Source organism: Nicotiana sylvestris, chromosome 6 (assembly GCF_000393655.2).
Source record: "Nicotiana sylvestris chromosome 6, ASM39365v2, whole genome shotgun sequence".
NCBI lineage: Eukaryota > Viridiplantae > Streptophyta > Magnoliopsida > Solanales > Solanaceae > Nicotiana > Nicotiana sylvestris.
This window is the reverse complement of record NC_091062.1, coordinates 42,467,650-42,539,738: the sequence shown is the minus strand read 5'-3', so window position 1 is coordinate 42,539,738 and position 72,089 is coordinate 42,467,650. Positions and strand designations below refer to the sequence as shown.

The 72,089-nt window shown below is 38.6% G+C and overlaps 1 protein-coding gene across 1 annotated transcript; it reads left to right on the top strand.

Annotated features, from left to right (window-relative positions):
• Positions 1-55,335: 55,335 nt before the first annotated feature.
• On the top strand, positions 55,336-61,523 carry LOC104221644 (B-box zinc finger protein 22-like). The gene is made up of 3 exons (XM_009772746.2): positions 55,336-56,045; positions 59,112-59,540; positions 60,639-61,523. Exons 1-3 carry the CDS (start codon positions 55,863-55,865, stop codon positions 60,915-60,917), a joined length of 891 nt encoding a protein of 296 aa, XP_009771048.1. The 5' UTR covers positions 55,336-55,862; the 3' UTR covers positions 60,918-61,523.
• Positions 61,524-72,089: the final 10,566 nt, after the last annotated feature.

The window sequence follows — 72,089 nt, the reverse complement described above, 5'->3', positions numbered from 1 at the left end:
GTAAGCAAATCGGCCAAGGGCAAGAAGCGATCCAATTGTCCCCCAAAGTCAATTACACATGTTCTGAGCATATCCTCCAAGATCTAAACTGTTTGCTTCAACTGCCTGCCGGTCTATGGATGAAATGATGTACTGAGCTTTATACGGGTCCCCAACTAACTATGTATTACTCTCCAAAAGTACGAGGTAAAGTGAGGGCCTCTATCTGATATGATGGAAACAAGCACCCCATGCAACAGAACTATCTTCTGACTATAAATATGGGCCAACCTCTCTGGAGTATATGTAGTTACAACTGGGATGAAGTGTGCCGACTTGGTCAATATGTCAACAATAACCCCAATTGCATCAAACTTCCACAAGGTCCGCGGTAACCCAACTACGAAGTCCATAGTAATGCGCTCCCACTTCCACTCAAGTGTAGTCATCTACTGGAGTAAGCCACATGACCTCTGGTGCTCATATTTAACCTGCGGCAATTTAGGCATCTAACTATGTACTCAACTATGACTTTCTTCATCCTCTGCAACCAATAATGCTGCCTCAAGTTGCGATACATTTTTGTAGCACCTGGATGAATGGAATAACGAGAGTTGTGTGCCTCCTCTAGAATCCTCTCCCTCAAGCCATCAATATTAGGAACCCATAAATGACCCTAGAGTCGCAGAACACCATCTTCACTGATAGAAACCTCCTTGGAACCACCCTGTAGTACCGTCTTTCTGAGAACCATCAAGTGCGGATCATCAAACTGTCGATCCTTGATCTGCTCCAATAGTGAAGACTGGGCAACGATGCATGCAAGAACTCGGCTGGGATCTGAAATATCCAACCTCACAAGTATGCTAGCCAAGGACTGAACGTCTAAAGCTAGTGATATCTCCTCCGTTGTAATGAATGCCAAGATGCCCATACTCTCTGCCTTTCTGCTAAAGGCATCCGTGACCACATTCGCCTTGCTCGGATGATAAAGAATGGTGATATCATAATGCTTCATTAACTCAAGTCATCTGCGCTGCCTTAAATTGAGATCCCTTTGCTTGAACAAATGCTGCAAGCTACAATGATCAGTGTAAACCTCAAAGGACAACCCATAAAGATAATGCCTCAAGATCTTAAAAGCATGAACAATCCTCAAAGGAAAACCCATAAAGATAATGCCTCAAGATCTTAAAAGCATGAACAATTGCGGCCAACTCCAAATCATGCACAGAATAATTTTCTCGTGGGACTTCAACTGACGTGAAGCATATGCAATAACTCGCCCTTCTTGCATCAATACACAACCCAAACCAACATGTGAAGCATCATAATACATAGTATTAACCCCGAATGGAAAGGCAACACTAGAACTGGTGTTGTTGTCAAAGTTGTCTTGAGTTTCTGGAAGCTCACCTCACAATCATCATACCAATGGAACGGAGCACCCTTTTGGGTCAATCTGGTCCAAGGTGCTACAATAGATGAGAATCCCTCCACAAACCGGTGATAATAACCTGCTAACCCCAAGAAGCTCCTGATCTCGGTCATCGTAGTTGGACGAGGCCAACTCTAGACTACGTCAATCTTCTTGGGATCTATCTTAATACCCTCTCTTGATACAACATGCCCCAAGAATGCTACAGAATCTAGCCAAAACTCATACTTGGAGAACTTAGCATATAGCTTCTGTTCCCGCAATGTCTGAAGCACCACTCTCAAATGGTGCTCGAGTTCCTCCATGTTGCGCGAGTAGGTCAAAATGTTTTCAATGAAGATAATGACAAATAAATCAATGTATGGCCTGAACACCCTATTCATCAAGTCCATAAACATTGCTTGGCGTTATTCAAGTTGAAGCATCACTAGAAACTCATAATGGCCATATCTAGTACAAAAAAAGGGTCTTTGGAACATTCGAGTCCCGAATCTTCAACTTATGGTAGCCCGATCTCAAGTTGATCTTAAAGAACACCCTAACACCTTGAAACTGGTCAAACAAATCATCAATACGTGGCAATGGCTACTTGTTCTTAATGGTAACTTTGTTCAACTGGAGGTAATCAATGCACATCCGCATAGTCCCATCTTTCATCTTCACAAGCAAGACTGGTGCACTCCAAGGTGATACAATTGGTTTGATGAACCCCTTTGCTAGCATCTCCTCAAGCTGCTCCTTCAACTCCTTCAACTCTTTCGGAGCCATACGATACGGTGGGATAGATTTAGGCTGGGTACCTGGAGCCAAATCAATGCAAAAATCAATATCACGATCTGGTAGCATGCCTGGAAGATTAGAAGAAAATACATCGGGGAACTCTTGTACTATTGGTACTGAATCAATTATCAGAATCTCTGCGGTGGTATCCCGAACATAAGCTAGATAAGCCAAACAACCTTTCTTGACCATATGTCGAGCCTTCAGAAAAAGATAACCTGACTAGATGTACTGACAGAAGAACCCTTCCACTCTAACCTAGGCATCTCTAACATTGCTAAGGTAACATTCTTGGCATGGCAATCAAGGATTGAGTGATATGGGGATAGCCAATCCATGCCCAGGATGACCTAAAAGTTGGTCATATCAAGCAACAGAAGATCTACTCTAGTCTCATAAACATAGAGTGTAACCACACTAAACCAATAGATCCAATCCACAACAACTGAGTCACCCACTAGAGTGATCACATAAAGAGGAGTACCCAAGAACTCACAAGGAATATCCAAGAAATGCGCAAACAGAAATAATAACTGTGCTCATGGCATCTGAGGAAACTGCAACTGATCTGGCTGGGAAAGCATAGAATCTAGTTGGAGCGCCACCTGGCTAGCCTCCACCTCTAGGACGGCCCCTACTCACCTGCCCTCCAACTCTGGGCGGACGAACAGCTGGTGTTGCTACTGGTGCCATAATCATGGGCTATTGACCCTGTTGTACTGCCTTGCCCTGAAGTCTGGAACAAAATATCTTCATGTGTCCAGGATCCCTACACTCGTAACAACCCCTCGGAGCAGTGGACTACTGCCCTAAAGTCTGACCCTGATGGCCTGAATACCCACTGGAAGAACCCTAAATAACTAGTGGGCGGTATGAACTCGCTGGCATGGCACTTAAATAGGCGCTGGAATAAACCTGAGGGGCTGAGTACCCACTGGAAGAACCCTAGATAGCTAGTGGGTTGTAAGAACTCTCTAGCATAGCACTGAAATAGTGTTGCGCTAGAGCAACCCGAGAAGGTGGTGGTGCTGGATATGTGGGCCTGCTAGGCTGACCCCTCCCAAACTGACCTCTGCCCCCAGCTGGGGCACCTCTAAACCCTCCAAAAAAATGGAACCGTTTGTCTCGTTGTATCTGCTCTCTACCTCGCTGAAGGTAACCCTCAATCATCCGGGTTATATTCACAACCAGCTGATAAGAAGTACCCACCTCGACCTCTCGGGCCATAGTGGCCTGAATACTGGAGTGAAGTCTTGCAAAAAACCTCCATACTCTCTCAGCATCAGTAGGAAGTATTATAAGTGCATGGTGAGACAACTCAGAGAATCTCGCCTCAAAGCCGGTCGCTCACATCTGACCTTGCTGGAGCTACTCAAACTGAACTGCAACTCTTCCCTCTGGGAGGGCAGAATATACCTATCCAAGAAAAGTCGTGTAAACTGATCCCAGGTCATGGGAAGAGAACCATCTGGTTTGCCGAGAAGATGTGACTGCCACCACCTACAGGCCCTGCCCTCCAGCCGAAAAGTAGTGAAATTCATCCCATGAACTCCACTATACTTATGTTGTGTAGTCTTTACCTGCACCTATCAATGAAGTCCTGGGGATCCTCATGTCGCTCACCCCCGAAGACAAGAGGGTGAAGCCTGGTCCATCTATCCAATAGCTTCTACGGCTTGACGACCGCAGTTGGTCTAGGCTCAGGTATAGCTGTCGCAACTAGCTGGGCTCCGCCCACGGGTAGTGCACCCGGGGTCTAAAATATGGTAGTTGCATGCTCCGAAGCCTGGGCAGTAGGGGTCTGTGCCTCCCCTCCCGCCTGAGATATGGCTGGGTCCGCTGGAAATAAACCCTCATGAGTCATAGTATCCATGAACCGCAACATGCAGCCCATGACCTCCTGAAAGCTTGGTGCTGACATGAAATCTACCGGGGCTGGCTTTGCTATGGGCACCTTGCCGTACTCCTCAACAATGGGATCATCTACTGTATCCGCTGGTGGTACAACTAGGGAAACTCTAGGATGTCCTCATCTTGTTACTCGGGCAGGTGCCCTCTCCCGACCTCTGCCTCGCCTCTAGCAACAGGGGGAGCAGCCCCTCTCGGGTCTAGAACGTCTGTTGTGCACGTTCTCACCATATGTGAGACAATAAAAGGAAGAAAATTAGTACACCATCAATTGCACGATAGGAGATAAATAAAGAGTAGTTTCCTAATACCTTATAGCCTCTCGAAGATAAGTACGAACATCTCCGCACCGATCCACAAGGCTCTCATAGGCCTACCCATAACGCGTGAGACCTACGTGAACCTAGTGCTCTGATACCATGTTGTCACGACCCAAATATATTATAGGCCATGATGGCACCCCGTTCTGCCGCTAGGCAAGCCAACAGTGAACTAACATGTGATTTCCATTTTTAATAAATTTTCAAGTAATTAAACTTTCCTTAATTTTTGTAGAGTTAATAAATGAGAGATTTCAAATAAATAAAACAAAGCAATTGAGTGCAGTTATAACCATAGAAATGAACCCAAAACCACAAGTCTACTAGTGTGTGCCAAGACCTGGTGTCACAAGTATACGAGCATCCAGTAGAATATACAAAAAAAATACTAGTCTACTATCTGAAGTGTAATAGATAGAAAACACAAGAAAAAGAAAGACTCTGGCTGCTGCAGAACGGGCTCAAAAGGGCAGCACACCGCGAAGTCTCGAAAAATCAGGGATGCGCACCAGACTGATATCCAGATGCACTTACCTCAGATCCTGCACATTTAGTACAGAAGTGTAGCGTGAGTACATAAACAACATATACCCAGTAAGTATCTAGTCTAACCTCGAAGAAGTAGTGACGAGGTGTCGACTTCGACACTTACTGTGGGTCAATAATATGAAATTCTAATTAAACGTGGTATATATATGAATGATAATGGAACTCGAAGCAAGAAATAAATAAACAATCATTTCACCGTTAGTAAGAACCAAATCATTTTCCTCATATAACCATTAACCTCTTAGGCCAAAGAAACAATATCAAATATAGTAGGGTTTCGAGTATTATCACGCACGAATTATGTCGAGGACGTACGGCCCGATCCAAATATAAATAAACATAAATTGTGTGCACTGTCGAAGGTCAAACATCACGAACCATAGATGCATCTATTAACCTGCCGAGGCGAACGACCCGTTCCCATGAGAGTAGTGAAAATTTACCCCGCTCGTGGAATATACTTGCGACGTGTTTGAACATAGATTTCTCAAGTTATTATAATATCCCTCCGTTCTTTACAAAATAAGAAATTCAACTAGAAACTCTTAAATTCTCAAAATCCTCAACCTCAGCTCTATTCAAGACAATTAATAACCATAATCAAATAACGGTGTCATTAAAGCATGGTGTAAACCTAAAACTACCTGGACTTAAGCATGAATAGTAGATACATACGGACTCTCATCACCTCATGCGTACATAGGACCCCACAAATAGAAGCACATATTAATTTAGTTCACCTATGAGTTTAATCCCTCTTACAAGATTAGAAAAGAGACTTACCTCGTCTCAAAGCCTACTTTCCGGTCCAAGATTGTGCTAAATCCCCAAATTCGGTGCCAACAACTCGAAACTAGTCAAATATTATATAAAATAATCAATACATTCTCAAAAGTTCATATCCTTGCTATCAAAGTGATTTCCCAAGCCTATTTGAAGAATCCCTAAAATTCACCCCCCCCCCTCCCCGGGGGCCCGCTTGCCCCGATTTTGAATTTTTTTGAATAAAGTCGTTACCCATAACCTCATGAACTCAAATATATGATTTTTACTAAATTTGATAACACATTTCGTGGTTAAATCTCATTTTTATAAAAAAAAACCTAGGTTTTTACGTATACCTTATGATTTTCACTAATTTACATGTTATAATCTTCCAATAAGCTATGTATTTAACTCATATTTAATAGGAATTACTTACCTCAATTAGTTGATGAAAATCCCTCTCTAACCAGCTCCAAAATTGCCCCTAAAAAGTGTAAGAAATGAGCAAAAATGCCTAAGTTCCGTATTTGAAACACCCTCACTACCCAGCAGTTCCCGCGCTTGCGAGGCCACTGCCGCACCTGTGGTTTCGCTTCTGCAGGGAAAACCTCGCAGGTGCAATTTTCCCCCAACTAGCCAACACTCGCACCTGCGGAGCTGGGGCCGCTCCTGCGCAACAGCTTCTGCGACCGCTCAGCGCCTGCGGACACTGCCTCTTCTGTGGTCATAGCCATCGCACATGCGCTGAATCTCTCACTCCTGCGGATCTTGGGCATCCTTCTCTTGTCTACTTTTCTGGCTCGTGGCTCACACATGTGGCTAGCCAAGTGCAGGTGCGATTACACCGCAGTTGGGAGCTTCAGTTGTTGCTCCCAAGTTGTAACTTGGTCTGAGCCTCGTCCGATTAATACCTGAGGCCCTCGAGGCCCCACCCGAACATATCAACAAGATTGGAATCATAAAACGGACTCTCTCGAACTCTCGGAACGCCCCAAACAACATCAAAACTAAGAATCACACCCCCAAACCAATTGAATCAAAAATATGAACTTTAAGTTCTTCAATTTACTCCCAATGCGCCGAAATGTACTTAAACTACTCAGAATGCCACCAACTTTTGCATGCAAGTCTTAAATGACATTGCGGAATTATTCCTAGTCTTGGAATTCCATTTGAACCTCGATATCACCAAAACCTACTTCAAACCAAATTTAAAGAACTTCAAAAACCGTCAAAGAACTAACTTTTACTATTAGGCACTGAAATGCTCCCGGGTCATCCAAAACCCAATCCGAATATATGCCCAAGTCTGAAATCATCATACAAACTTATTGGAACCGTAAAATCTCGATTTCGAGGTCGTTTACTCAAAATATTGACCGAAGTTAAACTTAGCCTTTTTAGCCAACCTTAAGAAACCAATTGTTTTGATTTCAACCCGAACCCTTCCAATTCCCGAACTAACCATCCCCGCAAGTCATAAAACAGTAAAAGCACATACGAGAATTTTTTTAGGGGAACGAGGTTCTAGAAAGTAAAATGATCGATCGGGTCGTTACTCTAGTCCCCCAAGAAAAAGAAAGTGCCTCAAAGAATTGGCAAAGTGTGAGTCGAGAAATGCAAAATGGAGTGTTTAGGGAAAGGTGTAACCACTCACCCATATTGTATCTAACCGTAATCCAAAAGCCTTCTTTACATCCCGAAAGAATTCCTACTTGATTTCAACCCGAGTGATCTTACATTAGTAATGATCTACATGAGGGGCAAGCCTATGGTACTTGAAGTCGTGCTTGCGACATTCTCTTGAGGCAGATGAGTGAACCTTTCATAATTCTTTAGATTGAGTGCTAAATTTCTTAAGTGATCCAGGCAAATGAAAAGTAGAGGAGGAAGAGTTTGGAGTCCACCATGACTTACATGATTGAGCAAGAGTCCTTGATGAGTAAAGTCAACTCTTGAAGCTCAAATGTCACATTAGAACTATATGTGCATGAATGTTTAACTTGTCGCCTTGTTGATAATACATGAGTAGTGTGGGTAATTGTTGGTCCCAACTGATGTGTGGATGGCTATCCTTTGAGTCGCTATAATGATCCTTAACTTTTGGAGGTGGAAATAAATTTATTTGTTTGAGGACAAGCAAAGACTTAAGTTTGGGGGAGTTGATAAGTGGGGATTTTGATTGCTTATTAGCGTCTTTTAGGTTTTGTTTTAGTCGAAAAGTATTGAATTGTGTTCCCAAAACTAATGAAATTGTGCAAAATTGCAGGAATGCTAGAAGTTTGTCTCCTAACATGAAATCTGACTCAAATATGAGTAGTCCGAAGCACAAGGCAATAAAGGGTGTCGGAGCACAAATGTGCGGTCCGCAGAAGGAATTCTGCGACCACGAAAGAAATTGCGGACCGCAAAATTCCATTTGCGGCCGCAAACCAAAAGAAGAATTCAGCAGAAATTTGTGCAAAGTGCGGACTGCAAAGAATTGTGCGTCCACAAAGCTGGGTTAAAAGTCGAAGATCAGAGAGTATGAAAAAAGACCAAGTTCAGGAGCCTCTATGAATTGCGGATAGCATAAGAATAGTACGGTTGCAGTCCTAATTGTGCAGATCACGGAAGAGTGCCTTGTGGTCATAGTCCTAACTGTGCGGACAATAGAAGAGTTTTCTTGCGGCTGCAATCCAAAAATGTGTGGCTGCAGAAAATTGCATCGCGGTCATAGTTCAGAAATATGCGGCCGTAGAACTCCAGTTCCTACAAGATAAAGACATTTGCGGACCGCACATGGAATTGCGCGGTCGTAGAACCTCCCGAGGGGCATTTTTCTGAGATTTTTAGCCTTGTATAAATAAAAGAGTTTCACAAAATTAGGTCAAGTTTGAACCTTTGAAGTTGTTGTAGCCATTTTCCTTTACTACTTTAAGAAGTTTTACATTGCTTTGGTGTATTTACAATAGATTTAATCATTTTAAGTTTCCATTATGAGTTTAATTAGTTTTTTTCCATATTTTCTTAAAACCCCATTATGAATAGCTAGACTTTTACTAGGGTTGTGACCCAATCCTAGTTCGTAAACCCTATGGGTATCTAATTTAGTGCTTGTGTTAATTATTTAGCTTAGATCATGCTTTAATTGTAGAATTAATGGTTTCAAATATTAATTCATGCCTATTTGACCTAGTCTCTACTTGAGAAAGAGGAGCTAGCTTAGGATAACTTAGCTAACAAGGAATTGGGTCAATTGAGAGATTGATTAGCCCAATTAAAGGGTTCAACCTAGAGATAGTAATAATCCGACTTGAGCTCTTATTAACTATTTTGAGTGATACCCATTTGGTCTTGAGAAAGCCAAATTGGACAAAACTACTCTCTGATCACCAAGAGGTATTGAGTAGGTAATTTAGAGCTGAGAGCTATAATACACCCCAATTGACAAACAAGCATTAAAGTCTTTATCCCATTAGGTAAACACCTAGGTCATGGTCATAGCCCTAGTCTTTTTATCTATTTGGAAAAAATTTAAAAATAATAGTCTCTAGTCTTCTTTCTTTACTTTGCAATTATTAAATTAACATTAGAAATAGAAAATAAAATCCTTGTTATGGAAGTGCAATTTAGATAATCCAATTGCTCATTTAAAATATATACCTCTAACTCCCATCCTAGCTCCCTATGGATTCGACCCCAACTCTTAGTTGGGTTTCCATTATTGCATACGACCGTTTTATATCTCTTTTGAGGTGTGCTTTGGACGTGATCATGAAGTAGGCCCCTGGTCTTGGGATTTTCTTCTTTGCTTCTAGTTCCAATCGACTCCAGGCATTTTGTGATGCTGATTAGGCCTCTTGTCCAATCAGCCAAAGATCTATTATTTGATACATTGTCAAGTATGTAGACTCCTTTATCTCTGGAAGTCCAAAAAATAATCAACCATTTCAGAAGCTCTACTGAAAAAGAGTGCAGAAGTTTGGCCACAACTATTGCTGAGATAGTTTGGGTTTGTTGTCTTATTCAAGGAACTTATTGACCCATTCCAACTGCCAGCGCCAATGTAATGTGATAGCAAATCAGCTATCCCGATTGTTGCTAACTATGTGTTCCACGAGCGCACTAAACATATCGATATTGACTGCCACTTCATTCGTGAGAAAGTTCTCCAGGGCCTTATAGAGACAGTTGACTTAGCTTCTGCTGAACAACAAGCTGATATACTTATTAAGAGGCTTAGCAGGCATCAACACCACTATTTGCTATCCAACCTAGGGATGAAGAACATCTTTATTTTCCCTAACTTGAGAGGGAGTGTAGAAGTATTAGACAATTGTATCAAGGTGCCTTAGGTGGTGTACCTTCACATTACTTAACTAGAGTTGTTATAGTTGTAGTTAGTTAATCATGGGTGGAGAGTTAGTTGTATATAACAACTTTCACTGTATGTTTGTTAGTTGTAGCTCTTTTTCGTGAATAACAGTTAGCTTGAGCTCCCAATTTCCCTTCTCTACATTTCTTTGTCTATGGTGAATTCATCATTCTCGCTAAAGTTAGCATTTGTCCTAATGAATAGAGTCAATCCTCACAATTATAGACACCAATAATCTTAGCCTTTTTTGGAATCCCCAAGATTTCAATTGATCTCCACTTATTTCCTTCTAATCATATAAGAAAATCTTGTCTAGCTTGACCCATGAATTCATCATTGTGAACTCCTTGTCAGAAGTAGTACAACAAAATCGAGACATTATATATGGTTCTGGTACTAGTTAGCGTTGCTGGGTGATGTTTAGCTTAAAGTATATATATTTATATGTATATTGCCTCATATTTTACTTTTGTTTCATGGATTTAGGATGTGAAATATGTTGATTTTTGTTAATTTGATGTGTTTTTATGTGTAGGAATGATCCGGGAGCAATCGGGGGCGATATGTGCGAAATTAGAGCCAAAACGAACGAAACCGGGAAACTTGCGAATTTGCGCGCCCAGCCCTACCTGTGGCGCCAAAAACAGTAGCTAAAAATATTGGAGCGTCGTGGAGGGCGCCTGGCACTAGCCAGGGCGCCAGTGACGTAAATTTTCTCCAATTTCGCCTGGGACAAGGTTATTTCGGCTCAAAACCCCTCTAACTCGTATAAAAGGAGTTCTAAACCTATTTTGGGAGATGTCTAACATTTTTTGGAGGGGAGAACGTTTTTTAGAGGAACCTTTTACCTAGGGAGAGCAAAGAGCCGTCGTGGAGGCTGGGTTTCATCTTTTCTTCAACCAAACTTAGTCTTTTATGTTTCTTTGTATGATTTGTTGTTTTGCTACCATGTCTATGTGGAGCTAAACTCCACGTTCTAGGGTTGTGGTTCTTTCATGACTATTGTTATTCGAATATTGATTTTGATTTATTGATTTATCGTATTGGTTTATTTATTCAATCCTGAACTTAAATACTTGATTGCTTGATCACCAATTAAATATTATCTACGAATTTAGAATGGAACTCGAAAGTGGAAATTCTAGATTGCATATAGGATTGAGTAGAGCAAGTTCTTGAACCTGGGCATCGGGGAATGGATTCGCGGTTAGGATAGACATATACCTAGTTGCCTTACTTGGTTGATTTACAGGAATTATAAATGTGTTCTTGTTAGTTCTAATTTCATAGATATATAGGCATTAGGTTAGCTTGAATAGGTGAGTAAGAATTCGACAGATTCTTATGAGCAATATTAACCCTGTCAACCAATAAACCCGATAAATTAACTAGTCAATTCAATTGAAGAATACAATAGGAATGTTAGATAGCCCATAAGCCTAGATCGTTTTTATCACATTGATAACATAAAAATCTGCTCTTCTTCTGTTCAAAGTTCATTATTTATATTTCTTTATTTAATTAGTTTAGAATCAAATACTTTTAGGTTTAATTCTTTTTTAGATAATTAAGATAATCTAATTTAGTTAATAGTTAATCACAAGTCCTCGTGGGTTCGACATCCGACTTTTAGTCACTTTATTACTTGACGACCACGTATACTTGTGTGTGCATTTGGGAGCAACAAGTTTTTGGCGCCGTTGTCGGGGACTTAGAAAATAACTAGCCTACTAAATTAGATTTTTACTCTTTGTCTATTCAAGTTTTAAAATTTTTATCTTAGTTTAATATTTACTATCTTTGTTGATATGGCATCTTGGAATGATAATTGGTCGAATATTGGTTATTCTTATTTTGGTGATCCATGTCCATATTGTGGAGGACCACACTTCTGGCAAAATTGTAAATCTCAATCTTATGGGTGGAATATTTGTAATATATGTGGTGGTCAAGGTATTGGGATGGTTGTCCTAATTCTTCTCATCCTTTTTTGAGTACTTTTTATGATCTTTCTAACAGTGTTTGTGAGTTTGATATGGGCAATGAAGTGCAGGATATCGAACGCGATGCATATATTAGGGATATTCTGAGGCAAATAGCCGAGCAACAAGATGAAAATCGAAAGGCTATACAAAAAATTAGTGCAACAATCATGAGAATAAAGGTTGAGGCGAAGGAAGTGGCTGAAGAGAGCGAGTTCCCACCAGAAGATAATTTAGAAGAAGCAGATATAGTGAGCCAATGTTGGCTAGAGGAACAAGCTCAACTGATAAAATCTCATGAGTTTCTCCATGATGGTCTTTCAAATATGATAGAACAACTGATAGAAAGAAGAACTGAGCTCAGGCAAGAGATAGACCAATTTGGCTTAGATATCCATGACCTGCATGATCAATTGAATAAAAAGGTTGAGGCGTCTGATGCCCCACAACCAATTTTTGTGGATACTGGCCAGCTTGTGGAGCGGAAAGAGGAATTCCAACAATTCAACCAAAATATTATTAATGATGCCACGGTTGACGAAGAGTGCAAAATTGAGGATGTCAAAAATAATGTATTTTTGGAGTTGGAGCGTACTGGACCTCATTCTAAACACTTTTCAACATTTGTTTGGTTGGTGACATGAGAATTGATTCAATCGAGCATATAGAGGAGTCAATGGATGAGGAACAAAGTGTTTATATTCTGAAATTTGCCATACCAAGAAGGCAAAATGACAGTCCTCACTTAAGGGCCAAGAAGCGCAAGATGCGATATCTATTGCTTGGTTCCTTTATTTTTACACCACCGCCTCAGGAACGTGATAGAAAAATTGATGCAAAATTGGGGGGCGCAATTCAGATCCTCAAAGTGGAAGGAAAAGTGGTGAAAGTGATGGAGTCATGCCACGACTATAAATAAGGTGCTTGCTGGGAGACAACCCAGCCTGTATTTTAATTTTTTATTTTTTTATATAGTGTCAAGTTTTGTGTTGTTTTTGTTTTGCAGAGTAGGGAAAGTCTGAGTACCCGAAGTTGAAGTTGAGGAGCATGTTTGAGCTTATGTGTGGGGTCACCCAGACCCTTAATATTGAGGATCATGTCCGAGCTAGGCCTGAGAGGGACTTAGGGAGTATTTTTCACCCTTGTTTTAATATTTTTCTCTATGATCATTCATCGAGGACTATGCATAATATAAGTGTGGGGTGAGAAAACTACTTTCTGAAGTGTAATTATATAAAACTAATTTTTTATTTAATTGTTCTTTTAGAACTCGTAGTAGACATAGTCTAGGTAAAAAAATGAAAATTGAAAAACAAATAGAAAAAGTTCGGACTTTTCCCAACGATGGATCTTTTGGACAATTTTCTTGAGGGATAAAGTTTGATTAAAAACACCAAAAAAAAATTAGGATAGTTAAGTAGTATCCCTTGGTTTTTCTTTGGGCGCCGGTTCTTTTCCAAGGGTGTAGCTCGAACCGGGTACTTTATTTATTTATTTTAAGAGTAGTTTAGGAAGAAACTGAGTCGCTCTGAGATACTCATTGACATGGTTGATGCTGGCACATTAGGCTATGACATACATTCTATTTTTCTGTGTAATTGATTTGAATTGTGAAGCCTAAGTAAAGTAAATAGCCTATTTTGTGATACATTTTCTCATTTGTTTGACTCATATGCCACATGGTGCAATATTGCTTAAATTTCTCAATTATGTATGCTTGCTTGACTTGAGAGTTGAACAGAACTGTTTTGATTGAGTCATGTGCAACGTGTGTGTGAGGATTTGTGATTTTCTGTGCTATCTTGTGTAGTCTAGAACTTGCCCCGTGTGTTAATTGAAGCAAAATTGTAAGTTGTGCTAATCTAGGAGATGACGTAGGCATTTTCTTGCTTGATCATGGATGTGCTTGTCACATATAAATAAAAAATTTCGTTGCTAGCCCCTTTGAGCTTATAGACCTTTCTTTTGGCACTCACATTACAAGTCAAACCCCTATTTTGTTCTTAATTTGATATTGATTGAACCTTTACCTCCTAAGGCACTTAGTCGCTAAAAGAAGTAAGGTGAGATATTGGGGAGTAGTTTTCGAGTGGAACCATGGAAGGGCCCGTTGGTGCACTAAGGTTGAAATTAAAAGTCACTAGCCGATGAACTTTAATGTATGGAGTGTGTGAAGAAAAGAAAAATAAAGAGAAAGGAAAAGAAAAATTGCAAGAAAAGAGAAAAAAATATAATAGTTCAAATAATGGAGAAAATACACACCTCCAATTCTTATTGATTTGTGCTAGTGGAAATATAGAAGTGCTTAATTGAAAAGAGGGCTATGTTGTATATGGCAAATGAATTGGTTGAGAAGAATATGTGCTTGAATCATGAATGTAGTGCATTAAAGTGCTTAGGAGGGTTAGCCATTATTTCTAAATGTATCATACCCGTTCCTTAGCCTATATTACAACCTTAAAGTCCTAATTGATCCTAGATTTGGCTAGCTTAAATTAGTAGAGATATACACTACGTGCAAGCTTATGGTACGACCACCCTATGCATATGAATTCTTTGTGAGAGTGAGCGAATTTTGTTCAATTGTGTGATGTCCTTAATCTATATTCAAAAGTATATTTGAATGTGTGGACTAATCTATCTTCACTCTTCGTTTGTTGGTAAGGGCACATGATCTCATGAATGATTGGTAATGTTGTAAACTTTCTTGTTTGGTGAGTACATGAATTGAGGGTGCTTAGTGGTTACAAGTCAGCTTTTGAGGTTGGGTGGTGACAAATAGGTTGTTGGAATTGGTTGAATTGAAATGTTATACTTGGGCATGCTTAAACGGGAAGAATGTGAAATTTTGTGTGTTCATGCTTGTGTGCCGGTATTGATAATAGTCAAGGGTATAGTGTGCGGTTAAAAATTAAGGTGTTCCTCTATAATTGAGACTTGTACGTAGTTGGGGGTTTATTTGATAGTCCCATTGCTCGAGGACGAGTAAGAGTTTAAGTGTAGGGGTGTTGATGTTTAGCTTAAAGTATATATATTTGTATGTAAATCGCCTCAAATTTTACTTTTGTTTCATGGATTTAGGATGTGAAATGTGTTGATTTATGTTAATTTAATGTGTTTTTATGTGTAGGAATGATCCGGGAGCAATCAGAGGCGATATGTGCGAATTTAGAGCCAAAACGAACGAAACCGGGAAACTTGCGAATTTGGGCGCCCACCCCTACCTGTGGCACCAAAAACAGTAGCTAAAAATATTGGAGCATCGTGGAAGGCGCTAGCTAGGGCGCCAGTGACGTGAATTTTCTCCAATTTCGCCCGAGACAAGGTTATTTCGGCCCAAGACCCCTCTAACTCGTATAAAAGGAGTTCTAAACCAATTTTGGGAGATGTCTAACATTTTTTGGAGGGAAGAACGTTTTTTAGAGGAACTTTTTACCTAGGGAGAGCACAGAGCCGTCGTGGAGGCTGGGTTTCATCTTTTCTTCCACCAAACTTAGTCTTTTATGTTTCTTTGTATGATTTGTTGTTTTGCTACCATGTCTATATGGAGCTAAACTCCACATTCTAGGTTTGTGGTTCTTTCATGACTATTGTTATTCGAATATTGATTTTGATTTATTGATTTATTGTATTGATTTATTTATTCAATCCTGAACTTAATTACTTGATTGCTTTATCACCAATTAAATATTATCTACGAATTTAGAATTGAACTCAAAAGTGGGAATTCTAGATTGCATATAGGATTGAGTAGAGCAAGTTCTTGAATCTGGGCATCGGGGAACACATTCACAGTTAGGATAGACATATACCTAGTTGCCTTACTTGGTTGATTTACAGAAATTATAAATGCGTTCTTGTTAGTTCTAATTTCATAGACATATATGCGTTAGATTAGCTTGAATAGGAGAGTAAGAATTCAACAGATTCTTATGAGCAATATTAATCCTGTCAACTAATAAACCCGATAAATTAACTAGTCAATTCAATTGAAGAATACAATAGGAATGTTAGATAGCCCATAACCCTAGATCGTTTTCAGCACATTGATAGCATAAAAATCTGCTCTTCTCCTGTTCAAAGTTCATCATTTATATTTCTTTATTTAATTAGTTTAGAATCAAATACTTTAGGTTTAATTCTTGTTTAGATAATTAGGATAATCTAATTTAGTTAATAGTTAATCACAAGTCCTCGTGGGTTCGACATCCGACTTTTAGTCACTTTATTACTTGTCAACCACGTATATTTGCGTATGCGTTTGGGAGCAACAATGGGGAATGGCAAATTTAAGCGGCCGGCTAATTTATTCGCCTCCCTCTTTCATGACATTGTAAAATCCAAATTGTCATAAAATCATATATAGGAGTGGCTGCTAATTTACACTCAAGTTCTAACAATTTAAAATAGCGTCCAATTTACATCAACCACAACGAGATAATTCTGAAATCTTCAATTCTGACATTAAAGGTCATTACGTTAATTTCCAAGTGTTGTAGTCACGTATATATGTAGAAATAGACAACTCCATTGATGTAAAATCCTTCTAGCCTTAATGGGTTAAACTTGGTTATAGTGTCATTGTTGATCTCTCTCCAAGTTGTTTTATCTAGAGTAAAAACCCAGCGACGTCTTGCTGATATCACCTGGTCTGGATCATGAAGTTGCATCAAAACATAGTGATAATGGCGATTTAGAAAATCTTCAGCACTAATAATGATATGATGAGGAAGAATTCAGGGATTGCAAATAACCACAAGCCTCAAAGTTTTCAATCCATAAGCAAAATAAACCTTTAGCATACTCAAATTTGGAATAGCTCCCACCGTCCAATTTCTCGGCACGACGAATGGAGGCTTAAATTCAGTTTGGCTCAACCTCTGCTCTATGGTTCAACAGTAACACCTTAGGCGCGCAACAAGAATTTGGTTGTATGATTAGAAGAAAGAGATATATAATGGCTATGATGAACATCACAGAATAGGGATCCAACACAATATTGTTATAAAATATGGATGTGCACTTGAATCGCAATAAAGACTTGACAGGAAGTCTAAAGAATATACCAAACATAATATCTTCAGATATTCGGCAATACTCTTCATCTTCGTCCTTCCCACAAGGAATAGGAAAGCTCATATTGCTTGTTGCTAATGTTATGTAGCTTCCGTACGTACATCCAAGCATGCAGGGGCGGAGCTAGGGCAGAAGGGTTAAAATTACATAAGATCAATTTTTTATAAATATATATTAGATATTGACTCCGCTAGCTTATTTGCTTTTTGAATCCCACGACCTAATGATACTGACAAATCACCACGACGTAATTGGCCATCCTTTTCCTTCTAGGACTTCTATTTTCTGCATTTCTGATATCTTTATAGAATATATAACAAATCTAGGTTATAATATATATACTGTATATATGCCTTATCGGGCAGTGTTATGTATGTATTAACTGGCCTAAGTAAGTGCTATCCACGTATATTTTGTGCCAAATATTATGACATTCGCATAAATAAACTTTTAACTGCAGAAATACTTTAAAAATAATTGTTTGAATTTAAAATAAAACTTAAAATTTTAGTTTATTTTTCACGGTATGATAAACAAATGTTTGAAGGTATTTTTAAAATTTTGTTAAGGTTGAAGAAAAATTCGACCAGATAATAAAACCGATGATAAATATGACCAATATTTGAAAGTATATGGATAAATTTGACCCTTTTGCCAATAATAAAAGGAGAAGAAGCAATGTAGATCCGACGAAGCAAGGCCGCCGATGATAGTGAGCAGACGGATAAAGTAGCAAAAATTTAAAGAATATTCCAAATAGGAAGGCTCTTAGTGAGGAAAAAAATCTTTGAAGATTATATTAAAATGAAATCGTTGTATATAACATCAGATGAATATTATAATTTCGATCAATAAAGGTTGTGGTGGAGTGGTGAATACTCTTTATCCTTAATCAGAGATCTCGGGTTCAGAGTTCCTAGGTAAGGAGTCTCCTTTGTTAGGGAGCATTTTATTCCCCCAATATAAATAGCAGACACCGGATGGAAAACCAAAAAAAAAAAAAAAACTGTAGCTTCTTTTAGGATTATTCCTATGGAAAATTCATCACAATAGTCAAAAGTTTATTTGGTCTTGCCAAAAGAGTGTAGGCAGCTTCAACTCCTCGGAGCAATGGGACTAGTTTGCTCATATAAGTCCTTGTTGTCAGTTTTCCACAATCATAAATGTTGCCGGATAATGGGATATCGCTAGAGGTTTGGTTCAAACATTGTACATGTCTAATTAGGACCTTGAGCACCAATTAAGTTATTCTTTTATTTAAGTGGTTAGGGGTATTTGTATTCTTATATTTTGAAAAAATACGTAAGTTCTCCCGTTACTTGTCCGAAAAATGAGTTTTCCGTTCAATCTTTACGGGTAGTTGTCCAAACTAAATTTATTTCCTCCTTAATAGGTGACATGACAGAGGAGTTATTTTCACATCACAAAGGGCGCGTGACAGATAGAAAAATGGTCTAAAGGTGATTAAATAATACAGATGTCTTGTTTTCATTGGAAATTACACTAATTATATTAATAATTGTATTAAAGGAAATACCAACATTTTTTCTTTTCTTATTCTTTTATCTTTTTTCTTCTCTTTCTCTTTCTTCTTTTCTCCTTCAGCTATCTTTCTTCCATTTTTGCCTGATCTGCACCAGCCGGGTACAAAAAAGTACTCATTTATGAACAAAAATTATACTCTATTTACTTATAGACTAACAAAGTAAAAATTTAGTTTGAGATTGAAAAATAAAAAATAAAACTTGGAAGTCTTAATTATCACCTCATTTTTTCAATTCATCTTCTTAAAATCACAAGTAATACCATATACAAATTCATCATTCACATCAAGATTACAGTACGCCGCCAAAATGCCCTTCATTCTCTCAATTTTGCTAGAGTAATGTTTCTTTATCTAATTAAATCAAAAGAAATCTTTCTTTAGTGTATTAATTGACGAGACCCAAATAAAATTACATATGAAATAATTCAACAAAGAATCAAAGAGTAAGTGAGTTCTTTGAGCTGCTGGTATTCAACCGCTCAGCAGTGCTCTTTTAGGGAATATTATTTTGGATTTCTTTGTGTGTGGGTGGGGGGGGGGGATTACGGTGAAATAAAATGAAATAGAATAAACGGGTTAGGGTAAATATTTGGGTATATTAGGTAAAATATTATTATCTTTATTAATAAAATTATTAGAGTTAATTTTTTAAGAATAAAATTTATTATGTGGCATCATCAGAGGGGGAGTGTATGCCACACACTATCTTGGGAGAGGGCTTAGGGAGGGGGAATTAAATTCAGTTTGGAGTTTGGACAAGACGACACGGTAAAGGTTGAGCGGGAAACTCACTTTTTGGAACAAGTATAGAGAGCAACCTATGTATTTTCCCTATATTTTTACAAAAGTTTTATTAAGAGATGAGATTGAACTTGTTTTACTAAAGAAAATCATATGGGCCAACAGAGATGAACAGTTATGGTATAGGAGATCTCATTAAAACATCATTCACATGGCTTCGCCACTAGGACTATCGATGGTTCTCATCTTCTCTACTCTTTTCAACATGGAATATCGCTGAATTGACCAAGAAAGCTCCCATTTTGACAATTCTATCGCCTTCCCAGTTGATATCAAGAAATTATATAAATACAGAAATAAGTTATTGTAAGTTAGCTTGCATATTAGCGGGATAATTACATAATTATCTCAATGAGGTTGTACCTAATTGCCAGTTACGTCCTTGTATTTTGCGGGGTCCTATAAACCCCTTGTTCCACCTTTTAAGCTGATGTGGTATAGAGAGTGATGTACACTCTCTTGGAGGAGAGTGAGAAACAAAAATCACAGGTTAAAAATTTAATTCTCCACTTTTTTTAAATGTATTTTCCTACATTCTTATTAAGTTTTTCTCCGAGTTTTCCTTTTCCTTTTCCTTTTACTTCTTCTCTCTTCTTCGCTTACTCCTCATCTGAAATAATGGAGATTAAATATGATAGAGCTCACTTCAATATTATAAATAATTTTTTTTAAAAGATTAAACAATAACAAGAAGCTCTATCAGATTTGAAACCAAAGTAAGTTCCCCAATATAGAGCCCGAACAGTACACTGAGTGAGGAGAGAAAGGAATCTGGTCGGAAACATATCTGGCGACTGAAAGAAATGTCCGGCGACTAAATAATATAACTTCATTCCTGTCATCCTCCTTAAATGTGACCAAACTTTTTAGATTTTACAAACTCTTCCTTAAGATCCATAAAGCTTGTATAAATTTTTACAATTTTTTTTTGCCTCATAGACTGTTGACTTGAGGAGAAGGGGTGGGGGGAGGGGGAGGGGGGAGTGAGGTTGGGCGGATTGCTCTCTCTTGGGTTTGTTTGGGGAAGAAGAGAAGGCGTGAGGGAAGTGGGTTTGGGTGGATTGCTCTCTGTTAGGTTTGTTTGGGGAAGAAGAGTAGATGTGGGGAAGTGGGCCATGGGGTGGGTGTAATATGGAAAATTTTATTTTTTATTCTTTTTAGCATGTAGACACGTGACAACGCGTGTCTATCACCTACTTCATTGTAGTGGTTATTATCTTGAAAGTAGGCACTCCCACTGTTTCAATTTAGAACAATTTAGATGAGGTAGTTTGACTCGGTACGGAGTTTAAAAAAAAGAAACTTTTGAAACTTATAATCTTAAAAGCTTAAAGGGTAAAAGTTTTGTGGGACCATGATATTTGTATGGTTATAAAAGCTTCTCATTAAGGATAAAATGGGTAAAATGGAGAGTTTAAAGTTGAATTATTTTCAAATTTAGAAATGTGTCATTTTTTTTTAGAAACAGACTAAAAAGAAAAGTGAGTAAATAATAAATCCAACACAAGGACAGAGGGTAATTATGTATTATCCCGTATTGGTTGGAAATAAGTCTTCTTACAGGTGTTCCTGGAATTGCTGACACGCAGAAAACTATTTGTTTATATGGGGAACTGTTTGTTTTGACCATTTCTGTACTAGGAAGGGCGTGTCGTTTTATCCAATTCTAAAACACTACTGGTAATTTACATAAGGAAAATGATATTTCCATTTGTAAGCACGTGATTTTTGACCCTCCCCGTGAATTTTTACGCTCTTAGCTTAAAATATCTAATTTAGGACTAATATAACTATTTTAACTATTTATTTATTTTTACTTTATTTCGTTGCAAAAAGAAAATTTCAAAAAAAATATATATATATAAATTTTAGTTTATGTATTTCTCATAAACTTGAAAAATACAAAAATTGCACTTTATACCTTATATAATTTCGAAAAAATACAAAAATAATAATTCTATTAAAGTTTTATAGGCATTTTTAACTTTGAAAAAATACAAAAATATTACCTCATATTTTATCTTAATATTTAAAAAACGAAAATTACAAAAAATAGTTTTATTAATATTTTGTAGCTATTTTAAACCTTGAAAAATATTTAAAAAGATATAGTTTTGTTTAAATACTAGTCTTATTTTTGGTAGTTATTTTGCTTACATAGGACTAGTTAAGCAACGTGTTCCTATTTCTCGGGTCCGGGCAAAAGAATAATATTCGGGTTTAAACTACCCGGTTTTAGGCCTAATTTTCGGACCGAGCCCATAATAAACCGTGTCCAGGACACGTGGGGAACCTCACCACGCGTGGGGGACATATGCCTCGAACCCCACCACGCGTGGGGCTCATTTTCATGGGCAAAGCATTACAAAAACACGGACAGGAATGGGAAAAAGGGACGGACTTTTGAGGACTTTTTAAAAAAAAAAAAAAGAAGAAGGACTGTTGGTCTTTCTTCTTCAAAAAGAAGAAAGAAAGGAACGAAGAGGACTGGGGAATTTTTTTGAAAACATGTACTGTTCACGTCTCTTCTTCCTCAAGAAGAAGAAGAAGAAGCCATAGCTAACCCCCTCCGTCAACAACCAAACAGACCTCCGTTCAGCTCCCCGTCACCACCAAACACCACCCTAAACCATCGTTAACCCTACCCAAAACCACCATCGTCTTCCTCCTTCGAAAAACCAAGAAACCCTACCGTAAAACCACACAAAAACCCTCCATTCCAGCCCTTCCACCGTCTGAACCCCCCAACTCCTCAACACCACCACAAACGATCCTTTCCCTCCGTCGACCCCTTGTCGTGACCAAACAGGCCCGTCGCGTCCCCGTCGCCAAAAGCCAAACCACCTGAAGAGGAAGACACCATCGTCTTCTTCTTCAACTCACCAAACGACCCATCCAACCCCGGCCATCGACTACTGTCCGAACACCACCACCACTGTTGTGTCACCTTCCTGACCAGTCTCGTCGACCACCTGCCCCGACGCCATAACAACCATCCACGACCACGACCCCTCCTCCTCCTAAGCTTCCCACCGAAAAAACTAGACCCGTCGAACCCTCTCGTAACTGACCCTCCAGTCGTGACACTCCCCTCACGTCCAAAAACCAGCTCAACACCACCACCAAACGTCACTGCCCTAAGCCCGTCAGCAACCCCCCCTGGCGTCGACCTTACTACTGTCGGCATTGTCGAGCAGCTGTTGGTTGCCTCGATTCGACTTTGGTCCGAGCTTTCTGTTTTTCTGGTGAGTTTGCTATTGCTCGTCGAGGTGTTTTGTCCGAGGTTTCATCATTGTTCCTTGTTCAGTGAAGTCCGGTTCGAGTTCCGTGGGAAGCACTGTTTGTCGTTCTAGGATTGTCGAGGTTCGAAGGTTGGTGTTCTTCGTCCCTTGTTTCATTTTGTTCGTTTCGCATGTTATGATTCAAGGCAATAAATGAAAATATTCTATATTTATGAATGTCAACGATGCAATTTTTGTTGTTGTGTTAAAAATGGTATTTTATGTTTGGTTACTGCATGCTTAAAGTAAATATGAGCATATGAACGAGGTTATTCTATTTTTCATTTTTACCATGGATATTATTACCTGTTAGAATCGTTTTTTGTTTGATCTCGGATGGCTTCACTAGTAGGAAATCGTAGTTGTTTTAAGTTTGCCCTTAAATAGTAAAAATGAGACGAGCCTCGCAAAAAAAAACAATAAAAAAAAAAAAAAAAAAGAAAAGAAAAAATGCACAAGCCGCGGGGCCCTCTAAATGTATGTATTAAACACTTAGATTCCGGGACGGGCCGTTTAGAAAATTTCACGGCCCCACCTAAAATAATAATGCGCTAGTTGCTTTAGGCGCGCCTTTAATAATGTTATCTCCCTAAACTCGGGTGCACATTTATGTGACCCAAATCCAAATCTCAACGGAGTCGAAATATGTCTCTAGTCACGGGCGCATTGATTGTGGCGTGGCCCGAGATGCATTTCCATGACGTTGCAAATTCTTTAAAAAAATAAGAATGAGATGAGCCTCGCCGAATAAAAATACAAATTGCGGGGCCCTCAGTAAATACTTGTTTAAAATTACTTAGAATTCAGGAGGGTCGTTTAGCGAATTTCACGGCCTCCGCAAAATAATAACGCGATAGTCTCTTTAGGCGCGCGTTTAATAATTTATTTTTCTTAAACTCGGGTGTGCATTTCATGCGACCCAAATCCAAATCTCAAAACATCAAATAAAATGCGTTCTGGATTGTGGGTGCATTTCATGTGACGCAGTCCAAAGACGTGTTTTAAGCGATGTTCACATTCTTGTAAAAAATAATAATAATAAAGCGGTTAAAAGTTAAAATTTGCACATAAGTTCATACTTGTATAAAATCAGATAATCAAGCCGAATATAACAATTAAGCGACCGTGCTAGAACCACGGAACTCGGGAATGCCTAACACCTTCTCCCGGGTTAACAGAATTCCTTATCCGGATTTCTGGTACGCAGACTATAATATAGAGTCATTATTTTCCTCGATTCGGGATTAAAATTGGTGACTTGGGACACCCTAAATCTCCCAAGTGGCGACTCTGAAATAAATAAACCAATCCCGTTTCGATTGTCCTTTAATTGGAAAAAACTCCCTATTCTGTTAGTGTCATACCCTGAATAAAAGAGGCTCGGAAAGTTTCTAAGCCGGCTGGCCTTTTGGTTCCCGGAAAGGAGCTCCTTCCTCAGCTCGAGTTGTCCGCTCGGGTACACTGTCTAGAACACCGACCCAGGTTTTTGAACCTAGTATAACAAAGCCACATGCCGGATCCCTAGTAGGAACGTTTATTTGCATCATGTGCATTTGACTTAGGGGACTCAACATAGGGGTTGGGTCCGTCTAGGACAAGCAACCTGAAAATAATAGACAATCTTTCGGCATCCTATGTGCTACATGTTGTATTTAGTCAAGGGCGTATGGGTCATTTGGTCATTTCCAGCATGATGTTATTTTAATCAAAGCATGGGGAACATTTGTGGAATCCAAGAAGCCTTGGAATTCCCTATGTCCCCCACGCTTGCTTTTTGGGAAAACACATGGGGAACATTTGTGGAATCCAAGAAGTCTTGGAATTCCCATATGTCCCCCACGCTTCATATGTTGGGAAAAGCACATGGGGAGCATTTGCGGAATCCAAGAAGTCTTGGAAATCGTTATGTCTCCCATGCCACATTTTTGAAAGAAATAATAAAAATAAATAAAAGTATTGGAAAAATCAAAAAGATTTTGTATGTTGTCATCATTTTCCACAAATTAGAAAATCGTGAAAAGATGAGAAAATGGCAGTGTGGAGATATAACTACTTATTTTTAGAGGTAAAAAACCAATGTCCAAGTAGTATCGAAACTCTGCCGAAATTTTGAGAAAATGAAAAGAAATGTCTTATTGGTTTGTTATATTAAAAGCAAAGGAAAAATAAAAATCATCATTGTTCTGTCTGTTTTTTTTATAAAAAAAAATATTAAAGAAAATAGTTTGTTTTGCCATTAAATGAAAATGAAAAAGAGTTTGTTCTTTTTTTAAAAAAAATGTTTTATTTTATTTTATTTTGTTTGCCTATGAAAATGCCAGAAATAAAAATAAAAAGAGTCCGGCGTTGAATGTGATTTTATTATTTATTCCAAAAATAAGTATATATATAATCCAAAAAAAATTTCAAAAGAAAGTTCAAAATTCAAAAAGATAAAATAGATAAATAAAAATCCGAAAATATTTTGATTCTTCTTTAGAAAATTCAAAATTCAAAAAATATTTTCTTCTTTTCTTTAGAATAATAAAAAAAAAGAGCAAATGAAAATTCAAAAAATATATCTTGGAAGTATTTCTTTCAAACAAAAAAATCAATCAAAAATCCAAAAAAAAAAATATACTTCATTTCTTCTTTTAATAATAGTTTATTTGCCCGAACTACGCGGGTTTGATTCTCACCGGATGTGAGATACGTAGGCAACCCTCATCGGGTCCAACCCCACCTTTTGCTAAAAAAGCCAAAAACAAATAATAATAATAAAACAAAAATTTATATATGTCAAATTTTAATTTTGTCATAAAGAAGTCGGGTGACGCTGTTTTATCAAGACCTAGCCGAATGTTCCCGAAAAGGACGCCGGAAGGCTGACTTTGCATAAACAGCCACCTTTGGGTCATTTTTTAAGACTTGGTCCAGTTGACCCCCACAGCCTAAAAATCTTCGTCCCCGAGACGTTGAAAGGCCGTGTTTGCAATATTGACTTTTCTAATTCAAAAACGATAAAAAGAGTCATAAATAAGTCAGGTGATGTTGTTTTGTCATAAATAGCCGAATGTTCTCGAAAGGGACGCCGGAAGGCTGACTTTGCATAAATAGCCACCTTTGGGTCATTTTGAGTTGACCCACACAGCCTTAAAAAAGCTTCGTCCCCGAGACGCTGAAGGGCCGTGTTTTGCAACACCAAGTTTTATTATAATTTCAAAAAAAAAAAAAGAAGTCGATGGTCAGGGGAATGCCGTCTTTTGTCATAATAAGCCGAGCCAGCTTCGGCCGCGTCTTAAACCGTTCTTGCCGAGATAGCCTTAGAGTATCTTTCAGTTGTCGAAAGGTTATTTTCGTAAAAGAATGGACAAATTTGTAAAGTGTCATAAAATAATCCTCCCCGGCCTCAAAATTTATATGAAATTTGGAAGGGGCCACATTTGCAAAAAATAACCGTCTGGTTGCATTAGCAAATGGAAGAAGGAAGTTGGCCATTTGTTTTGAAGTTTGTAAACCTTTTGATTAAAATAGGTGGGTTGTTTGATTTTCAAGTTTGTAGGTCATCTTTAAACCTTTGAAACCCAGTTTGTTTTAATATGAAAGTGAAAAGAAAAAATGTTCATTATTGTTTATTTTATTGGCACGAACTACGCAAGGTCTGATTCATGCGGGGTCATGATACGTAGGCAATCTCCATAAGATTCGACCACTACAAAAAAAAAGAAATGAAAAAAAGAAATGAAGAAAAAAATGAAAAAAAGAAATGAAAAAAAAGGAAAAAAAAGAAATGAAAAAAGAATGAAAAAAGAATGAAAAAGAAAAGCAAAAAAAAAGAAAAAGAAAAAAAAAAAAGAAAAACATCAAAAAAGAAAAGAAAAAAGATGTTGTCAATAATGAGGACCGACTTTACTGAGTCCATTCTAACCTGTTTGTTTTGCGAATAAGTTAAGGTGGTTGGTTTGTGGTAAGCCGGACAATGACACCCGGAATCCTTTACTTGCACCTCATGATGCACACTCTGCGGGGATCAGGCCTGATGATAGAAGCATTCCAGTCCTATTGGGAACTTGTTGACTAAGGGTAATGATATTGAAGTTGGCAATGGTCTTGACAATACTAATGCAAAGCTCAGTGGCTAAGATGCCAATTTGATAAAGTGGGAGGACGCTCCGTTCCTTGGTCAGCAAGAGAGAAGCTTGTGGTGGCTTATTTTGTTGTCATTTCTGTTGTCCGGATTATTAAGGTTGCAATATGGATTTTGTCCTGTGTCAAACCTTCTTATCTTTTCCTTTTGTCATATCAGTTTGTTTAAGTTTTGTCCAGGTTGTTTAGGATTTTATTCCGGTTGTTTTGTTTGTTTTTTTTATTTCAAACCATTTCGCCGGTAGTCTAATGCAAAATCCGGTCTTTGATTATTCCCAGTTATCTTTTTGTTTAGTCATTGTATCATTTTTGTTCAGCGCCGATTCTAGTGACATGACATGCGCACACAGTTTGGGCCTAATCTTAAAAGTTAATCATAAAACCCCGGAAAGGTGATCAGACCATTTAAAGGAAATAAGGACGGTTGAGATTATTCAGAGCTTGAGTCATGTGGAACTGGGGCAAGTTAAACAAAAAAGAAAACCGTTTAAAAGCAAGATTCGCCTAAATTGGCATGAGGGTCGTTCATAATAATGAGAATGAGAGTGTCGCCCAACGGTGCTTTAGAAGTGACAAAAGGAAAAACAAATGTTTAACATAATTGTCAAGCCCAGCACCGTCAGAAGAGGCTACAAATTTTAATCGTGTTGTTTGCACTTGACATGTTTTGAAGACTGGAATGACGAAGGCATTTTGTTCTGCTACCTAAACACTTTATCCTTCGTTAGCCCTTTGAGCCTTATTTATTTTCTTTCATGCCCCTCGTTCGGAACCAGTAGCAACGACTAGAAGATACGAACATGAAAAAAAGAAGAGAATAGCAAAATGACAAAAGAAAAATGAAAAAAAAGAGAAAAGAAAAGAGAAATGATAACAGAAAATGAAAAAAAAAACAAAAGAAAGTCAAATGGAAAAGAGGAATTGGGAACTACGTTTGACCTGATTCCTCAAAGAGGATACGTAGGCGCTTCACGGCTCGGTCATAGTTTTGAAAAAAAAATCAATTAAAATATCCCCAAGAGAGAAACTGGGGCAAAGGTTGCGTTTGTTGTAAATAAGTCTAATTCCGAAAGTTGTAATTAATAACCCAAAATTAATGCATTTTTGAGCCTCTAATACCCTTTTCTTTCTAGCCCTATCCAAAACCCACATTACGGTCCAAAGAAAGACCTTCTGATCAGTCTCCAAAAGATGCCAAGTCAGACAAATGAGAGTCTTACCGGCGAACATAACATTCTGTTCCACAACAGAAATGACTCTAACCTCCAGCAGAAAGAGTCATACCGGCAACACTCCAAACCCCCAGCTTGAAAGATACAAATGAGAGAGTCTTATCGGTGAAAACCTTCACAGGCACCATAAGGCGATGAAAGCTGAGAGAAAAGCCAAAAATGAGAGAGACTTGATAGTGAAAACCCTTCGGGCACTACAAGTCGAATAAGATTGAGAATCAGAGGGGGAATCGCCAATGGAAGATCTTAAAAGATGATTGACGGCAGAGGATAGGCCACATACGCATGTCATGGCCATTAGAGTCGGTATCTGCGTTTGATAGATTTTTATTTATAGTTTCTTTTGTAAAAGAGTCATTCGTTTCCTTTGTCTTTCATTTTGTATCTTTTATCTTTCTCCTTTCATAATTTTTTTTTTCTTCCCCAATAGAGTCTGTCCGGTCAGAGCAAGTATGAAATGATTTCAAAATATGTCATCAGCTTCCCATGATGAGATCTGACTAGTATATCCAAATGGTATAGTCAGCGAGGAACAAGCGCGAGGCCAGTGTCAAAAAAGATATCCCCAGCAAAGGGAATTGACAGAAGGATTGACAAGCGTCAAGAGGGATACCATTGCCTTAATCAAAAGTCATAAACCTCAAGGCCAAGGCCCATGGACAAAGCAAGGAAAGCAGTGAGCATGATTTGGCGAAATCCATACTAGACTAAAAGGTCGGGGAAATGCCAGTTTCCGAGCTATGCCACAAAAGAAGAGGGATATCCCCATCAGAAAGGGATTGTACCCAGCAAATAAAATCGTCCCCAACAAGTTGTGCAACGCAAAGCAAGGAAGGAAAAGAGGAAAAGCCATCCCGTTGGGAGTATCACAACCAACCACCATGTTTTAAACTAACAATTTTGTTTGATTTGAAACAGGTAAAGGAAATGGCATTGATGCCAGAACTGCATGCCACAAGGGATATTATCAAACTGGGGCAGAAAATTTTCCTTCCATTTAGAAAATTTTCTGGAAGTCAGGTACCCCCAGCTGATAACATTTTACCCAACAGTGTTATCCCTAGCAGGTAAGTAAATAATTCCTCAACAGTGTTATCCCTAGCGGTTGCGAGGGGTCCAACACAAGGTTGGAAAGTCGGTATCCTCAGCGGTTAGACTTCAAAGGAGGAAGCTAATAATAATAATAATAATAATAATAAATAAATTAAAAAAAAAAGAATAAATAATAAAAAATGGGGAAGGTAGAAAATGAAAATTCATCCTAATCCCCAGCAAGTATTCGAGGTAAGACATCTTCAAGTCTTAAGGATATTTTGGGTTAATCCGCCCTCAAATAGGATCTGTCGGGTTCATCCGCCCTCAAATAGGATATGTTGGGTTCATCCGCCCTCAAATAGGATATGTTTGGGTTAATCCGCCCTCAAATAGGATCTGTCGGGTTCATCCGCCCTCAAATAGGATATGTTGGGTTCATCCGCCCTCAAATAGGATCTGTTGGGTTAATCCGCCCTCAAATAGGATCTGTCGGGTTCATCCGCCCTCAAATAGGATATGTCGGGTTCATCCGCCCTCAAATAGGATCTGTTGGGTCCATCCGCCCTCAAATAGGATCTGTCGGGTTCATCCGCCCTCAAATAGGATATGTTGGGTTCATCCGCCCTCAAATAGGATCTGTCGGGTTCATCCGCCCTCAAATAGGATATGTCGGGTTCATCCGCCCTCAAATAGGATCTGTTGGGTTCATCCGCCCTCAAATAGGATATGTTGGTTTCAGTCTTTTTATTTCAAGTTTTAAAACCAGGCGCCCACCTGTATAACGAGAGGAATACTTTTATGTCTTAGTTTAGACAGGCGCCCACCTGAATAACGAGAGGAATACATTTTTGTCTTTTCATTTCTGTTCTAGGTCACCCAATAGGATATGTTGGTTTCAGTCTTTTTATTTCAAGTTTTAAAACCAGGCGCCCACCTGTATAACGAGAGGAATACTTTTATGTCTTAGTTTAAACAGGCGCCCACCTGAATAACGGGAGGAATACTTTTGTCTGTGCATTTCATATTCTAGGCACCCACCTGTATAACAAGGGAATACATTTTGTGTCTTTACCATTAGGCGCCCACCTGTATAATAAGGGAATACATTCCCCGTCTTTACCCATAGGAGATGCATTTCCTCCTAGGTTTGTTTAGTTTTACCCATAGGAGATGCATTTCCTCCTAGGTTTGTTTAGTTTTACCCATATGAGATGCATTTCCTCCTAGGTTTGTTTAGTTTCACCCATAGGAGACGCATTTCCTCCTAGGTTTGTTTAGTTTTACCCATGGGAGATGCATTTCTTCCTAGGTTTGTTTAGTTTTACCCATAGGAGATGCATTTCCTCCTAGGTTTGTTTCAGTTTCACCCATAGGAGACGCATTTCCTCCTACGTTTGTTTCAGTTTCACCCATAGGAGATGCATTTCCTCCTAAATTCAGTTCTACCAATAGGAGACGCACTTCCTAAGTTTATTGCACCCAATAGGAGACGCACTTCCTAAGCATAGTTCACCAATAGGAGACGCACTTCCTCAAAGTTAAGTTTTACCCATAGGAGATGCATTTCCTCCTGAGTTGTTTAAAAAAAAAAAAAAATATATATGACCTAGTCTGATGAACCTTCTCCTAGGATCAAAATCTTAGTCTGACGAATTTTTCTCCTAAGATAGAGACCTAGTCTGATGAACCCTCTCCTAGGATTAAATCTCAGTCTGATGAATCTTTCTCCTGAGATACCAAAAACAAAAAATGACCTAGTCTGACGAACCTTCTCCTAGGACCAAAATCTTAGTCCGATGAATTTTTCTCCTAAGATAGAGACCTAGTCTGACGAACCTTCTCCTAGGATCAAATCTCAGTCTGATGAATCTTTCTCCTGAGATCCCAAAAACAAAAAATGACCTAGTCTGATGAACCTTCTCCTAGGATCAAAATCTTAGTCCGATGAATTTTTCTCCTAAGATAGAGACCTAGTCTGACGAACCTTCTCCTAGGATCAAAATCTCAGTCTGATGAATCTTTCTCCTGAGATACCAAAAAACAAAATCAAAATCTTAGTCTGATGAATCTTTCTCCTAAGATACCAAAAAGAAAAGACCTAGTCTGATGAACCTTCTCCTAGGATCAAAATCTTAGTCCGATGAATTTTTCTCCTAAGATAGAGACCTAGTCTGACGAACCTTCTCCTAGGATCCAAATCTTAGTCTGATGAATCTTTCTCCTAAGATAACCAAAAATCAAAATCTTAGTCCGATGAATCTTTCTCCTAAGATGCTAAAAAAAAACATTTTTGAAAAAAAAAAGAAGAAAAAAGAAAGAAAGAAAAAGAGTCATTTTCCTAAATCCAGGCGCCCACCTGTATAACGAGAGGCATACATTTCAGTCTTTTATTTTAAGTGTTGAAATTGGGAGCCCGCCCAGATAACAGAGGCATAAATTCAGTCTTTTTATTTTTAAGTGTCGAAGTTGGGAGCCCGCCCAGATAACAGAGACATACTTTCAGTCTTTACTATTTCAAGTGTTGAAATTGGGAGCCCGCCCATAGAACAGAGGAATACATTTCAGTCCTTACATTTCAAGCATTGAAATTAGGCGCCCACCTGTATAACAAGGGAATACATCCTAGTCTAGTGTTTAGTTCACTCTCAGCACTGCATCAGTAGTATCAATGAGTTACAATTTTGCTAATGACTCACAAACTTTCCCAGTGCAAACTGGGTTAGGAAATTTTGTTTGTTTTGTTTGTTTTGATTGTCAGGGGCCTGCCTGTAGAGCAGAAGATTGTTATATGTCAAAGATTGAAGAAGTTAGGGGTCCGCCTGTAGAACAGCGGGATCGTTCAAAGTCAAGCCGTAACCCATTGGAAGGCAGAAGGCTACAACAAAAATCCCCAGCACTCAATCCAAGATAGAAGCAACAAGAAGCTCGCCCCAAGAATGCGAGTCAACAGTCTGAGAGGGTCAACAAGAGCTAGTCACAAAAACAAAGAAAAAAAAAGAAGAAAAAGAAAAAGAGAAAAATGAATGAATCCGAAGCACGGATGTGGAGAACAAATGTGATCTGCTCAAGAACTAGCGCCTACAACTAGCAAGTATCAAGGTTCAAATCCAAAGTCTGTATGAAGCACCATTCAAGACTCAAGACCAAGTTTCAGAAGACTTAAGAGATAGGAATCCTTGTAACTAGTAGCTGATAGGCTTAGTTAGTCTTTTTCAGTTTTCATTTTTGTTGTAATGACAGGACCGCGGACCGGAACCTCAACAGAACGGCACCTCGATCGGCTCTTCACCTCGGTACACTTCACTATCTCTCTCATCCCGAACTACACGTGGCCTGATTCCTGTATAACCAAGGATATGTAGGCAGCTCAGATACCAGGGCTCGGTCACATTCCCTTCCTTTCCTTAAGTGTAGTCCGTCCAAGTAATGGTCGGGTCAAAAACACGTCTAGTCGTTCTTTGTCGGAAAACTCTTCGTGTTTCCAGTCAAAGAGGGGCAGCTGTAAGCACGTGATTTTTGACCCTCCCCGGGAATTTTTACGCTCTTAGCTTAAAATATCTAATTTAGGACTAATATAGCTATTTTAACTATTTTTTACTTTATTTCTTTATTTCGTTGCAAAAAGAAAATTTCAAAAAAAAATATATATAAATTTTAGTTTATGTATTTCTCATAAACTTGAAAAATACAAAAATTGCACTTTATACCTTATATAATTTCGAAAAAATACAAAAATAATAATTCTATTAAAGTTTTATAGGCATTTTTAACTTTGAAAAAATACAAAAATATTACCTCATATTTTATCTTAATATTTAAAAAAACGAAAATTACAAAAAATAGTTTTATTAATATTTTGTAGCTATTTTAAACCTTGAAAAATATTTAAAAAGATATAGTTTTGTTTAAATACTAGTCTTATTTTTGGTAGTTATTTTGCTTACATAGGACTAGTTAAGCAACGTGTTCCTATTTCTCGGGTCCGGGCAAAAGAATAATATTCGGGTTTAAACTACCCGGTTTTAGGCCTAATTTTCGGACCTAGCCCATAATAAACCGTGTCCAGGACACGTGGGGAACCCCACCACGCGTGGGGGACATATGCCTCGAACCCCACCACGCGTGGGGCTCATTTTTCTGGGCAGAGACTATACAAATACACGGACAAAACTTTGAAAGGGGGGACTTTTGAGGACTTTTTAAAAAAAAAAAAAAGAAGAAGGACTGTTGGTCTTTCTTCTTCAAAAAGAAGAAAGAAAGGAACGAAGAGGACTGGGGAATTTTTTTGAAAACATGTACTATTCACGTTTCTTCTTCCTCAAGAAGAAGAAGAAGAAGCCATAGCTAACCCCCTCCGTCAACAACCAAACAGACCTCCGTTCAGCTCCCCGTCACCACCAAACACCACCCTAAACCATCGTTAACCCTACCCAAAACCACCATCGTCTTCCTCCTTCGAAAAACCAAGAAACCCTACCGTAAAACCACACAAAAACCCTCCATTCCAGCCCTTCCACCGTCTGAACCCCCCAGCTCCTCAACACCACCACAAACGATCCTTTCCCTCCGTCGACCCCTTGTCGTGACCAAACAGGCCCGTCGCGTCCCCGTCGCCAAAAGCCAAACCACCTGAAGAGGAAGACACCATCATCTTCTTCTTCAACTCACCAAACGACCCATCCAACCCCGGCCATCGACTACTGTCCGAACACCACCACCACTGCTGTGTCACCTTCCTGACCAGTCTCGTCGACCACCTGCCCCGACGCCATAACCACCATCCACGACCACGACCCCTCCTCCTCCTAAGCTTCCCACCGAAAAAACCAGACCCGTCGAACCCTCTCGTAACTGACCCTCCAGTCGTGACACTCCCCTCACGTCCAAAAACCAGCTCAACACCACCACCAAACGTCACTGCCCTAAGCCCGTCAGCAGCCCCCCTGGCGTCGACCTTACTACTGTCGGCATTGTCGAGCAGCTGTTGGTTGCCTCGATTCGACTTTGGTCCGAGCTTTCTGTTTTTCCGGTGAGTTTGCTATTGCTCGTCGAGGTGTTTTGTCCGAGGTTTCATCATTGTTCCTTGTTCAGTGAAGTCCGGTTCGAGTTCCGTGGGAAGCACTGTTTGTCGTTCTAGGATTGTCGAGGTTCGAAGGTTGGTGTTCTTCGTCCCTTGTTTCATTTTGTTCGTTTCGCATGTTATGATTCAAGGCAATAAATGAAAATATTCTATATTTATGAATGTCAACGATGCAATTTTTGTTGTTGTGTTAAAAATGGTATTTTATGTTTGGTTACTGCATGCTTAAAGTAAATATGAGCATATGAACGAGGTTATTCTATTTTTCATTTTTACCATGGATATTATTACCTGTTAGAATCGTTTTTTGTTTGATCTCGGATGGCTTCACTAGTAGGAAATCGTAGTTGTTTTAAGTTTGCCCTTAAATAGTAAAAATGAGACGAGCCTCGCAAAAAAAAAAAAAGAAAAGAAAAAATGCACAAGCCGCGGGGCCCTCTAAATGTATGTATTAAACACTTAGATTCCGGGACGGGCCGTTTAGAAAATTTCACGGCCCCACCTAAAATAATAATGCGCTAGTTGCTTTAGGCGCGCCTTTAATAATGTTATCTCCCTAAACTCGGGTGCACATTTATGTGACCCAAATCCAAATCTCAACGGAGTCGAAATATGTCTCTAGTCACGGGCGCATTGATTGTGGCGTGGCCCGAGATGCATTTCCATGACGTTGCAAATTCTTTAAAAAATAAGAATGAGATGAGCCTCGCCGAATAAAAATACAAATTGCGGGGCCCTCAGTAAATACTTGTTTAAAATTACTTAGAATTCAGGAGGGTCGTTTAGCGAATTTCACGGCCTCCACAAAATAATAACGCGATAGTCTCTTTAGGCGCGCATTTAATAATTTATTTTTCTTAAACTCGGGTGTGCATTTCATGCGACCCAAATCCAAATCTCAAAACATCAAATAAAATGCGTTCTGGATTGTGGGTGCATTTCATGTGACGCAGTCCAAAGACGTGTTTTAAGCGATGTTCACATTCTTGTAAAAAACAATAATAATAAAGCGGTTAAAAGTTAAAATTTGCACATAAGTTCATACTTGTATAAAATCAGATAATCAAGCCGAATATAACAATTAAGCGACCGTGCTAGAACCACGGAACTCGGGAATGCCTAACACCTTCTCCCGGGTTAACAGAATTCCTTATCCGGATTTCTGGTACGCAGACTATAATATAGAGTCATTATTTTCCTCGATTCGGGATTAAAATCGGTGACTTGGGACACCCTAAATCTCCCAAGTGGCGACTCTGAAATTAATAAATAAATCCCGTTTCGATTGTCCTTTAATTGGAAAAACTCCCCCTGCGCCCTTGCGGGCGCGGAAAAAGGAGGTGTGACACCATTTTCCAGAATAGTAACTTTATATGCGGTAGAAATTGGCGGTTCGATTTTACAATCATGAAGGTATCCCGAGGGTTTTCAATGGTCAATTCCGAGGGTTCTCGGTGATTGACTTCGAGGTAGTGTAAGTAACGACCGGCCCCGAGGCAATGTAACTTAGTGGTCTCGGCGGATCAAGTTGAAGTTCCCAAGGCGTGTGCATATAGCTGGCCAAGTCTAGTGAGCTAGTCAGAAAAGCGATTCAAGGCATTAAATGGTTGTACCAGCCCCATATCTTTATAATTAATGCATTTGTACTATGTTGGAATTCCCCCTCATATATAAAGAGGTTCCTTGTCATTATTTTCTTGCTGGTTTTACTACATAACGCAAGTTATCTTTCACACTTTTTCTTGCCCAAGATCTTTGATTTCAGGTAAAAATATCTGATTCAGTGAACAACAATCTTGAAAACCATGGAGAAAATGTGGATGTTCTAGGTGTTGGTGTACCAACACGAAACCCTAAGAACGCACCAGAGCCGATTCCCATGGATGCGGTCTCACACGACGCCCAACACGACGATATAAGCTCCCATACTAACAGGAGCGTGCACCAAGGAGACCAACAAGAAGCTCAGAAAACCCCGACTAAGGAAGAACGGGAGGTTAGCCTTCACGTTATTTTTGAAATGTTGCAGGCACAACAGCTAGCGATTACTCAGCTGCAAAGTCACCAGAAACTCCCAGCACGGTAGCGCCGGGGACGGCTCCCCCAACCGAGCAGGTACCGGAGAGATCAAGCAACAACGGGTCGACAGACGACCCCACCATCGTAAAGATGCTCGAGGACCTCACAAAGAGGATCGAATCGGGCGAGAAGAAGATAGAAGCCAACGACAAAAAGGCCGAGACCTACAACTCCAGGGTCGACTTAATTCCTGGCGCACCTCTGATCCTGAAAGGTGTGGATTCAAAGAAGTTCATACAAAGGCTGTTCCCAGAGGAAGTGGCTCCAAAACCCATTCCAAAGAAGTTCAGAATGACAGACCTTTCGAAATATAATAGAACCTCAGACCCCAATGAGCACGTTACTGCTTACACTTGTGCAGTGAAGGGCAACGACCTAAAGGACAACAAGATCGAGTTCGTCTTGCTAAAGAAGTTCGGGGAAACACTCTCGAAAGGGGCCATGATGTGGTATCACAACCTAGCTCCTAACTCTATAGACTCATTTGTCATACGGCAGATTCTTTCATAAAGGCACATGTCAGTGCCATCGAAGAAGCAAAAAGGAAATCTGACGTCTTCAAGATCAAGCAGAGGAAGAATGAGATGCTGCGAGAGTTCGTATCTCGCTTTCAAATGTAACGAATGGAACTGCCACCAGTCTCCGACGACTGGGTAGTGCAGGCCTTCACTCAAGGTCTGAATGAACGAAGCTCGGTGGATTTGAAGCAGCTGAAACAGAATCTGGTTGAATATCCCGTTGTGACCCGGTCGAACGTTCACAATCGATATCAATCGAAAATCAGTGTTAATACCTAATTTTTTCCTATATATTTTTAATATGCAAAATACTTTTAAATAGCATATATATGTATGTATAAGTATGTTCAAATGTTTTATCATTTTTCCTTAATTTTTTAAAGATTTTTAAACCAATTTATTCCCTTATGTTATTCATAAATACCCAATAATAATTCCCAAAGTTATCATTTTGGTGATTCGTTTATTGTATTCTCATAGTTATACTAAAATATAGCTAAAATATATTTTGCATATTTTAACAAATTGATTTAATATTTTTAAAGCTAAATTGCATATAATGGCAATATTAGCCTCTTTTAGATTTAATTGTGTTTATATATATAAAAATTAAGTCTAGTATTTTTAATTTGATAATTATGTACTATAAATCATTTTAGCACCTTTACTTTATTTACAGAAATTATTTTATTATTTTTTATAAATCAAATAGGAAAAATTGGTTATTTAAATGTTAGCCCCATTTTATTTCAATTATAGCCTGATTTGAACCCAATTTGAAGCCCAACTACCCCGACCCAATTGCGAACTAACCCAAACCCTATCCCATTAAATCGCCCCACTTACCCGTTTTAATCCAGGCCGTTGATCCTTCAAGATCAACGGCCAATAATCACCCTTTCCTTTTTTAACTCAAACGACCCTTCACCCTAACTCATTCCTCACAACACGTCGCCTCTAAAACCCCTCCTCTCCCAAATCCTCTCTACAACACCCTCAAACCCTAGCCGCCGCTACCCTAATCCACCCTAATCCATGGCCTTCCAAGGTCATCGAAGACCTGTATCAGCCTCACATGGCTTCTACGTGTTCGTTTCTGTGATCTCATGACCAGATCATGAAGGGTCTTGGTCCAGACTTTGGTCGATGACTGTTCTCCGGTCATCTCTGATCTTTCTCCGGCCAGCCATGGCCATTCGAGTCAGACCTTTGACTCTCCTACTTAGATCAATGACTTTCAAGGCCTTTCTCGTCACTTGGGGTTCTTCTGAAACCCTAATCTCTAAGGTTCTTTCGATTTCTTTCAGATCTGCTTCAGATCTATGTTTTCTTTGAATTTCTAGGCATTTTTCTCGAAGTTTCTTTTAAAACTTTGCTTTCAAAACTCTTTACATTTTCCGATTAGGGTTTTCTTGTTAAGTTATTTCAAAACTTTTCTCTGATTTTTGACAATTTTTGCTATGTTTGCTCGTATTGTCCTTCTCTTTCAAAACTCTTTACATTTTCCGATTAGGGTTTTCTTGTTAAGTTATTTCAAAACTTTTCTCTGATTTTTGATAATTTTTGCTATGTTTGCTCGTATTGTCCTTCTATCTGAGTTTGCATGATAAAAGTCCTGATTTCTTTTGGGGTTTCTGAGTCTATTTGCTAGTATTTGTTTGATTTACTTGTTTATCATCTCTAAACTCGATTGGTCTTGAAAACCCTAATTTTTTGGGATCATTCGAGTTTCTGAGACTATTTGTTGTTTGATTTACTTGTTTATCATCTCTAGACTCGATTGGTGTTGAAAACCCTAGTTTTTTTTGGGTTCATTCGAGTCTCTGAAGCAGTCTACTAAGTATTTGTGTAATCTATTTGTTCATCATCTTTAAACTCGATTAGTTTCGAAAACCCTAATTTCTTTGGGGTCTATTCGAGTTTCTGAAACTGCTTGTGCAATTCATTTGTGTGAAATTGCTCGACTTGATTTGAAATTCCTTTATTTCAGTATCTCTTTTCTTTATGTGATTCCTTTGGTTCTGGGTTCTTACTATCTTTGAAACTCGACTATGCTTTTCAGAAGGGTTTTTCACTTGACCCTTTGCATGCTTCTGATACTCTATCTTTTTCTCTACTACTAAGTCAATGAAACTTGACCTACGTGACTATCATGTTAAAAATGTTTGCTTTTTACTAACTTTGTGCTATTATTGCATGTTGTTTCCTTTTGCCAATAGTTTGGCCTTGCATGTCCAGTGTTTGTGCACTTTATTTATATGCTGAGTTTCCTTCTTTGATTGACCTTCAATTGTGTGACTAATTTCAAACTTTTCTTTTGTGAAAATCTGATTTCACTCGCTTGTTAAGGTTAATTGATTTCTTTCCTTGTTTTGTCTTACTGAATCCTTTCCAAAACAAGTATATTCCTGTACTTAGACTTAATCACTTACTCAATTGTTTTACTACTTCTTTTATGGCAATAATCAGTCTGCCTATAAATTGATTTCTTTCCTTACTTTGAACATGTCACTACCTGTTAAGCAAGTGATCCCTTAATTAAAGGCAATCACTTGTGTAATTAATTCTGAATAGTGATTGTTTCCATGTTTGTGGCTTATTACTTCTCTTTCACTCGTTTTCAAAAATCTATAAATACCTTGTACTTCTCTTCTTTCAAAGACACGAACACAAGGAATAAAATACTTGAGTTCAAACACACACTCCACTAAAATCTCTCTCTTTTCTCTATCGCTACTTGTATTGCTGCCTTACCTAGCCGGCTGAAAGCCAAGGCTAGGCTGTGGAAAACCTGCTTATTTTTCTCTACATTTGCATTTTACTGGTATGTTCTAATTAAGCTTCTGCACCAACAACAACATGTTTCTTTACTGTCTCTTTCATCCTTATTTGTCCCCTGTTTGATTTAACCTAGTACCATTATTAAACATGCTTTAATCTGCCCTTTCCTGTTTTGAATTAATATTTTGTCCACTACTTACTATAACTTGTGAATCCTAAATCCCCACCCCAATGTGTTTAATACTTGTATTTGGTTTGGGGCATGACAACATTGGACATTGTTGTGCCTGACCCAAACTGATTCCCCTGGGATCATAACCTCCATGTTTCTTCCAGATGTTGTGTGTTCTGATTGGTTTATAAGCATGTCAGCACCTTCTATTGTTGTGCATGCCCAAAACTGATTCATGCCTAAGTGCATGGGCTCCTTGCAATGGATTCCCAACCCTTGACCCCCCTTTGTATGAAGTTATTAACTCTATGTGTTATTGATTACTGTCTCCCTATCACCCTTTACCCCTCTCCTTTATCCCCTCAGTTTTTAAACTCTGTTCCTGCACTTTCACTATCCTCTTAAAACTTAAGTTCTGCCCTCCTTGTGTGAGCCTTGCCTTGGGACCCATGAGCTCCCTCTGAACTTGGACACATAAGGGCTGGCACTTCCACACTGCATTCATCTCTATTCTGGTTATGTAACTTAGGTGTGAGCACTGCTCGGGGTCATATTGAGACCCTTAGGAAACTTTGACACACTCAAGTCGGAGAAAGGCTTTGAATCAATGGCATTTGAGGTGGTTTATTCCATAACTCAGAGAGGAAGTCAAGAATCAGGCTTCCTCTAGTTGTAACTTTTCTTTGAACTTTTCTAGTGTAATTCATTATTTCTGGTCTGTAATAATTTGTAATAAACACTTGGGGCTGGCTAGTGAAAAAGGTTGGGTAATCATGTATGCTCAAGGGTAGAAAGCATGCATATAGGACTTTTTCTTTTTATTCTGCGTGTTCAATTCTACATTTTAGACACCATGTCTATAGGGTTTATCTTAATTTCTTCACGATCAATTTCACATCTAGATAACCTGCCTATAGGACTTATTTATAATTCTGCATGTTTGTTGTCACTTAGATATCATATTTTAGGTTCTAAACGGCTATAAGTAAGTATCATGTTCATAAGGTTGAAATCAGTATAATATATAGAAATCATGCCTATAGGGATTCCCAAGAATATCCTGTTCGTTTCCGTTAACATTCAATGTTAGATATCATGCCTATAGGGATTCCCAAGAAAATGATGTTCGTTTCCATTAACATTCAATGTTAGATATCATGCCTATAGGGATTAAAATCAGCAAATATTAGATACCATCGCCTACAGAATCTAAAACTAGTTCAATTTCAAATCAGTTCGATTCCGAACCAGTTTTAAACTTTCCTTCTTTATTTAACGAGGTTTAGCAAGCATGCCTATAGGATCCCAGACCATTCGTTTTAAGTTGTTACTGCTTTGCCACACTTTGAATCAGTAAATAGATACCATGTTCCTAAGAGCTCACCCAAACACTTAGGCAAGCCTTAGGTAATAACAACAATAAAATTTGAATCCGCTTTTGTTAGTTGCTACAACCAGCAGGCAGACCTGATTCGGACTTCTTCTCTAAGTTATGTAATAAACCGATCTGCCTCAATAATTAAACTCACCTCGTCTTTCGTATTTTAATCAGACCTAAAAAGTATGTGCAAGTTATGCTATTTATGTATTATTTTTTTTGTTTGAGGAGGAATACATGGGCATTTATCTGTTTATATGCTTCCCCAACATGCAGTATTATGTATTTTGTATGTCGCCTTAGATTTTTTTCCTTTTGAAACCAAAATCAGCCTAATATCCCTCCCTTTTAGGAATAGTAGTCCTAAGCTCTTCCGAGACTGATAGAAATGGGATGGGTAATAGCATGCAATAGTGATCGAGACTAATCCGCGCTTTAAATACCTTAATGGGGTGGGAAGGGTAGATATAGATATGATGACCGGTACGTTAATACCACTTGTATCCCCTCTTTTTAGGAGTGTCATACCGGGTATCGCATTGATGTGATTCATATTAAATACAAACCTAGAACCCATTTACATTCATCAACATGCTTAGTTATAACTCTTTCAAAACTTTGCTTTATTTTATCATTTCTAAACACCTGTGTATTTAAAATCCCCTCTTATGTGAGTCTTGTTTGTTTACTTGTTAATTGCACAAATTCACAATCAACTGTCTGGCATGGAACCACACTAGTGGATCCTGAGGGGTGCCTAACACCTTCCTCTTAGGATAATTTCAAGCCCTTACCCTATCTCTGTTTATTCAAACGAACTTAGAATTAAACTCTATTGGTGTCCTAATGCACCTTAAACTATTAGGTGACGACTATTCAAATTGCAAAACCCAGTTCCCAAAAGGAATGAGTTGTCCCATACCAAATGTCATAAACCCGATTTCGCGAGAAAAAGGGGGCGCGACAGTATGGCGACTCTGCTGGGGATATTTAGGCTTTTACCATTTTAGACTATTATTGTGGATTTATACCTCTTTATGTGCAATTACTTCTTTAATTCTTTTAAGCATTCAATTCCCTTTTCAACTGCAAAACTGACTTGTCTTCTTTGTTTCTTTCCTTACTACTGCTTTAAATTATGAAACTGCTGTATTTATTGCTTTCTTAACGTAAAAATATGTGCCAGCATGCTTTTAATTATTGCATAATCATGCTCAACATCATACTCCACTCGTGCCAAATGAATACCATAACAACGCTTATAATGAGTGGTTGCGTTCTTCCTATATTATTACCCCTTAAATTCGGAAAAGGTATATTTGTGGTAAAACCAGTCGATCAACGGTGTAGTCGACGGTTCCGTGCCTTTCCCCCTTGAGTTGTCCGCTCAAGGGTACCAGTCTAAAACCCCATAGAAACCTTACTCTATTTAAATTACGCATGCATCATGGTCAAACCTAACTGGGTCAGTTATGTTGTCCACATAATGATCCTTTAAGATAAGCCTTGTCCAAAGTCCACTGGGTTTCCCTAAACCCAAATGGACATCATCACATTCTATGAATTTATTTGGAGAATTAAATGCTTTATGTCGATTGTTGATATTAAATAGTCGAGTCTGGTGGGGGTAAGGGTCTAACCTTATTTGTCTTGCAGAAATATGAGGCGTGAAGTCCCTAGATTCGGCATGGTCATCAACATCCCAAGACTGTTAAGCTGGTGGGAGGATCTTCCCTCTAGTGAACAAGCTCTTGTCCGGAAATATCTGGGCAATCTACCTTCTCTCCTGGAGATCCAACCCAACAACAAGATCATAGAAGCTGCCACTTTGTTCTGGGATAGTGAGAGGGCCGTATTCCGCTTCGGGGACATTGAAATGACACCCTTGCTAGAAGAAATAGGAGGATTGGCCGGTATAGCATGGGAAACTCCGAGTTTGTTAATGCTTGAGAACCGCAAGGGCAGGGGCTTTCTCAAAATGATGGGTCTGAAGAAGAATCAAAAGCTGAAAGAATCCTACATCCCTTTTGACTATTTGTATGAAAGGTACGGTCACATCAAATCCTACTGTACCTATCCTGACGAGTTCGCCATCACATCATTAGGGCATATTCACTGAAGGGTATTTGTATTCATATTTTGTTTCCTTGGGTTGATCGTGTTTCCCATGAAGAAAGCAAGAATCCATACCAGGTTGGTCATGGTAACTAAGACCTTAATGGAAGGAATTGGCGGGAAACCCTTCAGCATTGTGCCCATGATCATTGCGGAAATATACCGAGCCTTGGAGAAATGCTAACAAGGAGCCAAACACTTCGAAGACTGCAATTTGCTACTTTAGCTCTGACTCATGGAGCATCTCCAAAGGGGTGAATACCGACAAGAGATTCAGCGAAGAGATTGGGATGATCATATCGCTTTCCATCATCCGAAGCAAATGAATTACATGCCCAATATGTTCGCCCAGCCAGAAGATGCCAAAGGATGGGTAGAATTATTTGATAATCTAACTGAGGACCGGGTACAATGGATGTTCGAGTGGTTTCCGACCGAGGAATTCATCGCCCGATCTAGAGATGCACCTTTCCTGATATTGATCGATCTGCGAGGAACATACCCTTACGTCCCTCTCCGGGTTATGAGGCAAGCTGGTAGGAAGCAGGTTATACCCAAGGTCAACAAGATGAGTCATTTCCGGGCTGACTTCCAGGCTGATGATAGTCCTTATAAGTGTCAAGCTCAGCATAAGTGGCACTGCAAGATCGTCATGGGGAGAGATACCATTGAGCCAAACAGATACCACGATGGTTGCGCTCCCTACTATTCAGGCTGGTTGGAAGATAATCACGATGGTCTGAGCCAGCCAGGGTTTGCTAGCGGCCACATGATCATAGATTAAAAGGCCGAGGCATAGGTCAAATACAACCAACTACGCAAGAGGATCTGGGAGTGCGAAAGCGAGCACCGTGAGATACAAGAAGCCAACCAAAAACTGATTAAGGAATGGAAGGACATGGTTGTCAGTTCCACCAAGCGACTGGGATACTCGGAGTGAGGCATAGTGAAATTGGAAAGAAAGTTTCTCAAGAGGGTCGAAGACTGCCAAAATGCTGAAGGAAACGAAGGCGGACATCTAGCCAGAGCCTACCTATTGCTGGGACTTCGCGATTTGGGAAAGTTGTTCGATAGAGCCAAGGATGCCAAATCTGGGGAAGGTTCTTCTGGGACCAAATAGATAGGAGTTTGTCTTTTCGCTTTATAAAATGTAATGAGGCCAATGGCCATTAATGACATTTATTTCCTGTTTGTCTAGTGTCGATTTGGGATTCGTCTTATTTTCTATCAATAAAATGAGGCATTTAGCATTTAAGTTCTCCAAATTTGTCGCTAGGCCTACCTCGGGCACAAAAAAGTTCCCAAATTAGGATACGTTTTACATTCCGCACTACGTGTTTAAATATTGCAACATTTTTTATGATCCTCACTAACTTGTTACTTTTTTGCTTTTATTTTTGTTTTATTATTCCCCTCCCCAAAGATTAGTTCGTGCACTCTGGCAACATCATCCTATTCCACGAGATCCAGGGGCCCTCCACCCGCTCCCCCTCTTAGTCCTGTCAAAACAAGAACAAAAGGAAGATGGAAGATTTGAATAACGTCAGAAAAGAGAACTCAACTGAACGGGTAGAGGTCACTCGTGGTCATGGTACTCAGCTTCCTAAGGAAAATGCATCCCAACTCGACAAAAATCTGCTGAAATTCCAAGAAGAACTTGATCAGGTTCGGAATCTGGAAAATCTGTCATTTTCCCTCACCACCCCGGATATCAATTTCCCAAATGTTGAGAACCCTACACCTCCATAGACTATCCCAAAGCAACAGAACCATCCCGCTCCTCACCACCACTGCAACACCTGCCATACCTGAAACAACACCCCGTTACTCATTCCAGAACCCCAAAACTCCACAAATGACCACTTCTGCACCCACCATAACACCCCCATCTACGTGGAGACCATGTCACACTCCGCCCAACCCACATCAAGCACACCCGAGTCTGATGATAACGACCTACTTATCAAAAATCTGGCTGAGGAACTTAAGAAATTGACTAGCCGAATTCAGGGCGTTGAGGGAAGCAAAGGAATTGAAGGGCTGAACTATGAAGATCTTTGCATACAGCCCGATGTCGAACTGCCCGAGGGGTACAAACCTCCGAAGTTCGAAATGTTTGATGGTATAGGGGATCCAAGGGTCTATTTGAGAACGTACTGTGACAAGCTGGTTGGAGTAGGGAAGGACGAGAGAATCCGCATGAAGCTGTTCATGAGGAGTCTGAAAGGAGATGTGTTGTCATGGTACATCAGCCAAGATCCAAAGAAGTGGTCAAGCTGGGTAAGCATAGCGTCCGACTTTATGAACAGGTTCAGGTTTAACACAGAGAATGCGCCAGATGTGAATCTAAAAAAGAAGCCTATAGAAACGTTTCGCGAGTATGCTACTCGATGGAGGTCCGAAGCTGCTAAGGTCAGACCTGCCTTAGAGGAAGAACAGATGAACAAATTATTTGTCCGTGCTTAGGACCCACAGTATTATGAACGACTAATGATGATCGAGAGCCACAAATTCTTCGACATTATCAAACTGGGTGAAAGGATTGAAGAGGGTATCAAAAGCGAAATTGCTACAAACTTCGAGGACTTACAAGCTACAAATAAGGCCTTGCAGTCTAGTGGTGTGTCCAAGAAAAGGGACGTAGGGGCCGTAATGGTTTCACAGAGGACCAAATCTCCTGTCAAATACCAAATTTACCCAACACCTCCATTCACATATCAACCAACTCCAAACTACCAAGCACCATTACCCTCCTATCAAGCTCCACCACCCACTTATCAATCACCTCCACCTCCCACATATCAGCCTACTTCGCCCAGATATTCCCAACCCGCACATGTCTACCAAACCTACAATGCTCAACCATCCCACTATCAATCACCTCCTGCACGCCAAAACTTCCCTAGACCTCGGCCAAATTTTGATCGCAAACCTCCGAAACAATATACAGCCATTACTGAACCTATTGACCAGTTGTACGATAGACTCAAAGATGCTGGTTATGCCACCCTCATCCCTGCTGCAACTCCTGAGAACCCTTCTCAGTAGGTTAACCCAAACAAATCCTGTGCATACCACTCCGGAATGAAAGGACACAACATCGACGAATGTTGTTCTCTAAAAGATAAGATCCAGACTTTGATGACCCATAGAAGCCAATAGTTTCTCTTAATCCCATCATAGTCCAAATTTAGCCGTCTGGGGACGCTAAGGTAAATATGTCTGTGCCACTTGAGTTCGAAGCGACGTCATCTACAAAGACACCAGTGCCAATTGAGGTCGAATTCGTATCTCCAGCAAACGCACCCACATCGTTTGAAGTTGCAGTTTTACCACCCAAGGCACATGCTCCGTTCGGAGTAAGGACAGCCACACCAATGCCAATGGCGATGTCGACCATGACGTTATTCCATACAAAGGCTATACCATGGGACTATACAGCCGAGGCGAGGAGGAAAGGCAAGGTCAGGCTCGAAGAGACTATTGCAGCACAGGGTATGATGAGAACTGGTAGAGTTTATACCCCTGAATATTTAGCTGAGTCAAGCAAGAATACCTCCAATCGGTCACCCATAATTGAGACAGGGCCGGACGATCTTTGGAGAAAGATACAGGCCAAGGAATACTCGGTCATTAACCAATTGAACAAAACACCAGCGCAAATCTCCATTCTTGCTTTGCTACAAAATTCTGAGGCGCACAAGAACGCTCTGTTGAGGGTGTTGAGTGAAGTATATGTGCCAAGCAACATCACTAGCGGGGAAATAGCTAACATGGTAGGACAGGTATTGGAAAGTCATAAAATTACATTTCATGAGGATGAGCTGCCACCTGAAGGGTTGGGTCACAACAAGGCACTGCACATCACCGTGCAATGCGAGGACTATTTTATCACCAGAATCCTGATCGATGGAGGTTCCAGTCTCAAAATCTGTCCACTGGTAACACTCAAGAAGTTGGGTAAAGGACTGCACGAGATAAAGGACGGAGCTATCAACGTGAAAGCCTTCGACGACTCCTAGAGGTCCACTATTGGGGAAATTAGTCTATGCTTGCAAATGGGGCCAACCTGGTTCGATGTTGATTTCCAAGTAATAGATGTGCCAGCATCTTACAATTTGCTGTTGGGACGGCCATGGATCCATGCCGCTGGGGCCGTAGCATCAACACTGCATCAGGCAGTAAAATTCGAATGTAATCATCAAGAGGTGATCATTCACGGCGACGGGAGCAACCCTATATACAGTCGCTAGACCATTCCGGCAATCGAAGGGAGAAGGAAGCTAGGCGGAGAAACTTACCATCATATTGAACGGGTAAATGATGTTGACAAAGATAAATGGTGGGATAACAAGATCGATAGTATATTGAGTTGGAGTGGGTACGAACCTGGCAAGGGACTCGGAAAGAACCTTCAAGGAATCGCTAAACCCATAAAGCTCAAGAAACATAGCACTACTTTTGGTCTGGGATACGAGTACACCTGGGAAGAATTCAACAACTGATTGCCACCATGGCGCGGTCCTTACTATCCACTGGAGTAGCCGATACCACATCTGGAGCAGATCTTCCAACCGGTCGATATTATTTATGGGTCAGATGAAGAAGAAGCACTGGCAGCGGTGAAAAACTTGTTCTTAGAAGATAATGACATGGACTGTTGTGTTGTTCTCGAGGAGGAAGGGGAGGAAGGCCCTTCCATACAGGCTATAAGCAGAGGGGCACGCCTCAATAACTGGACCATCAGGACAACCAGAGCCCGACGAGCCTCGGGGTAGCAAGGCTAAAACAAGCATTGTTTCCTTTACTAAAATATTTTATTTTTCGCATATTTTCAATTCCCGCAATAAGATCTCCAATGTTCAAAACGACTATGCAATTTATCAAAGAATTTTTTTTCTTATGAATCGACGCTCATTATTATTTTTCTCTCATTACTTTACTTATACAGTATTACTATTACTTATCTTGATGAACCAATGACTATGACATGCAACAAGACAACGCAACAAACGGACATAGATTCAGAGGAAGATGACATACAGGAAGAGATTGTTAAGGAAGCTGAGAATTTTGAGAACAGACCTAAGTCCAACCTGGACAAGACAGAAATTGTCAACCTGGGAGATGCAGAAAACGTCAAGGAAACGCGAATCAGCGTTCACTTATCGCCATCAAAAAAGAAGGAATACATGTCAACACCACCAGTCTTAGTCCCGCTTGAGCTAGATAGACCCTTATTACTCTACCTTGCAGTATTGGATGGAGCTTTCGGTTGCGTTCTGGGGCAGCATGACGAAACAGTGAGGAAGGAGCAGGCCATCTATTACCTCAGTAAGAAGTTCACCCCGTACGAGGCCCGATATTCTTTGTTAGAGCACACCTGTTGTGCTTTGACTTGGGTAGCTCAGAAGCTGAGGCACTACTTCTGTGCCTCTACTACATATCTCATATCAAGGATGGATCCTTTGAAGTACATCTTCTAGAAGCCCATGCCCACTAGCAAGCTATCCAAGTGGCAAATCCTGTTGAGTGAGTTTGACATTGTCTACGTGACTCAGAAAGCAATCAAGGGACAGGCACTAGTAAATCACCTTGTTGAAAATCCCGTGGATGGGGAATATGAACCCCTGAAAACATACTTTCCTAATGAAGAGGTATCATTCATAGGAGAGGACATTGCAGAATCCTATGATGGTTGGAGAATGTTTTTCGACGGAGCGGCGAACTTCAAAGGAGTTGGCATAGGAGCAGTCCTAGTATCAGAAACCAGGCAGCATTATCCGGTGTCTGCCAAACTCAGGTTCTCGTGCACCAACAACATGGCTGAATATGAAGCTTGCATCTTAGGGCTTAAAATGACCATCGACATGAACATTCAAGAGTTGCTAGTGATCAGAGATTTAAACTTGCTTATACATCAGGTACGATAAGAATGGGCGACAAAGAACTCCAAGATACTCCCGTATCTGCATCATGCACATGAATTGAGAAGGAGGTTCACGAAGACGGAGTTCCAACATGTTCCCAGAGTCCAGAATGAATTCACCGGTGCATTGGCTACCCTGTCATCTATGATACAACACCCAGACAAGAATTTCATTGATCCTATTCGAGTGAAAATCCATGATCAGTCAGCGTATTGTGCCTATGTTGAAGAAGAAGCAGACGGAAAGCCTTGGTTTCATGACATCAAGGAATATTTGGCAATAGGAGAATACCTAGAGCTTGCAAATCCTACTCAGAAATGCACACTTCGGAGGTTGTCCAACAACTTCTTTTACAACGGAAGAATCCTGTATAGGAGGACTCCTAATTTAGGGTCACAAAGGTGTGTCGATGCAAAGGAAGCATCCAAGCTACTAGAGGAAATTCACGTTGGGACCTGCGGTCCACATATGAACGGTTTTGTCTTAGCAAAGAAGATACTCTGAGCTGGTTACTTTTGGATGGCTATGGAAACGGACTACATCCAGTATGTCCGGAAGTGCCACCACTATCAGATACATGCAGACATGATAAAGGTACCTCCAAATGAGCTTAATGCAACAAGCTCACCATGGTCGTTCGACGCTCAGGGGATGGATATTATTGGACCAATCGAGCCCATCGCTTCCAATGGACACAGGTTTATTGATGGTCACTTTCCTATAACCAGCACAAATCATTGATGGTCAACCTGTGGTTCAGTTAGATAAGCTAGAAGTAGAAGAGGAGGAGAACAAGTGGAGATGTGCATTGATATCATACATCATAAGTGATGGTCCAGGTTACAAAGCAATGAAACGATACATCAAATTGCGGGCACATGTTGCTGAGCCTGAGCTGTTTTTTCACGAAGAAGGTTATTATATCATCAAATTTCAGTCTGCAGCATATGCACGTGAGATACTATGTGTTGGCCTTGCTCTATTGCTAACAAGCCCATCATCCTAAAACCATGGACTCCAGACATTGATTTCACAGAGGAATTTCCTACTGTTATGCCACTATGGGTGAAGTTTCTTAAACTACCTATGTCTTGCTGGGGTGCTAGCTCGTTAAGCAGAATTGCTAGTGTTATTGGGACCCTTATTTTTGCTGATGAGTGTACTATTAAGCGGACTCGAGTATCCTATGCTCGAATTCTTATTGAGGTTAATGTAACCAAAGAACTGCCCCACTGAAATTATGGTTATGGACCCTAATGAAATTATGGTTATGATTGGAAACCTTCTTACTGTGATAAGTGTTTGGTTGTGGGACACAAATGTGTTACCTAGACACACCATGTTGTACAACAACCAAATCAAATAAGGAAGACAAGGGGTAACAAGGCTGTTACACAAGAATGGAGAACCAAAGGCCATGCACCTGATGCAACTGAGCTTAACAATGTAGTACAAAATGCACATGCTGATCCAAGACTAGAGGGTAACAATGTGGAACCTGTAGGCCAAACAGGTGTTACAAAGTTAGCTAATCATAGGGGGGCTAAGGAGTCATCTCAACAAAGCACAGTTTTACTTGTAACTACAGAGGAAAAACAAGATGATAGAGGCAAAGCATTGCAGTCTAGCACTCAACTTAACTTCACCAACTTCCTAGTATTGACCTCTATCCAAGTGAAGAATAAGTTTGAATCTATGTCAACAAGTAGATATGAGGATCAGATACCACATGGGATAGAGGTGGGAGTACTATACTTCTTTGATGAATTGGTTGTTCTAGAACATTAGGGGTGTAAATAAAAGGTATAAACAAAAGATGGTAACACTACAAGAATTCAGCCTTCTTGTGGCGACCAAAGTCACTGCAAAGTCTATGAAAGTCGCTGCTAAAACATATTAGTGGCGACTTTCGTATTGCTGCAAGTACAACCGTAACTAAATGTTATTTGCGGCGACATTTACGCGTCGCCACAAAAACTATCCCCATTTGTAGCGATCTGGTCGCCACAAAAAGTATACAAATACGCTACAAAAAACAATTTCACTAGAATAAATTTTAATTGGGTCGCCACTGTATGTGAGCTTTAGCTGCAACTATCATCGCTACAAATAATATAAGTTTAGTGGCAACTTTTTATCGCCACAAAAAGTGGTAAATCCACGAAAAGATTATTGTCTTTTTGTTGCGACCTCGGTCGCTACAAAACAAAGAAACCAACAGTATGAACAAATTATGTCGACACTAATACCTATTTTCTCAACAACTATATATTGACCATAATTATATATATTTTCAGTAGCAACATGTTACTCTAAAATTTAATATAGGGATATTCATATCAATTTTCAAACAATATTAAACTTATTCAATGACCCCTCGGGAAGAACTTCTTTAAATAAGAATGATCGCTTATGATAAAAGCTTGAATAACAGTAGCTATTACGCCTAGGATACACATTATAGCAACTCATTTCTTACCATGTTCCCTTATTCAACAAAGTATTTTATTTTCCTCAAGAGCATATACTGCCACAAATCTTCTTCCAATGTTTTAACTCTACCTTCTGTTTAAATATCAAATCATATGGCAAAAAGACTCATTCACTAATTTTAAGAAAGTATATAAGAACATAAAAATAATGAAATAGTGTCAGATTGAGGTTCGAACAAAAATAAAGAGAAACATAGAAAAATAAAACTGACCTCAGATTGAAGGTTCGAACAAAACCCAAATAAATATTGTCAAAAAAATTGAAAATGCACATAACCATATAAAAACATAAAAAGAATGAAATACCAAAAATGCAATCACAATAACAACACCAAAGGGTCTTTCAAGAAGAAACTTTTACTTACCCAGAAAAATATATAGTTGAGAGTTCAGTCAAAACTTAGATGACACAAACTGTATGAATTCCTGTAAATATTCAAATGGGTCAAAGAAATTTGAGATGAAATATGAGAATACAAATGTAAAAATATTAAAATAATAATTATTGCTAGCTGCATGCTAAAAATTTTGCCTTCTAGAATCATTATAAAGAACCCCAAATATAAAATTTTCCCTTAATACTTGCTGTATTTGGAAATCCTAAGAAAACCCAACATGCTTTCATATAACCCAAAAGAAAAATGAAAGTATTTAGAGATTTTAACACATATATAATTTGAGCTTTTGGGTCAGTAACTGGAAGCAGAGAAACGGAGCAGCCAACATAGTTCTTCCTTTGTAGTTGAGAAATGGAGCATCTATATGAGATTTACATTTTATGATTTTAGGGATTTTGAGCAGAGTAGGGGAGAGCAGTGAGTTTTAGAAGAGAGGGGGTTTCTAGTGAGAGGGAACAATAAAATTGAGAAATGGAGGGGAAAGCAAGAATTTTGTTCTTTTAAGGTCTTCTGTTGTTTTAATTGTTATGTGCCTCTTTTTTTTTTTGGCAAAATACATAACTACCCACCTGACCTATGACCCAAATTTCCCCTTACACACTTTCTGTGGATGATAATAATATTACACACGCAACCTTTCTAAAGTGTAGCTAGTACACACCACTTTTTTCTTGACCAACTTTTCAAAATATGTGTAAGGTCACGCGCCAATAAGGTCGTGACACGTGTCCTAACTCAAGAAAAAAAAGAAAATACTAAATTTACACCAATTGATAATATTTAAAAGAAAACAAACAAAAAAGAAACAAAGCCCCCTCCCCCACGTTTCTCATCTTCTTCTGAACCCCATACCCATCGACCTCTTCCTCTAAACTCCAACAGTCATGGCAAATCCCCACCAGAACAAAATATTAACATGAATCAAGAACCTATCCATATAATTGAAGCACCCAAACTTATCAAATTTTGAAATTCCTATTTACCAAAATTAAAATCAAAATCTGCAACTGTAGATTCAAAAGCTGCAACCAAAATCAAAGTCAAACTTATTTTATCCCTTTATTCCGGTCACACGCTCCTCTCATTATAAAGGGAAAAAGAAAAAAAGGAAAAGAAAAAACTTCAAAATGACTAGTTTACCGGCAAGCTTCTCGAGTAGAGAAAACGATCGAAGTAATTATCCAATGAGATTGAGTGAACAATACCTTGAGAAAAGAAAATGGAGGCTAGAAAGATATTTTTTGGTAAAACGAAAAAAGATAAAAAGAAAAGAATAATGTAGGCCATTAGATCGACTTTATTAAATCTGAGTCGTTGTAATAAAGCTGCAGATGGGCATGTTGACAAAACATGTATAGATCTGACGCGCTCACTTTATTTGTTAAACACGCACGCCTCATCTGACAAAAGTAGTGTGTCTTAGACACACTTTAGAAAGATTGCGTGTGTAAAATAATTTTTGTTTGCAGAAAGTGTGTAAGGGGGATTTGGGTCATAGGTCAGGTGACAACTTATGTATTTTGCCTTTTTTTAATTAAAATAACTAAGTAATAGAGGCGACCCAGTCGCTCCAAAAACTATTTAGCAGTGACTCTATTAAAATCGCCACAAAATCCGTGGAGCCAAAATTTTACTTTCGCGGGAATGAAATATTTCAGCCTTTAGTTGCATATATCAGAGGCGACCTAATAAAGTCGCAACTAAATATTGTCATTTTGTAGCGACATTTTAAAGTCGCCGCTAAAACTATAACTTTTGCTGCAACGCAATGGGTCACCACAATATGTCTCCATAATAAGTCCAGTTTCTTGTAGTGTAAGAGAGTACATGAGAGTAAATAAAATAAAGCTTGTAGGACTTATAAAAACTAAAGTAAAGGAATAGAATGCTTAAAGGATTGCAAAAGCTATCGCATTGGATGGAATGTGCTAACAAACAACCAAGCTGCAGTCAATGGTAGAATCTGGATACTATGGGATACTTTTCTAACCTTACAATTGACATTGAGACTTCCCTTCATCAAGCAGGAAATATCCATACAAGCTGCTTCTACTTTGCTTTTCCTCCTCCTCCTCCTCCTCCTCCTCTCCCTCCTTAATTATTGTGAAAATAGAGGTAACAATGAATTCATATGATGTTTGTGAACATATTTTAAGGTGTTTCAATGGCAGTGAGCTGCTATAAAGCTCCTCTCTATGTTTCTGCTTAGGGTTTCATTTCAGTTGCAAAATGCGTCTATTAAATTTGTTGTTGTTTTGATAAATTGATTATCCAGGTTTGTTATTTATCATATTTGAAAGTTATGTTTCAAACTTGAGCTCATTTGAAATAGATTTGGGTGTTGAATCATGTGTTAAATTGTTGAAATTCAAAGAATAAATTTCTACGCAATTTGCACTTTAGACTAATTAGTCTTAAGTTCATGCAAAACTTTAGTTCCACTTCAGACTAGTTAGTCTTAAGTGCATCTTGAGTGCAATTTTTGCATTTAGACTAATTCGTCTTAAGTGCATGCAAAAATTTGAAAGCACTTCAGATGTGATTGTCTGAAGTTTGCACTGTCTCAAACGCTAATATTACCCGAAATTTGTAACTTCGCATATGAAGTTTGCACTGTCATTAGGAGAACTTTAGACACGAAAATTATTCGAAAATTCTTACCTTAGACGTGAATTTTTGAAACTTCAGACAGCACGTCTGAAGTGTGTTCCAAAGCAGGTAAAGTTACTATTTTTGGTGCAACAAGAGTATAAGTTCAATAGTGTCCCAAAAATTGAGTATATCAGCACTTCCTCTGAATGGAACTTGGGTCTTATCAGTAAGGGACAACTGCACTCTAAAGGGCCATTTGGTTTAAGGAATCACATGGATTATCTATTTATAAAATTTTGAAATTAAATTTATCCATTATTTAATTGGAGGTATTAACTTAATATGTACATTTTTATATCATATTTTTAATATAATCTATCTCGAATAAAAGATGGAATATGTCATAGAGGTTATAGTCCTAGTTTTATTTTATTTCTAATGTTAATCCTGCAATAACTGCCTCGAAGACAATACTATGGCACTGCCTTACTCCAAACAGACTCGCGAGAACGCGTGGACGCTTCGTCAGCATAACCATTGACAATCTGGCTCAACCTAACACCAACAGGCAGTCTTGAGTCTCCGCACTTGACGAGTAGGAGTAGTTGTTCACGGGCCCTTTTTTCCTGCCTATAATCCTCAAACAGTACCCTTACATATAAAAATAAAAAGATTCATGTTATCTTTGAGGGTAGAGAGGATGTCACAGTTTTGTTGTTTATCCACAAATAAAGATTCTTCGGTACGCTTCGAATTTCAGCAATTCCCCCCAACTCAGACCAAGAGTTGTGAGTCTGACTAGAGCGCGTGACACCGCCAGATATCCCCTTATAACCCTAACCAGCTCAGCGAGCTGGTTAACACCCTAGCATCTGACACGTGTACAACCGCCTTTCTGCCAAGAAAAAAATCAAACATTTTGGAAACATAACCGTAAACCCCGTTAAAGACATCAGTCTGCACCTTACTACACACCTCTTTTAAATCCAAGTTGCCTCTGGGCGGTTGTGGCAGGCACCATTTTTCTCTTCCTTTACACAGAAGACACCCCCTTTAGTTTTCCCACAACCCCTTTTCACCATTTCACTTGCAGATCTTAGTTTTTTCTCTGTTGCTTGTGTTTTTTGGAGGGTGGAAAGGTGGATTTTTAAGGATGAAGATTCAGTGTAACGTGTGTGAGTCAGCAGAGGCGAGGGTTTTGTGCTGTGCGGACGAGGCTGCTCTTTGTTGGTCTTGTGATGATAAAGTTCATGCTGCAAATAAGCTTGCTAGTAAGCACCAGAGAGTTCCTCTTTCTACTTCATCTTCACCCATGCCCAAGTGTGACATCTGCCAGGTAAAATTGACTTTTATTTATCTATATTCAGTTTGTTTTGTTTGTGTAGTCTGAGGTGTCATGTGTTTGGTTTTTGTCTGTCTGCTAGCGTAATTCAATCAAAGGAAAGGACACGATCTTTGACTTGTTTTTACAAATATCTTTGTTGCACTATAGAGTAGTTGTGAAATACCATATCTTCTTATGGGGAGGAGGGGTCACAAGTAGATACAAAAGTAAATAAGTGGTACTGTCACCGAGTTTAAGAAAAAAAAAAGACTTTTGGAATTTGTGATGCTAAACAAGTCGGGAGGTGAAGAAAAAATATTATTAAAATCTCTGATTGATCTCTACAATTCTTTATTCCCTCCACACATAAAATAATCTATCAATATTCCTGTTTATAATAGTATGGAACATATTTCAACTAGAAACAGGAAAGCATATTCCTACATTTTTTCTAACTGCAAATCCTATTTAGACATGAATTAAATAAATCAAATCCTAAATAACTAAGGTTTCCTACTACAACTTTGAATTAGTTTTCCAACATTCTCCCGTAATTCAAAGTTGTATACGTCTGACTTGTCCGTTGTGCAGTTATGTTGGAGCACTTCTCTCCAACTCTCACTTTTGATGAAGCACATGTCTTCATCCCTCGATTCGTTGATGCACTTTGTCTCCAACTCACGTTGATGTACTTTGTCACCAACCGTTGATGCACTTTGCATCAACACTCAATTTTGTTGAAGCCCCTGTCACCAACTGTCGATGCACTTTGTCATTAACACCCAATTTTGTTGAAGCCCATGTCTCCAACTCACGCTGATGCACTTTGTCACCAACAACCAATTTTGTTGAAACACGTAATCAACTTTCAATATTTTTTCTAAAACCTCTCTCCAACTTTTAGAGAAGAGTGTCTTTATCTTGTACCATATTTGTTGCACCTCTTTAAACTTGTTTTTCTTTTTTGAATCTATCATGAAACTTTTCATCGAATAATCTAATTTTGTCGACAACTATCTATGATTTTGCCAACATATTTTTTTGGGCCATACAGGCGGCACACACAGCGGAAGCTACTTGATTCTCTTCCAAGATCGTAGAAGCTCTGATATCAATATGTAGGAAAACTATTTTATTATAACTCTCTGAAAGCTCTCTACAATTCTTTATTTCCTCCACACATAAAATAAGCTATCAATATCCCTATTTATAATAGTATGAAACCTATTTCAACTAGAAACATGAAAGTCTATTCCTACATTTATTCTAACTGCAAATCCTATTTAGACATGAATTAAATAAACCAAATCTTAAATAACTAAGATTTCCTACTACAACTTTGAATTAGTTTTCCAACAGGAGGGTTCAGGTATTTGTGTGGTTATAAAAACTTTTCGTTTATAAGCTTAAGCTAAATTATTTTTAAATTTAGAAAGGGATATTTTTTTGGAACCGATCAAAAAGGAAATAGGTGGAGCAGAGGGAGTATCTTTTTTATTTGTCTCTCTTCTATGACAAGACAGGACAACGCGCATTCGGTTTGTTGATTGTATTTACGTTTGACTTAAATTCTGGCTGCTGCATATCGCTTTCTCTTTTTTTTTTTTCCCATTAATTATTGTGTTTCAAATTAGATGAGTTACTTTCCTTTTTAATATATTTCAAAATAGATGACACGTTTCTAAATTTGAAAATAATTCAACTTTAAATTTTTTATTTTATTATTTTACCTTTAATGAGAAGCTTTTATAACCACACAAATGTCATGGCTCCATAAATCTTTTACCCCTTAAGCTTTTAAGACCACAAGTTTTAAAAGTCTGTTTTTTAAAATTTCGTGCCGAGTCAAACTAGCTCGTCTAAATTGAAACGGATGGAGTATTAGTACCTTTAACATTTTACCTTTGACCTTTGCAACATGCTGGAAATTTTTGGTATATTGTTGAATGCTTTTTATGCATTGACAGAGATGCCTTTAAATAGGCTATACATGTCAATTGAAATACAGAAACATGCTGAAATAATTAGTACTAAATCAGTTGTGCTTTCAACTGAATTCAGATTCTTAAGGATCAAAGAACAGCCTTAAACTTGGTCAAGAACAGTAAAGAATAGAGTGCTCTGGTCAATTATGAAACACTTATTCAACAGGTTTGAATGCAGGTGCAACTTGAATGTGCATCTCTTTTCTCACCTTAGTATTAGACATTCAACCACATGATTTTGTCCAAATCTCTTTACACCTGTTTCTAGCACGCTGATTGCTCAGCTCTGAAAACTGTGTCTTGTTTCCCTTTCTCTCCTTGGCTTGTTTGGTAGCGATGTCCAGAGGCAGAGTCAGGATTTCAACTTTATGAGTTCTGGATTTTAGAACAACATACATCAAATGCTAATAACTGAGTCTAAATTTGATACTTATACATATTTAATGATTTTTTTTACCAATATACACTATTTAAGCAAAAGCTACTAGATTTGGCCGAAGCTGTAGGTGGGCTTCTAGCTCCCCTGCCCTTGGCCATGCCAAGTTCGATGTGTTACTTTCCGGTGTTTCAGACTCCATATATTTTTCTTTTTCATTATTCTGCCTTTCCATTTCGAGTAACTGAGGAAAGCAGAAAGTGTCTGATTCTTAACAATGGAGCCCTTATTTTTGGGGGCTGGCACCGTAGAGCATCACCCTCATGCTGGTGGCTTTCATTCAGAAAGTTTAAGAATGGTTAGCAGCTAAGGTCTAGGGAATTATTATAGCTTTTTATGTCCTTGCAAAGTTGCATTGCCTGGGTACTAATTGTAGTGAGAAAGCAAGTTATGGAACTTTTCCTGATAGCCAGAGACATGTGGCAAGGCACATGGTGTTGCGCCAAAGCAGTTATATTTTATCAGATCTATCAGAGTAGTCCCACCTCCACCTATGAAAGTCTTCATCACGTCTACATGTCATGATTGCAATTCACAAAATGAAACAAAAAAATATATGTATATGCTTCAGCATCATTTAGCTTGTACACAATTCATGCCTATTTCCAAAAGAAATTCCATTTTTATACTGATAGTAAGAGATGTTATTTTGTACAGGAAACCGTTGGCTATTTCTTTTGCCTTGAGGATCGGGCTTTGCTCTGCCGAAAATGTGACATTTCTATTCACACAGCAAATGCTTATGTCTCGGCTCACCAGAGATTTTTGCTGACAGGAGTCAAAGTGGGACTTGAACCTATCAATCCTGCTGCATCAGCATCCTCAGGGAAGTCGCATTCTGTCCAGAAGGTTGAGGAGCAAGAATCTCCTCCAATTTCTAAGAGAACTGCACCCGTGTCATCAAATGCTGTGTGTAATGACGTATTACCTGTCCAGACCAGTGGGGTTGAGGACTTTGCACCTAGTAGTCTTCCATTGGTTGGAGGTTCTACGGCTGGAATCATTCCACAATGGCAGTTTGATGAATTTCTTGGAATGGGTGATTTCAATCAGAATTATGGATACATGGATTATGGATCATCTAAGGTATGATTTGTCTTATCCCTTTTCCGCATTCTTTTGATAATAAGGGTTTCAGTTCTTTTTATCTTTGAATTTACTCTACATGATCGTATTTTGTCTATCATCATCGGACTGTAGAGTTACACACTGCATATACCAGCGGATACACGTAAAGGTCTCCTTCTGGAGTATGGCCTGTATGCCTTTGTTATGTGCATGTCATTTTGTATACATGTAACATTAAGGCACTTGCACGGTGTTCATTTCCATATGGATATGTGGAAGCTTCAGATTGAGCTTTGTGTCGTGGCATTCATGCTTCAGTCATGTGCACTCTTGAGTTTAGTTGTATATACATGTATCTGCCTCAATAAGGACTAGACTTACTGCAAGGAATTCATTTTCATATGGAGACACGGAAGCATCTGATGGCAAGTGTCTGGTAACTTAATCTATTGGTTCCACTAGCTAAAGCTGAATAGAGCTAAACCTTACGCGGAAGGTGTGAACCTACCATATAAAATCTCGGAGTGTGAAAGGCAGGTCCAGGTACAAACTTGCCAGCCTTATGCCAACTGCATCAGTCACCAAGTCCAGACACCCCAAGATCATAGACTTTGTGATCGCTAATGCTGTCTTGGTGGATAACTATGTCACTTTGGCAGACTCTCAGGTGCTGGGAGTTCTAACTCTTGAGAAGTATCGAGATGATAGATGAAGAGTAGTCAGACTCTTCTGGTTACAGCTAATGCGAAAATATGTGTAGCTATCAAAGAATTGTCCCTATGTGCAAAATATATCTGTATTTATATCTGTGGTGGCATATTGGCGGATGTATCTTATTTATGGTGAAAACTGAGTTTTACTTTACCATCACTTGGCGAGGATAAGACGGGTGAAACTGAGGGAGTTGGAAAGCACTATCGTGTATCATATTTGTTATTTCACCTATCTGTAGTTTCCTGTTGAATTACCACTTTGATGACAGCCTGTACTGTAGATTGAATATCATGCTTGTACAAGTCTCAGTTTTTTCAATGGGCTATTAATATATTTTACCGCTGTAGACACATTTCAATGTGGTACCTAATTATAGTTTTTTCATTCCTTGAAATCTATCAGGCTGACAATGGAAAGGTTGGAGAATCAGATAGCTCCCCAATCTTAAGAGATGCTGAAGTTGAAGGTGATGAGTGCTTTAGTGAGGTGCCGGAGGCATGTTGGGCTGTGCCACAAATTCCTTCGCCACCTACAGCTTCTGGACTTTACTGGCCGGCGAAAACTCTCCAGAATCCATTTGATTCTGCAGTGTTCGAGTCTGACGGTAGTTGCTCCTCTTTGCAGAACTTTCAACATCAACAATCAAATGGTTTTGTTTTCAAAAGGAGAAGGGCCTTTTAGCGCATTCTCCCCAAGTTTCTACATTAGGTAGTGAATAAAATGTTTAGGCACTGATCGTGTTAGGTAGGATATAGCGACAAGTGGTACGTAGTTTATGTTTTGTTTGAGCAAGTGTCTACCCCTTCCTGGTTGCCTTGCGAGGTTGGTCGTATAAATGATTCTGATTACTGCTGAATGTATGGGTTTAGCTCAACGCCCCAGCGGTCGTGCAAAGAATCATGTTATAGGAAATACCAGTGGATTCTTCCGGATATTTGCAAACCAGCAAAGTCAGTTGTTACCCTCATCTTCAAACTTGTCCTTGGATGGAAGGAAGTAATTGCTCAGACTTACGGGTAAACGAAGAGGCCGTGTTGGAGGTACTCCTAGTTTTTTGCTATCGCATGAATGTTGGCGTTAGTCAAGTTTTGATGCTTGCGGTAGCTAAATTGGTGTATGATGCATCGTTCAAATATTACAAGTTTGGATCTCAAGTTTAGCCGCAGAAGAATAGCTTCATAGTTCTAGTTACAGAATGATGTTATGGCTAACAGCTGTTTGTGGCCACTTGTAGCTATGTATAACAGATAATGATCAGCTTATGAATGGATATCTGTTTATGCTTCATTTTCCTCCATTGCATATTTGTTCCTTCTATCCTTTAGCTTAGATTACCTGTACTGGTAGTTACAAGTGGTGTGAAAGTGACCTCCTGGTCTTTAAGGATGGTGGTGTTTACAGCAATTCTCAGTGGGTTTAAAGCCAAACAGTGAGGTATGTTTCACAGGTTTGATATTCAAGTTTATCAGGCTCCACAAAGATCAGATGATAGTCTAATTGTCTACGCACATCATATACAAGGTGGTCCATCATTTATCTCATGGTTATGTTTGGTGCCGAGTGTGGGCCTTCCATGGCTCAGGGGTTTTAGGATCTAGCCCATAGTTGGTTGACTCGGAAGCGCCATGTCTTTAGCTTCAACTGCGACGCCGCAGGATGAACGATGCTGCTGTCCAAGGGGGTATTTTGAAGGAGAAATATTTTATTATCTATATCTATCTATATCTATATTATTATAAAAGGACGAATAATTTATGCTAAATGTTGAACGACTAAAATATCCTTGAAACATTGATCGACTTTTATAATCTTAAATATTTATATAATTTGAGGATATAATTGTAAAACACGAATAATTTATGCTAAATGTTGAACGATTAAAATATCCTCGAAACATTGATCAATTTGTATAATCTTAAATATTTATATAATTTAAGGATATAATTGTAAATCGCCTATGGCTAGAATTCTTTTTTCATTTAAAGTTTAAACTACACATGAGGCAACCGTAAAAGTTGCAATTCTTCTCGGTTTTAGGAGTTCCTTTATCAAGTTTAACTTATTACAAATTTACAACTCCTTTTACGTTTTGGAGAATCTCTTATTTCGAGCACTTTCTTATTTCTTTAGTTTAGAATTCTTTTTTATTCTTTTAGTTAGGAGTCCTTACTTTCTTTCTTTTTTGGTTGTCTATTTCAATTATCCAATTTTACCTTACATAGTTTTTTGCCCCTGAATTATATAGGCGAACACATTTATATAAGAAGGTATTATTCTACGGTCTTCATCATCGAAAATCTGGATAGAGCTACTACAAAAATAAATTTGATACTGAACAAAATTGTTATTTAATTATTTTACTAACATTAGTGAATAGTTATTTAATTTTCTTAATATGCACGATATCAAAATCAGTCAAATTTTGCATATTAAATTCTTTCTTATTTAAACTACAGATTTGTTAAAAAAAAAAAATGTGTACTCCCTTCGGTCCATAATAAGTGATTTTTTTGGCTTTTTTTGAGGTCCAAAATATCTGATTTTTCCAGATTTCAAGAATGAACTAATTAATTTTTTCCTACATTGCTCTTGGAGTAAATAGTGTTGGAGTATGTATTAGGAGTATTTATGTAAAGAGATAGTAAAGGTTAATATGATCAATTTTATTATTAATTAATGTTAAAAGGTGGATTTATTAGTTTATGTAAAAACACCCAAAAAATCACTTATTGTGAACTAGAGAGAGTAATGAATAAGGTTAGTAAATTTAATTTTAAATCCTTGGAGAACTTTCAACTCCTTTTAAGTTTAGAAGTATTCCTTGTTCGGTTAAAAAATGTTAGGTTTTAATATGCGTTTTTTTTATTCCCTCTTTTTCTTGGGTTGCAGTAAGACTGAAAAAGGTTTTATAATTGGATCCCAATTAATTAAATCGCTACCAGTAAGGCATTTAATATTTAGATTAGAAATATTATATGGAAGAGAAAGTAATGGCTTTAGAGTTGAACCATCTATTACTATCAATAGTTCCAAATTTAACGAGAATATAGACTATAAATACATACCTAATAGAATTATACTTATGACATCAAATGAAAATCATTCAGCTAATAGAAAATATGAAAACAAAAAGAAATCCAATATTTGGCGATTTTTTCTTCATTTCGAAAACTAAGAATAGCATACAAGAGATTTTAGCCCTCATTAAGAACAATTGGCTATCATACTCAATGATGATAGAAATGAAAGTTGCTGAATAAATAAAATATGTATCATCAAATAAAAATGCGAGTTGTCCAAAATACATGATGAAAAAATTAATCTTAACTAGCACAATATGTCGATCAATTAAATGAGATATTGATTGTCAAGTTCCCTGATGGAAGTAAAATATTTTTTAATTTTGACTTCACTTAAGATGATACCAACAACTATTATAGTATTACTAGGAAGATACTTAGCAACAAATGACCCTTCACCACAGAAGCTCCTTGTGATAAGATAATAACTTAATAGTCGGATGGGTAATGTGACATAATAAAGCGAAAAACGTTTGATATATGAAGTTATATAAAGAAATATCTTTTCAACGTATCTTTTAATTAAAGCGAGAGATATACGTGCAAAACACGTACATAGAGACTAGTTATTATAAAAGCATGAATAAAATGTTGGATTACAAAAATAACCTTTTAATATTAAGCATAATAACTTATAATAAAAGGACATAACCGGAATTTCAACGTCGGCCCTCTAATCCTATTAGATGTAGGCCACCTACATGAATAAATCCAGGAACACGTTAAACTAAAATATTCCCATATTTTACAACCCCTAATTATATGGTTCATATCCTAAACTAATACCAAATACCTCTAATACCAGGAACACGTTAAAAGTAAAAATTCCTATATGTGACAATCCCTAATTATATTGTCCAAATCCTAAACTAATGCATATACTTCTTCGAATCAATTCCTATTACAAATATAATAACTTAAGAAGTTATTCTATTGTCTGAATCCATTAGAAATAAGGACTCAAACACTTCTATAAAAGAGGCAACTATTTTATATTCTCCATCATAAATTTTTTGAAAGGTATTACTCCATAACAAAATAATGCAGCAAAAGGTATTATTTCTTCCCCCTCGCTTATGTTTAGGTCTTTTTAACTTGGCTTAACTTTTATATTGTTTAATCGTTACTCCTAATTCACATCCTTTATAGCTCCTTTGTATCTTTTTCCAGATGCACGTTATCTATGTATTTTTTGTTTTGTCCTAAAATAGTTAATGATTTTGGTATAAAGTTTAACTTTTGATTCCTTCAAACAGGAACATATCACAGAATCAGTTGGATCTTTTAACTCTTTGTTACTATTGGTTAGACCTCTAACTTTTACTTCGTAAGTATAAGTAGCATTGCCAGCACAAGTTGCCACCACTCATTAAGAAGTTTTTTCCCTTTTAATTAAGTGAATCAACCATATTAAATAATAAAATTATTTCATCTTTAGAGAAGATATATATCGTTTGCAGCTTTTTCTTAGTTATTACAGGAGAATGGCACTAGAATCAGATTTGGCAAAAGAATTTGTACCTATAAATAATCTAAGAAGGTCCGATGTTGAATGGGTGATAAAGGTATTAGTAATTGGAAAAGGACCAATAATAGAATATAAAAACGAAAGAGGTGAGGATTCGCTGTTGCAATTGATATTTGTGGACGAAGAGGTATTCTTTTGTATATTTGCATTATATTTCTTACTTATTTATATTATTTTTCTATTAACATCAAATTATGTTTGAATAAATTTATAGGGGACAAAGATCCAAAAGGTACTTTTCAACGAATATGTTTATAAGTGGAAAAATATATTGGAACAAAACAAAAACTATTACATCATAAACAGCCGTGTGAAGGATCCTAACTCTAACTATTTATCTGTGAACAAGGAGTTGGAAATATCTTTTACCCCTTATACTATAGTTAATGAATGCAACAGCTATTTTTCAACATCAAAATTTTCCAATAATGTTCTCTCTTTGGAAGATGCCACAAAATCCACTAACGGATAATTATTTGGTACGTACCTTCCCTTTTCATCAACTTAGAAACTTTCATGTAAATTTCTTTTTTTCATTAATGTATTTAATAATTACTTTGTAACTTACATGTACTTTGTTTTCAAATTTTTGTAGCAGACGTTGTTTGCATTCTGACCAATGTAAAGGCACAAGTAGTTGTATTGGGAAAAAACTGAGTTTATATTAAAGATGACGTGGCATGACACGTGGTTTGGTTAAATGGTCAAAGCGCAACAATTGACTAAGAGGCACGGATAGAGACAGTCACAGGAAGAGGAATTTAAATAGGCACGAGACGAAGTGCAGATACGAGTCTCGTACCAATTCAAGTCATTTACAGCCAACGGATTAGAAGACATTAAAGACAAAGATCTGATGACAGAGAGGAGTCCAAATTTATTATTAAATACCTGATACGTTAGAAAATTGGTATTTAATAGGAATGATTGTATAACGGCTTATTTAATATCATTTATTACTCATAATTATACCATTAAAGCTGAGGCTTCATTCCTTTACCTAGAATTACCTATAAAAGGAAGAAGAATCATCATTTGTAAGGACACGGAATACTATTGGGAACTCATTGAAATACAAGCTCATTTGCTATTTTACCATCATTCTCAAAAGTATTTTATTTTCGTCTCCTGATTATCAGTAACCCGAATTTATTTTTAGCTTTGACCAAAGACCCAAATTTTTGGTTAAACAGATTGGTTCCGTTACCGGGAATCTGATAATCTTTTCTTTTAAGCTATATCTTGTTGATTGTCGTCACCATGTCAAACAACAACACCGACAATAACAGTAATAACACATTGGGAAACCATGAAAATCAATTTCATCAAAATCAAGATGACATGGTTCCCTCCCCTCCAGATTCACCACGTCAATCTCGTGAAGGCACTCCTGTTACTGAATCCCGTGCTGATCAACAAGAACAATCTGAACACTTTGAAGGAGTTACAACTGAAGCTTTACAAAAGCTAATTGATGCACAGGTCGGCAAAGCTCTTCAGGCACTTGTTAGTCGATTGCCTGCTGCACCACCCACACCAACTCCTAATAATAATACATTGGAGAATCCCCATTCTGGTCTTGATAATTCTGGAAACGGAGCAACCCCCAGTGAACCACAGGAAGGGGGATCAGGTAATTCAAATAATTCATATTTGCAAAATTTAGTACTAACCTTGCAGAAACAGATTAAGGAACAAAATGAGCTTATTGAACAAATCCCTGGAGTTCCGCCTGTAATAAAAGGAGTAGACATGGACAAGTACTCACAACAACCATGGAAGCCAAGTGCTGCTCCCCTTCCGATTCCGAAAAAATTCAAAATGCCTGACATCCCAAAATATGATGGTACTACAGACCCACGTGACCACGTGACTGCATTTACAACAGGCGTGAAAGGCAACGACTTGACCAAACAAGAAATTGAATCAGTATTGGTCAAGAAATTTGGAGAAACACTCACCAAGGGTGCATTAACCTGGTATTCTCTTTTATCTAAAAATTCTATTAATTCTTTTGCTGAGCTTGCAGATTCTTTTATTAAAGCACATTCGGGAGCACAAAAGTTTGAAAAAAGAATGGAAGATATTTTCAAAATCAAACAAGGGGATTCAGAGTTGCTTAGAAATTTTGTTGATAGATTCCAGCGTGAAAGAATGACTCTACCTCGTGTGCCTGACAATTGGGCTGCAATAGCCTTTGCAAGTAATTTAAATGACAAAAGTTCTGAAGCCACGAGACGACTCAAAGAAAGCCTTCGAGAATTTCCTGCAACCACGTGGAATGATGTTTACAACAGGTATAGTACGAAGCTGCGAATTGAAGAAGATACCGTACCTAAGTTTCATCATGAAGAAAGGGGTGGTCCCCGAAGATCAGAAACCGAAAAAAGATCAGGTAAAAACAGGTATGATCCATATATGGGACCTGCAGGAAAAGACCCACGGTCGAAACAAGATAGCCAGCAATATGATCAAAAATCGAGGAACAGGGAGTCTGGCTCTTCTTCAAAGTTCAGGAATGATCGGAACAGACAAGAATCACGAGATGATGACAGAAGTTTAAAGGCACGATTCGGTGGATATAATTTTAATGTCTCTACCTCCGAGCTCGTAGCTGTTTTAAGAAGCATGGGAGATAAGGTACGGTGGCCAAAAGAGATGCGGTCAAATCCAAGTAGACGCAATCCGGATCATTGGTGCGAATTTCACAACGATCACGGGCACAAAACTTCAGAATGTAGATTCCTGCAGAGTGAAGTGGATCATTTATTGAAGCAAGGATACCTCACTGAGTTATTTAGCGAGAAAGGAAAACAAGCTTATATGAAAAACAGGCAGGAGCCACCGCAACCTCCTTCACCCAAGAGGACAGTGAATGTCATAAGCGGGGGAGAAGATATTCATGGCATAACCTACACAGCCTCCAACAAGGTTTCTAAGGTAACAATTACACACGGGAAACGGGTGCGACAGTTCCTAGAAAATAAAAGTATCTCGTTCGATGACGCAGATACCGAAGGAGTGACAACTCCACATAATGACGCACTGGTAATATCTTTACTTGTACATGATACTAATGTAAAACGAGTTTTGATTGATCCAGGGAGTTCTGTAAATATTATATTACTAAGGGTACTACGGGAAATGCAAGCTGAAGACAAAATGATACCCAAGGCGCACACCTTGTCAGGCTTCGACAATTTAAGTGTAGTAACAAAAGGAGAGGTAATTCTAACAACTTTTACTACGAGTGTTGTTAAAGAAACTAAATTTCAGGTAGTTGATATGGAAATGGCCTACAATATGATCATGGGGAGACCATGGATACACGATATGGATGTTGTCCCATCAACTCTGCATCAGGTTATTAAATTCCCATCACCATGGGGAATTTGCCAAATTCGTAGGGATCAGCAGATGGCTAGAAGTGTCAACGCTGTAACAAGTACGAGCACCGTAAGTAAAGAAAAATAGCAATTACAGGAAACAGTTGAAGGTAAAAAAGATCAAACTTCAGCTGAACAAGAAAAGACAGATTTGGACTCAAGGCCTGACACAATTCAGGAACCAGAAGAAAATAAAAGCATCAAAACGACAATTGAAGAGCTTGAGGCAGTGATGTTATTTGAGCAATGGCCTGAACGGAAGGTTTATGTCGGGGCCAATTTAAGCTTAAACATGCGAGGTATGATAATCGAATTTTTAAAAGCTAACTTAGACTGTTTTGCTTGGTCCCACGCTGATATGACAGGGATACCACCGGCTGTGATGACTCACAAACTCAATGAGGACCCTTCTTTCACACCAATAAAGCAAAATAAAAGAAAGCAAGGTGCTTTCAAGAACCAGGTGATTCAGGATGAGGTCCAAAAATTATTAAAAATCGGATCGATCCGTGAGGTAAAGTATCCTAATTGGTTGGCTAACACGATGGTCGTACCCAAGAAAAATGGTAAGTGGCGTGTTTGTGTGGATTATACCGATTTAAATAAAGCCTGTCCAAAAGATTCCTTTCCCTTACTGTATATAGACCAACTAATTGATGCAACCGCAGGTCATGAACTTTTAAGTTTTTTAGATGCATACTCGGGATATAACCAAATTAAAATGGATCCTGGTGATGAAGAAAAAACTTCTTTCATCACAGACAGGGGGACTTACTGTTATAAAGTAATGCCTTTTGGTCTCAAAAATGCTGGGGCAACCTATCAAAGGTTGGTCACAAAAATGTTCCAAGAACATTTAGGGAAAACAATGGAAGTATATATAGATGATATGCTCGTCAAAACCCAGCGATCTCATGATCATATTTCACATCTGTCTGTTACATTTGAAATTTTGCGAAAATTTAATATGAAACTCAACCCAGAAAAATGTGCATTTGGAGTTGCATCAGGTAAGTTTTTGGGTTTTCTTATTTCTAACCGTGGTATTGAAGTGAATCCTTCTCAGATCAAAGCAATAGAAGAAATCTCTGATATCCTTACTAATAAAAAGGAAGTACAAAGATTAACGGGAAGAATTGCAGCTTTGGGGAGATTTATTTCCAAATCCTCAAAAAGGTGTTTTAAGTTTTTCTCTGCACTCAAAAAGCAAGATCAGTTTGAATGGAATGAAGATTGTCAACAAGCCCTTAGAAATTTGAAAGTTTATTTGTCAAAACCACCATTGTTGGCAAAACCAAAGGTGGGGGAAAAACTTCTCATCTATCTGGCCGTATCTGAAGTCGCGGTAAGTGCTGTTTTAGTCCGTGAGGACCAAGGTAAACAATATCCTATTTATTATGTAAGTAAGTCCTTATTGGAAGCTGAGACACGAAACCCACAGCTAGAAAAATTAGCATTAGCTTTGATCATGACATCTAGAAAATTAAGACCTTATTTTCAGTGTCATCCCATTAATGTAGTTACTGCTTTTCCGCTTCGAAATATTTTGCATAAACACGAACTTTCAGGAAGATTAGCAAAATGGGCTATAGAACTAAGTGAATATGAAGTTGTTTATCAACCCAGGACCGCTATAAAGTCTCAAGTACTAGCTGATTTCGTGGCTGGTTTTAGCCAGGGGGTGCATTTAGAAGCAGAAAAAGAATTACTAGTTTTTAATGGTGCAAACCCGGGGACTTGGGTTTTATTCACTGATGGTTCATCTAATGTAAAAGGGGCAGGCCTAGGGATAGTCCTCGTACCACCTGCGGGTGAGACTATTAGACAGGCTATAAAATGTCATTCTATAACTAACAATGAAGCAGAGTATGAGGCTGTAATTGCAGGTTTAGAATTGGCACGAGAACTCGGCATAACACAGATTATAATCAAGAGTGATTCTCAACTCGTGGTCAATCAAATGCTGGGGACTTATACAGCCAGAGAGACGCGAATGCAAGAGTACCTCGCAAAGGTACGGGAGTTAATAAAACAATTCCAAACTTGGAAAGTAGTGCAGATCCCAAGAGATGAGAATGTAGAGGCAGATGCTTTAGCAAATCTCGCATCTGCAGCAGACGTAGAAAACAATACAAATGCTTCAGTCATACATCTATTTCATTCCATTCTCGAACTTGATAAAAACGAGGTAAATTTTAATCATTTAACATGGGATTGGAGAAACGAAATTGTTGCCTTTTTACAGCACGGTACCGTGCCTAATGACAAAGGAAAGGCTCACGCGCTTCGCAAAAAAGCTGCTCGATATTGTTTATATCAAGGAAATCTTTATCGAAAGATGTTCGGTGGACCACTAGCAAGGTGTCTCGGACCCTCTCAAACAGAATATGTGATGAGAGAAATACACGAAGGACATTGTGGGAATCACGCAGGGGGACGGTCACTGGTAAGAACATTAATTCGCACAGGATATTACTGGCCTAAGATGGAAGAAGAAGCAACCAGTTTCGTGTCCAAATGTGATAAATGTCAAAGATACGACAATAATATGCACAGACCAGCTGAGTTACTACATCCTGTTATAGCCCCGTGGCCCTTTATGAAATGGGAAATGGATATCGTAGGTCCACTTGCACAAGCAAAAGGTCAGGTAAAGTTTCTACTTGTACTTACAGATTACTTCACTAAATGGGTAGAAGTAGGGGCCTTTAAACAGGTACGAGAGAAAGAAGTTAAAGACTTCATATGGCGAAATATAATATGCTGCTTTGGAGCACCAAAGGAGATCGTGTGTGACAATGGACCACAATTCATTGGAGCTCAAATCACAGAATTTCTTCAAATTTGGCAGATTAAAAGGATAACATCTACGCCATACCATCCAGTAGGTAATGGACAAGCGGGATCCACAAACAAAGTCATTATCAACAACTTGAAGAAGAGGTTACAAGATTCAAAAGGTAATTGGCCTGAGGTGTTACCTGCAGTATTATGGGCTTATCGTACAACGACTAAAATAGGCACTGGAGAAACGCCATTTTCAATGGTTTATGGTACGAAAGCCTTAATTCCAGTTGAAATAGGTGAGCCAAGCACACGAGAAGTAATTGAACGATATTACAATAGTAAAGCACGCCTTAGATTTTTCAAAATTGGGGACTTCGTGCTTAAAAAGGTGTTCCAATCTGCAAAGGCTGCCAACTCAGGAAAGTTAAGTCCAACATGGGAAGGACCATACAAAGTCTGTGACATTGCGGGAAAAGGAGCATACCAGTTGGAGACAATGGACGGTAAAATTTTACCCTCACATTGGAATGCCATCCACTTAAAAAGATATTACTTTTGAGAAAGTACTTACGGTCAGGTATCACCGTGTTAAAATTTCTCTCTTGGATTATTAATATTTTACTAACGATTTTAGATGCTAGGCAAAATACCCTAACTCGTGCCAAATGATGAGTCACAACCTGCAAGGTAAAATGGAGTATTCTTAAATTCCTAGCCCAGGGTTACAATTAATCTGATGGATATACACACGAGTTAGGCAGTCTTCATCTAGAATCGCATCTTCGAGTCCCGTATATCTTTCTGTTTCAGGGAAAGGGCCAAAGTAAAGGAAATAAACAAGTGCTCGAGGTTTCATACTTCACCGCTCAAACACTTGGGGGACTACAATATTGTACACAGATACGAATATCGAACAAAAGTCATCCACAAAGAGACAAGTGTTGAGTAAAAGTTACGAAGTCTTCAGCATTCATGAGAATAACAGAGTCATCTCTCAAAACTCATAAACAAAGTCACCTCTTAAACCCTTCTTAATAAATAAAGATAGGGTCATGACTATGTACTGAAACAG

Excerpts from the sequence above, each read along its gene's own strand:
- LOC104221644 (XM_009772746.2), top strand. The coding sequence starts at position 55,863 with ATGAAGATTCAGTGTAACGTGTGTGAGTCAGCAGAGGCGAGGGTTTTG. Across the intron at positions 56,046-59,111 it reads CCAAGTGTGACATCTGCCAG|GAAACCGTTGGCTATTTCTT; the intron begins GTAAAATTGACT and ends TATTTTGTACAG. Across the intron at positions 59,541-60,638 it reads TGGATTATGGATCATCTAAG|GCTGACAATGGAAAGGTTGG; the intron begins GTATGATTTGTC and ends GAAATCTATCAG.